This window comes from Oncorhynchus keta, chromosome 21, assembly GCF_023373465.1.
Source record: "Oncorhynchus keta strain PuntledgeMale-10-30-2019 chromosome 21, Oket_V2, whole genome shotgun sequence".
Taxonomy (NCBI): domain Eukaryota; kingdom Metazoa; phylum Chordata; class Actinopteri; order Salmoniformes; family Salmonidae; genus Oncorhynchus; species Oncorhynchus keta.
The window spans coordinates 48,312,220-48,382,465 of record NC_068441.1 but is presented as its reverse complement, the minus strand read 5'-3'; the positions used below and the strand labels follow the sequence as shown (position 1 = coordinate 48,382,465).

Here is a 70,246-nt window from a genome sequence, read left to right as displayed (position 1 = left end):
CCAGCCAGGCAGGCAGCCAGACAGGCAGCCAGCCAACTAGTCAGCTAACTCGTCAGCTAGCCAGCCAGCCAGGCAGCCAGCCAGCCAGTCAGCTAACTCGTCAGCTAGCCAGCCAGCCAGCCAGGCAGCCAGACAGGCAGCCAACCAACTAGTCAGCCAGCCAGCCAGGCAGCCAGCCAGCCAGGTAGCCAGCCAACTAGTCAGCCAGCCAGTCAGCTAACTAGTCAGCTAGCCAGTCAGCCAGCCAGCCAGGCAGCCAGTCAGCTAACGAGTCAGCTAGCCAGCCAGTCAGCCAGCCAGCCAGTCAGCTAACTAGTCAGCTAGCCAGCCAGGCAGCCAGCCAGCCAACTAGTCAGCTAGCCAGCCAGCCAGCCAACCAGCCAGCCAACTTGTCAGCTAGCCAGCCAGTCAGCCAACCAATCAGTTAGCCAGTCAACCAGTCAGCCAGTCAGCCAGCCAGCCAACTAGTCAGCTAGCCAGTCAGCCAGCCAGCCAACTAGTCAGCCAACCAACCAGTCAGCCAGTCAGCCAGTCAGCCAGTTAGCCAGTCAGCCAGTCAGCCAGTCAGCCAGCCAGCCAGCCAGTGCAGAGGAAGGCAATGTGTTGAGGTAAACGCATATCACAGAGCTGGTGAAGCGAGAGAGTTGGAGAGATAGAGGACTAAACTGTACAGAAGTGCTGCCCTTGTTCTGTCTGGGCCTGTGCTAGAACTCAAATGTATTCTACAGTATGTCACAGCACTGGACCACTAGAACAACGGGGTGATATCAGTCATAGAGAACAACGGGGTGATATCAGTCATAGAGAACAACGGGGTGATATCAGTCATAGAGAACAACGGGGTGATATCAGTCATAGAGAACAACGAGGTGATATCAGTCAGAGAACAACGAGGTGATATCAGTCATAGAGAACAACGGGGTGATATCAGTCATAGAGAACAACGGGGTGATATCAGTCATAGAGAACAACGGGGTGATATCAGTCATAGAGAACAACGAGGTGATATCAGTCATAGAGAACAACGAGGTGATATCAGTCATAGAGAACAACGAGGTGATATCAGTCATAGAGAACAACGAGGTGATATCAGTCATAGAGAACAACGAGGTGATATCAGTCATAGAGAACAACGAGGTGATATCAGTCATAGAGAACAACGAGGTGATATCAGTCATAGAGAACAACGGGGTGATATCAGTCATAGAGAACAACGAGGTGATATCAGTCATAGAGAACAACGAGGTGATATCAGTCATAGAGAACAACGAGGTGATATCAGTCAGAGAACAACGGGGTGATATCAGTCATAGAGAACAACGAGGTGATATCAGTCATAGAGAACAACGAGGTGATATCAGTCATAGAGAACAACGAGGTGATATCAGTCATAGAGAACAACGGGGTGATATCAGTCATAGAGAACAACGGGGTGATATCAGTCATAGAGAACAACGAGGTGATATCAGTCATAGAGAACAACGAGGTGATATCAGTCATAGAGAACAACGAGGTGATATCAGTCATAGAGAACAACGAGGTGATATCAGTCATAGAGAACAACGGGGTGATATCAGTCATAGAGAACAACGAGGTGATATCAGTCATAGAGAACAACGAGGTGATATCAGTCATAGAGAACAACGAGGTGATATCAGTCATAGAGAACAACGAGGTGATATCAGTCATAGAGAACAACGAGGTGATATCAGTCATAGAGAACAACGAGGTGATATCAGTCATAGAGAACAACGAGGTGATATCAGTCATAGAGAACAACGGGGTGATATCAGTCATAGAGAACAACGAGGTGATATCAGTCATAGAGAACAACGAGGTGATATCAGTCATAGAGAACAACGAGGTGATACCAGTCAGAGAACAACGGGGTGATATCAGTCATAGAGAACAACGAGGTGATATCAGTCATGGAGAACAACGGGGTGATATCAGTCATAGAGAACAACGGGGTGATATCAGTCATAGAGAACAACGAGGTGATATCAGTCATAGAGAACAACGGGGTGAAATCAGTCATAGAGAACAACGGGGTGATATCAGTCATAGAGAACAACGGGGTGATATCAGTCATAGAGAACAACGAGGTGATATCAGTCATAGAGAACAACGAGGTGATATCAGTCATAGAGAACAACGGGGTGATATCAGTCATAGAGAACAACGAGGTGATATCAGTCATAGAGAACAACGGGGTGATATCAGTCATAGAGAACAACGAGGTGATATCAGTCATAGAGAACAACGAGGTGATATCAGTCATATTCTCGTTGGCTATTATGAGAATATGAGAGGCAATAATACAAACTATGAAAACTATGAAATTATTCAACTGGATCTGGGGAAGGGACGTTACTTGGTCCCAGATCTGTCGCTGGCATGCCATGACTGTTTACAATGTCTCAAGCAATACATTCCAGATGCCCAACACATTTACATGGTTGTGTGTTGTACTTCCCCTTTAAGAGGCATTAGAAGAAGACAAAAAAAGGATCCATGAAATGCATTTGGTGTGTCATCATAGTGGTCTCTGATTGGTGGTCATCATTTGGTGTGTCATCATAGTGGTCTCTGATTGGTGGTCATCATTTGGTTTGTCATCATAGTGCTCTCTGTCTTTTTTTCACAGCTGAATTGAAAGTCATTGAAAGAAACAGAAAAGGTGTCATAATGTATTTATTTTTTTCGCAAACATCCTTTCTGAATTGTTTTAGTATTTTAATTTTGTAATCAGATTACACGCAGCCGTAATCAGTTACTTGCCAAACCTGCACTATTAGACTTATGTGTTAAAGGGTAAGCCATTTATCTGAGGGAAACTTGTGAAGATAATTTGTCTGCTCTCTATTAGTTGGCTCATCTCCAACCAGGTTTGGCTGTGCTCATTAATTATGTCTGATGCATTGACCAGGCTGGAAGAGCATAGCCACAATATCAGAATGAATAGCCCTCTCTTGACCTAGACTAGTCTCTAGCACTTCTTCATCAACATTAAAGATTGCGTTCCAGTTGTCTACAGACATGCTTCATTCACAGTTTTGAACAGTAACCATTATACTAAAATGTTTAAACCAACACCGTATTTGATAGGCATACATGTGAAGTGTGTGATGATTCTAAATTAGAATCTAAAGATTTTCATGGTTCTAGATTAAGATTTGAAGCATGTTTATTTTTCTTTGTTATTTTTTTTAACTTGGTCAAGTCAGTTAAAGAACAAATTCTTATTTACAATGACCGCCTGCCGCAGCCAAACCCTAAACCGGACAGCGCTGGGCAAATTGTGCACCGCTCAATCATGGCTGTTTGTGATACAGCCTGGAATCGAACCAGGGTCTGTAGTGAGGCCTCTAGCACTGAGGCGCAGTGCCTTAGAATGCTGCGCCACTCAGGAGCACATGGTTCTAGAGGATCACGTGAAGCGTGTCCTGATTCTAGATGATCATCTGAAACGTGCCATGATTCTAGATTACAATCTGAAGCATGTCATGATTCTAGATGATCATTTGAAGCGTGTCATGATTCTAGATGATCATCTGAAGCGTGTCCTGATTCTAGATGATCATCTGAAGCGTGTCCTGATTCTAGATTACAATCTGAAGCGTGTCATGATTCTAGATGATCATCTGAAGCGTGTCCTGATTCTAGATTACAATCTGAAGCGTGTCATGATTCTAGATGATCATCTGAAGCGTGTCATGATTCTAGATGATCATCTGAAGCGTGTCATGATTCTAGATGATCATCTGAAGCGTGTCCTGATTCTAGATTACAATCTGAAGCATGTCATGATTCTAGATGATCATATGAAGCGTGTCATGATTCTAGATTATGAAGAAATTAAAGAACTAAATTCAAATTACGATTATTTAATGTTGTTAGAACATTATTGTAAATTCACTAAAATTACACTTCTCTTAATTGGACAGATTTAGGTTTCAAATTCAAACACAGGTCTTCTTGAATTCACTCTATTGCAACCATCAGTGCACTTCTAATGAACCTCACGTTCAACAAAGCAGTTTGTTGCCAATGATAGATTGAGCCTACATGGATTTTTCTTTCCTTCAATACATGCAGGCCTCTTGGGCATTAGAATGATGTTGACAGTTTTATGCGTCTGTGGATATTGCTTTGGAAAATACGGTAGCAAGCCTTATGATCACTATAAATCCTATACGGCATGGTTTATTGTGGCTTCTATTGATAATCCACAGTCATCATCATGTGAGAATAAACAATTGCAATGATAATTGAAACGATAGATTCATTCATAATCTTGTATCAGCCAATGTTTCAACAACCAAATGCAACAAATGGAAGAGTAGACTAAATCGACCGCGTATCCAATCATGCGACACTGAAATAGCGGCGCAGAACTGCCATAATAAAAAACCATACTTACCGAATATACGCGTGCGATGCAGGCCTGCCATAACCGCAGCATAAACACTTCTAAAATGTTTAAATTGAGATGTTTGATTTGTTGTTTTTCAGCTGCGGTAGCGGACAGATGGGAGACACGTCATCGCAAATAGTCTGGCTGGTTTGGACGTAAGGACCACCAGGCGTGATAAACGGCTGAACTTGGATGCGGCGGTTCACGATTATCTGCAACTGAGCGCTGTGGCTGCGTGGAGACAAGTTTGCTGTGACAGACGCTGCTACCACAGAGTTTCTAATCCCAGAGGCGCAACATCGCGAGACTTCCGGGAACGTTTACAAAGGAAACCAGACCAAGCAGACCAGGCCGGGGTTTGGGAAGTCCATGAGAGAGGTGGTATAATAAGCATTAGTATTACAAGCTAGGTTTCCATCCAATTGGCGACAGATTTTCATACGAATATAAAAAAATGTGCATAAAGAAAATGCGTTTTCATGTACTGAATAAAAATATATAGTTCAATGTGTTTCCGTCACATTTTCAACTATACCGATAGTGTTGTCAATTTTTTTTTTGTTGCATACATAGCAAACGTGCCTGCATGGTCTTGGCATGTGTACTCTAGCCAACAGCTAGCAAATACAGTGGGGATAGATCAGGGGCAGACTGGGACAATAATTCAGCCCTGGCATTTTATCAACACCAGCCCACATCCCTCCACTCTTGCTGTCAGTTGTGTCACTAACTTCTACAGTTGGCGGCACCAGTACATGATTTGGTCGGGAATCAAATCATGAGTAATCATGTTACAAAGTAATTCAGAATGATTTAGTAAAAAGTATAATAAATAGACTAAATCATTATGAATGACTTCATAACATGATTTGATTCCGACCAAGTCATGGGCTGTACAAGTTAGTGACAACTTACGCCAAGGGGTGCAGTGATGTGGGCTGGTTGCCACCGACTGTACAAGTTAGTGCAGATAATCGTGAACCGGTGCATCCATTGGTCAGCCATTTATCACGCCAAGCGGTCCTTACATCCTAACCAGCCAGACTATTTGTGTGTTAGTTTAAATGTAACCTTTATTTCACTAGGCAAGTCAGTTAAGAACAAATTCTTATTTACAACGACTGCCTACCGGGGAACAGAGGGGTTTAACTGACTTGTTCAGTGGCAGAACGACAAAATTTTTACCTTGTTAGCTCGGTGATTCGATCCAGCAACCTTTTGGTTACTGGCCCATCAAAAAAAAAAAAAAACACTAGGATACCTGCTAATTCATTTGAGGTTTGAACACCTGAGGAAGTGGAAACTCAAAACACATTAACTATATCACTGACTCTAAATATAATGCCCACTGCTAGTAGCCATGTATTCATCCAACAGTACATTTTGCCCTAAAAAGAAAAGTTGCAGTTGTAGTCTACTACCAATGAGACCTATAGGCCTATTCCATCATAATGGCCGATGAGTGAAATGCGTGGATACAGCTCTATATCTAAAAGCCATATAAAATATCTTGATTCTAAAATAGTTGCTATTGAGCTGAATATTAATCAAATCAAATCAAATTTATTTATATAGCCCTTCGTACATCAGCTGATATCTCCAAGTGCTGTACAGAAACCCAGCCTAAAACCCCAAACAGCAAACAATGCAGGTGTAAAAGCACGGTGGCTAGGAAAAACTCCCTAGAAAGGCCAAAACCTAGGAAGAAACCTAGAGAGGAACCGGGCCATGCAAATATTCTTAAAACTATTTTCCCACCAGGGATGTGTTTCCATCAGCGTGATGAAGTAGTTCATGTAAAAAAAAATATGTACCTACTCTGAGGTGCGTTCAGTTCGCTTGAACGTTTGCTACATTGCCGAACCGGTTGTGCTGAACGACACGTGTCCCCAAAACGTTCTTGTACATTCTTTAACTTCTTTAACTTTGAGGTACGTTTGCTACCGTTTGGTGGGTGTGGCTTGAAGCAATGAGGGATGTATTTAAAAGGGTAGTGGACATACTGACAGCATTCCCCAACCCCAACCCACATCCAAACCCCTCACCGTTTCTCAACTGGTCGTTCAGTACAGCACCGTTTCCGTTCAATTGAATGTTAAAGAACATAAAAATGTACTGAACGCAGCATTGTAAAAAAGCATTGTATTTGGGACAAATCATTCACTAAACCCCAACTAAATCTTGCAATGAATCATGTGGAAATTTAACAAGTTGAGGTGACTAAACTGCTTGGAGTTACCCTAGATTGTAAACTGTCATGATCAAATCATATTGATAGAACAGTAGCTAAGATGGGGAGAAGTCTGTCCATAAAAAAGCACTGCTCTGCCTTCTTAACAACACTATCAACAAGGCAGATCCTACAGGCTCTAGTTTTGATGCATCTGGACTACTGTTCAGTAGTATGGTCAGGTGTCACAAAGAGGGACTTAGGAAAATTACAATTGGCTCAGAACAGGGCAGCACAGCTGTCAATCTCTCATGGCTCAAAGTGGAAGAGAGACTGACTTGAACACTACTTGTTTTTGTAAGTGTTGACAAGCTGCATGTAACGAGCTGTCTGTTTAAACTTCTAGCACACAGCTCGGACACCCATGCATGACCCACAAGACATGCCACCAGAGGTCTCTTCACAATCCCCAAGTCCAGAATAAACTATGGGAGGTGCACAGTACTACATAGAGCCATGACTACATGGAACTCTATTCCACATCAGGTTACTGATGCAAACAGTAGAATCAGATTGGGAAAAAAACAGATAAAAATACACCTTATGGAACAGCGAGGACTGGGAAGAGACACACACACAAAGGTACAGACACATGCACACGCACTCTACACACACACGTACAGTCGTGGCAAAAAGGTTTGAGAACGACAAATATTCATTTTCACAAAGTCTACTGCCTCAGTTTGTATGATGGTAATTTGCACATACTCCAGAATGTTATGAAGAGTGATCAGATGAATTGCAATTCATTGCAAAATCCCTCTTTGCCATGCAAATGAACTGATTCCCCCAAATCATTTCCACTGCATTTCAGCCCTGCCACAAAAGTACCAGCTGACATCATGTCAGTGATTCTCTCGTTAACACAGGTGTGAGTGTTGACGAGGACAAGGCTGGAGATCACTCTGTTATGCTGATTGAGTTAAGAATAACAGGCTGGAAGCCTAAAAAGGAGGGTGGTACTTGGAATTATTGTTCTTCCACTGTCAACCATGGTTTCCTGCAAGGAAACACGTGCAATCAGCAAATCAAATTTATTTATATAGCCCTTCTTACATCAGCTGATATATCAAAGTGCTGTACAGAAACCTAGCCTAAAGCCCCAAACAGCAAGCAATGCAGGTGTAGAAGCAAGGTGGATAGGAAAAACTCCCTAGAAAGGGCAAAACCTAGGAAGAAACCTAGAGAGGAACCAGGCTATGAGGGGTGGCCAGTCCTCTTCTGGCTGTGCCGGGTGGAGATTATAACAGAACATGGCCAAGTTCAAATGTTCATAAATGACCGGCATGGTCAAAAAATTGTAATCATAGTGAACAGTTCAGGGTTCCATAGCCGCAGGCAGAACAGTTGAAACTGGAGCAGCAGCACAGCCAGGTGGAATAAGGACAACAAGGAGTCATCATGCCAGGTAGTTCTGAGGCATGGTCCTAGGGCTCAAGTCCTCCAAGAGAGAGAAAGAAAGAAAGAAAGAAAGAAAGAAAGAAAGAAAGAAAGAAAGAGAGAATTAGAGAGAGAGCATACTTAAATTCACACAGGACACCGGATAAGACAGGAGAGATACTCCAGATATAACAGACTGACCCTAGCCCCCCGACACATAAACTACTACAGCATACGTAAATACCGGAGGCTGAGACAGGAGGGGTCAGGAGACACTGTGGCCCCATCCGATGATACCCCCGGAAAGGGCCAAACAGGCAGGATATAACCCCACCCACTTTTCCAAAGCACAGCCCCCACACCACTAGAGGCATATCTTCAACCACCAACTTACCATCCTGAGACCAAGCCGAGTATAGCCCACAAATATTTCCGTCACGGCACAACCCAAGGGGGGGCGCCAACCCAGACAGGAAGACCACGTCAGTGACTCAACCCACTCAAGTGACGCACCCCTCCTCGGGATGGCATGGAAGAGCACCAGTAAGCCAGTGCCTGTAATAGGGTTAGAGGCAGAGAATCCCAGTGGAGAGAGGGGAACTGGATAGTCAGAGACAGTAAGGGTGGTCCGTTGCGCCAGTGCCTTTCCATTCACCTTCACACTCCTGGGCCAGACTACACTCAATCATTGGACCTACTGAAGAGATGAGTGTTCAATAAAGACTTAAAGGTTGAGATCGAGTCTGTGTCTCTCACATGGGTAGGCAGATCATTCCATAAAAATTTAGTTCTATAGGAGAAAGCCATGCCTTCAGCTATTTGCTTAGAAATTCTAGGGACAATTAGGAGGTGTGCGTCTTGTGACCGTAGCATACGTGTAGGTATGTACGGCAGGACCAAATCAGAGAGATAGGTAGGAGCAAGCCCATGTAATGCTTTGTAGGTTAGCAATAAAACCTTGAAATCAGCCCTTGCCTTAACAGGAAGCCAGTGTAGAGAGGCACTGGAGTAATATGATCGTTTTTTTTGGTTCTAATCAGGATTCTAGCAGCCGTATTTAGCACTAACTGAAGTTTATTGAGTGCTTTATCCAGGTAGCCGGAAAGTAGAGCATTGCAGTAGTCTAACCTAGAAGTAACAAAAGCATGGATTTATTTTTCTGCATCGATTTTGGACAGAACATTTCTGATTTTTGCAATGTTACGTAGATGGTAAAAAGCTGTCCTTGAAACAGTCTTGATATGTTCGTCAAAAGAGAGATCAGGGTCCAGAGTAGCGCCGAGGTCCTTCACAGTTTTATTTCAGACGACTGTACAACCATCAAGCTTAATTGTCAGATTCAACAGAAGATCTCTTTGTTTCTTGGGACCTAGAACAAGCATCTCTGTTTTGTCCGAGATTAAAAGTAGAAAGTTTGCAGCCATCCACTTCATTATGTCTGAAACACAGGTTTCATTGAAATGTACAGATGTGTGTCATCCGCATAGCAGTGAAAGTTAACATTATGTTTTCGAATGACATCCCCAAGAGGTAAAATATATAGTGAAAAGAATAGTGGTCCTAAAACGGAACCTTGAGGAACACTGAATTTTACAGTTGATTTGTCAGAGGACAAACCATTCACAGAGACAAACTGATATCTTTCCGACAGATACGATCTGAACCAGGCCAGAACTTCTCAGTGTAGACCAATTTGGGTTTCCAATCTCTCCAAAATAATGTGGTGATCGATGGTATCAAAAGCAGCACTTAGGTCTAGGAGCATGAGGACAGATGCAGAGCCTCAGTCTGACGCCATAAAAAGGACATTTACCACCTTCACAAGAGCAGTCTCAGTGCTATGATGGGGTCTAAAACCAGACTGAAGCATTTCGTATACATTGTCTTCAGGAAGTCAGTGAGTTGCTGCGCAACAGCTTTTTCAAAAAAAATTGAGAGGAATGGGAGATTCGATATAGGCCGATAGTTTATTATATTTTCTGGGTCAAGGTTTGGCTTTTTCAAGAGAGGCTTTATTACTGCCACTTTTTTGGTACACATCCGGTGGATAGAGAGCTGTTTATTATGTTCAACATAGGAGGGCCAAGCACAGGAAGCAGCTCTTTCAGTAGTTTAGTTGGAATAGGGTCCAGTATGCAGCTTGAAGGTTTAAAGGCCATGGTTATTTTCATTATTATGTCAAGAGATATAGTACTAAAACACTTGAGTGTCTCCCTTGATCCTAGGTCCTGGCAGGTTTGTGCAGACTCAGGACAACTGAGCTTTGGAGGAATACTCAGATTTAAAGAGGAGTCCATTATTTGCTTTCTAATGATTACGATCTTTTCCTCAAAGAAGTTCATGAATTTATTACTGCTGAAGTGAAAGCCATCCTCTCTTGGGGAATGCTGCTTTTTAGTTAGCTTTGCAACAGTATCAAAAATACATTTCTGATTGTTTTAATTTTCCTCAATTGGGTTGGAAAAATATAATGATCGAGCAGCAGTGAGAGCTCTTCGATACTGCACGGTACTGTCTTTCCAAACTAATCGGAAGACTTCCAGTTTGGTGTGGCGCCATTTACGTTCCAATTTTCTGGAAGCTTGCTTCAGAGCTCGGGTATTTTCTGTATACCAGGGAGCTAGATTCGTATGAGAAATGTTTTTAGTTTTTAGGGGTGCAACTGCATCTAGCGCAAGGTTAAATTGAGTTCCTCAGTTAGGTGGTTAACTGATTTTTGTCCTCTGACGTCCGTGGCTAGGCAGAGGGAGTCTGGAAGGGCATCAAGGAATCTTTGGGTTGTCTGAGAATTTATAGCACGACTTTTGTGGCTCCTTGTTGGGGTCTGAGCAGATTATTTGATGCGATTGCAAACGTAATCAAATGGTGGTCCAATAGTCCAGGATTATGAGGAAAAACAATAAGATCCACAACATTTATTCCATGGGACAAAACTAGGTCCAGAGTATGACTGTGGCAGTGAGTGGGTCCGGAGACATGTTGGACAAAACTCACTGAGTCGATGATGGCTCCGATAGCCTTTTGGAGTGGGTCTGTGGACTTTTCCATGTGAATATTAAAGTCACCAAAAATGTGAATATTATCTGATATGACTACAAGGTCCGATAGGAATTCAGGGAACTCAGTGAGGAACGCAGTCTATGGCCCAGGAGGCCTGTAAACAGTAGCTATAAAAAGTGATTCAGTAAACTGCATAGATTTCATGACTAGAAGCTCAAAAGACAAAAACGTTGTTTTGTTTTGTTGTAAAATGAAATTTGCTATCGTATATGTTAGCAACACCTCCACCTTTGCAGGATGCAAGGGGGATATGGTCACTAGTGTAACCAGGAGGTGAGGCCTCATTTAACACAATGAATTCATCGGGCTTAAGCCATGTTTCAGTCAGGCCAATCACATCAAGATTATGATCAGTGATTAGTTCATTGACTACACTTTCAAAAATGGCAGGAATGGAGGAGGTCTTTATTCTAGTGAGATTGCTAAGGCGAACACCGCCATGTTCAGTTTTGCCCAACCTAGGTCGAGGCACAGACACGGTCTCAATGGGGATAGCTGAGCTGACTACACTGACTGTGCTAGTGGCAGACTCCACTAAGCTGGCTAACAGCCTGCCTGCACCCCTATTTCATTGTGGAGCTAAGGGAGTTAGAGCCTTGTCTATGTTCGCAGATAAGAAGAAGAAATTGAACATAAATGATTCTGAGCTATTATCTACTAATTCTATATTTTGGGAGCGACAGAAAACAGTTTTCAACCAGCGATTGATTCATCATTGTTTTGCACAAAAAAAGGCTTCGCAGGCCAGGATATTGCTGCCAGTAAGATTGCACCTAAATCAACCATTTATCAGATCATCAAGAACTTCAAGGAGAGCGGTTGAATTGTTGTGAAGGCTTCAGGGTGCCCAAGAATGTCCAGCAAGCGCCAGGACAGTCTCCTAAAGTTGATTCAGCTGCGGGATCGTGGCACCACCAGTACAGAGCTTGCTCAGGAATGGCAGCAGGCAGGTGTGAGTGCATCTGCACGCACAGTGAGGCAAATACTTTTGGAGGATGGCCTGGTGTCAAGAAGGGTAGCAGAAGCCACTTCTCTCCAGGAAAAACATCAGGGACAGACTGATATTCTGCAAAGGGTACAGGGATTGGACTGCTGAGGACTGGGGTGAAGTCATTTTCTCTGATGAATCCCTTTTCCGATTTTTTGGTGCATCCGAAAAAGCTTGTCCATCAGTCCTGTGTCATGCCAACAGTAAAGCATCCTGAGACCAGTCATGTGTGGGGTTACTTCTCAGCCAAGGGAGTGGGCTCACTCACAATTTTGCCTAAGAACACAGCCATGAATAAAGAATGGTACCAACACATCCTCCGAGAGCAACTTCTCTCAACCAACAGTTTGGTGACGAACAATGCCTATCCAGCATGATGGAGCATCTTGCCATAAGGCAAAAGTTATAACTAAGTGGCCCAGGGCACAAAACATCGATATTTTGGAGTCCATGGCCAGGAAACCCCCCAGACCTTAATCCCATTGAGACCTTGTGGTCAATCCTCAAGAGGCGGGTGGACAAACAAAACTCCACAAATTCTGACAAACTCCAAGAATTGATCATGCAAGAATGTGCTGCCATCAGGATGTGGCCCAGAAGTTAATTGACAGCATGCCAGGGCGGATTGCAGAGGTCTTGAAAAATAACTTCATATAATCAACTTCATATAATTGTCAATAAAAGCCTTTGACACTTATGAAATGCTTGTAATTATACTTCAGTATTCCATAGTAACATCTGACAAAAATATCTAGTCACTGAGGCAGCAGACTTTGTGAAAATTAATATTTGTGTCGTTCTCAAAACTTTTGGCCTCGACTGTACATTGTAATATTGTTGTATGGTGGTATTATACATTTTTGTATTGAAGATATGTAGTGGTGTAATAATGTTATATGATGTATGTACTGTTTTATCTTTTGTTTGATATGTAATGTAAGTGCCTTAATGTGTTTGGACACCAGGAAGAGTTGCGGCTGCCAGAGGGATCGTTTTTCATTTTTCCAAAAGGGAATTTCAGGAACACTTCAAATAAGGGCTGTGTTTCGTGTAGGCCTACCCTGGTGTGACGTTTTGATATCCATCTAAATCTCTCTCAGACAGGGTGACTTTTATCAATATAATTCGGCTCTATTTACTCTCAAATTCGAAAAATGCTAATTAGCATCAAAGTAGACATCGTGCAAGACTACAAATCCCAGCATGCTCTTGCGCGTCATCTCCAGCTGACACCTTTGCTAACATGTATTGTCAATTTAAAACTTGCCCAAGACAGTTCACAGAATTGTCAATTTAAAGAAATATAGCCAATTTATGAATGACTAAATTTAGCTAAAACGTTAGATCCAGAGATCCTTACATTTTCTTTGATTTGGCAGTCTCGTCCAGATCATCATGGCATTTGTAGTTCTTTATGATAGCCACATTAGCAGCTAATTAGCGTTTCATTTTTGGGGGGTAAATACTGGTGAATATATTGATAAAAGTTGTCTTGTCTTAGAGAGATTTACACGGTTCTAAAATGTCACGCCAGAGTAAGCCTTCACGAAACACAGCCCTTGTTTTAAGTGTTTCTAAAATCCCCTATAGGAAAAATTAATGGTGGAAAAACTATTGGAACCATTTCCTTGTTTGACCGCTAGGTTTAATGGGTATTATGACTCATACTGTGGTAATCTATTATGGATATTTTTATTTGTCAAATGGCAGTCAAGCATCAATCATGTCACCAGAATAAGAAGCTTGATATTTATTGGAAAGTCATCACGTGCGCTTTCACCAACCCGTGAAGTTCATCATGACTTATTTCATATGTAGCCTAATAAACTGCATGGTTTCCCGAGTGGGAGGACAACACAACATATCATCACGTGACTGCCAAGATAATTTACTTCGATATGGTTATATCAATATTTGCACATAAGAGTTTCCACCGCCATTTCACGCATGATATATTTTACACACAAAAAGATGAAGTGTTGAACGAACAAATTCTTTCCACATTTGTAAAATGGTCCTGTTTCCGTCAGCCCAGTAATCACTTTTTTCATGAGTCAGCTAATTACTCCAGGCTCCCGAGTGGCGCAGGGGTCTAAAAGCACTGCGGTTCAGTGCAAGAGATGTCACTACGGCTGTGATTGGGAGTCCCATAGGGCGGCGCACAATTGGCCCAGCGTCGTCCGGCTTTGCCCGGTGTAGGCTGTCATTGCAAATAAGAATTTGTTCTTAACTGACTTGCCTAGTTATATAAAGGTTAAGTAATAAAAGTCATTGGTACAGATGAAAACTATATTACAACATCAAGAAGACTTGAGTCCAACCTGAAATCACAGACTATCCACAACACCTCACAGACAGACGTAAATATATACAGAAAAATATAAAATGCAACAACTTTAATATTTTACTGAGTACAAGTTCATTAAAGGAAATCAGAATTTAAATACATTCATTAGGCCCTAATCTATGGATTACACATGACTGGGCAGGGGTGCAGCCATGGGTGGGCAAAGGCCCACCCACTGGGGAGCCAGGCAGACAATCAGAATGAGTTGTTTCCTAACAAAGGGGCTTTATTAGACAGAAAAACTCCTCAGACCATCCCAAAGGTGAAGCCAGATGTGTGGGTTTTGAGTTGGCATGGTTACATGTGGTCTATGGTTGTGAGGCCAGTTGGACATACTGCCAAATTCTCCAAAACAACATTGGAGGCGGCTTATGGTAGAGAAATTACCATTCAATACTCACTCTGGCAACAGCTCTGGTGGACATTCCTGCAGTCAGCATGCCAATTGCACACTCCCTCAAAACTTGAGGTCAGTAGCATTGTGGACCCAACAAGGTGCACCTGTGTAATGATCATGCCTTTTCATCAACTGTTTGATAGACCAAACCTGTCAGGTGGATGGATGAGCTTGGCAAAGGAGAAATGCTCACGAAACAGGGGAAGACAAATGTGTTCACAAAATGAGAGAAATTTACAATTTAAGGGAGTTTTTTTTTATTTCAGATCATGAAACCAACACTTTACATGTTCTGTTTATTATTATTTTTTGCTAAGTGTACATGGTGCAGTCAAAAATGATGCAATACTTTAGTTCTGGGTCGACCGAAATTAACCCAGAACTATTGTAGTTTATCTTTCAAAAACATTAATACAGCTAAACCTTTACATTACAGCTAAACATTACAAAAACACTTTGATTTGACAACACACAAGCTGTGTTCCAAGATGAGAAAGTTGAAAAGTTCATAATGGAGAAATATACATGTTACAGTCACAAAAGTCGTACAATGAATCCAGACTAATTGTAACATTGCTAAGAAATTGGCCATTTTACGACTTATTAGAATTCTCCCAACAGCGTGACAAATATTTACAATTATTTACACATCCAGACGGAGTGCCCCAAACAGCACCCTGTGAGCCCTGGTCCAAAACTAGTGCACTACCCTATGGTCCCAGGTCCAAATGTAGTGCACTACATAGGGAATAGGGTGCATTTAGAACAGTGGGTGGTAGTCCCCCCCAGGCAACAGCAGATGGACAGACTTAGAACTGCTGCAGGATCAGCTTCTTCTTCATGTCGTGAGAGAACTTGTTGGATCGGAACGCTTCGCTGTCATAGAACGCTGACAGGTTGTGGATGCTGATCTGTCTGGCCTGGGGAAGGAGAGAACAGAACAATTCAACTATACTGAACGAAAAGAAAAATGCAACAATTTCAAAAAGATCGTTACTGAGTTATAGTTCATATGAGGAAATTAGTCAATTTAAATACATTTACTGGGCCCTAATCTGTGGATTTCACATGACTGGTAATACAGATACCACCCCCGCAAAAAAACAGGACCTCGTCACGGTATTCCTTTGCATTCAAATTGTCATGGATAAAATGCAAATTGTGTTAGTTGTCAGTAACTTATGTCTGACAATTCCATAACCACAAAGCCAACAGGGGGCACTCGTTTTACAGGAAACCGCTTGCCCACACATGTCTGCGTTGTAAGGCCAGTTGGACGTACTGCCAAACTCTAAAATGACTTGAGGTGGCTTATGGGGCGAAGGTTCACCTTCCAACAGGACAACGACCCTAAGCACACAGCCAAGACAGCGCAGGAGTGGCCTCGGGACAAGTCTAAGACTCTTTGTGGCCCAGCCAGAGCTCCGACTTGAACCCAATCGAACATCTCTGGAGAGACCTGAAAATAGCTGTGCAGCAACACTCCCCATCCAACCCGACAGAGCTTGAGAGGATCTGCAGAGAATGGGAGAAACTCCCCAAAAACAGGTGCGCCAAACTTGTAGCGTCATACCCAAGAAGACTCGCGGCTGATATTGCTGCCAAAAGTGCTTCAACAAAGTACTGAGTAAAGGGTCTGAATACTTATTTGTAAAAAAATCTAAACCCGTTTTCCCTTTGTCATTATGTGGTATTGTGTGTGTGTGTGTAGATTGAGGGAAACAAGCAATTTAATCCATTTTAGAATAAGGCTGCAACGTAACAAAATGTGGAAAATGTCAAGGGGTCTGAATACTTTCCAAATGCACTGTATATGGGGGAAACTATTGATCACAAATAGCCCCAAATTATGTTTAATCTCGTCAAGATATAAAATGTTGCATTTATATTTTTGTTCAGTTTATATCAGCATTGACAACAAAATTAAACATTTTCCCCAAGGGGAAGAACAGAAATAGAAAGCAACTTCACACTACTCTATACAACCGTTACTCCACACCAGAGAAGCAATACAAAGCTCACCCTCCATTTGGAAAATCTGACCATAATTCTATCCTCCTGATTCCAGCTTACAAGCAAAAACTAAAGCAGGAAGCAGACTCGCTCAATATGGAAGTGGTAAGATGACGAGGATGCTACAGGAGTGTTCTGCTAGCACAGACTGGAATATGTAACGGGATTCATCAAATGGCATTGAGGAGTAACACCACCTCCAGTCACTGGCTTCAATGACGTTGTCCCCACAGTGACTGTACGTACATATCCCAACCAGAAGCCAAGGATTACAGGCAACATCTGCACAGAGCTAAAGGGTAGAGCTGACGCTTTCAAGGAGCGGGACACTTATATGAAATCCCGCCATGCCCTCAGACGAACCATCAAACAGGCAAAGCTTCAATGCAGGACTAAGACTGAATCCTACTACCACGGCGCTGACGTTGTTAGCATCTTGCTAGAATACAATGAGGGAGAGGAGACCGAGACAAAACCATCTCAGATTGAGATTGCAGCTCTCAATCTACAGTAGAAATGAAAGGAATACATTTTACACCATTCATTAAGACACCAGCTTCATGACTAACAGCTCATTACCTTGTCCACCAGGTCTTTCTCTGGGATCTCGATGGTGTCCTGCTGTGCTCCGTACCGGTTCCTCTGATACGCCACCTGCTCTGACACCAGCTGCTTCAGGATGAACAGCAGCAACTCATTGTTGTCTTTTCTGAACGACAGGTAACGGGCAAACGTCTAGAGAGAGGAGGAAACAAGCTTAGCAGACCTGGCAACCCTGTCCAACCTTTTAGTGCCAGACGCGTGGGGCAAATGAGATTCAACACGCGCCGAATTGAGATCCCCCCCCATGCTCGTGCGCATGCTGTTTGTGAGTCTGATCGCAATTGTAGAATTGTACTAAATCAAGTCTTGCAAAATGTTGGAATACTTTGACAGCATTCCATTTACACCTATGGTAGGAGTCAGGCTACACAAAGCTTAACTAGGCTAAGCTTGTTAAGTAGGCTACCGTAAAGAGAATCTAACCGCTGTTCAGTAGGCTACCGCAAAGAGAATCTGACCGCTGTTCAGTAGGCTACCGCAAAGAGAATCTGACCACTGTTCAGTAGGCTACCGTAAAGAGAATCTGACCACTGTTCAGTAGGCTACCGTAAAGAGAATCTGACCACTGTTCAGTAGGCTACCGTAAAGAGAATCTGACCACTGTTCAGTAGGCTACCGTAAAGAGAATCTGACCACTGTTCAGTAGGCTACCGTAAAGAGAATCTGACCACTGTTCAGTAGGCTACCGTAAAGAGAATCTGACCACTGTTCAGTAGGCTACCGTAAAGAGAATCTGACCACTGTTCAGTAGGCTACCGTAAAGAGAATCTGACCACTGTTCAGTAGGCTACCGTAAAGAGAATCTGACCACTGTTCAGTAGGCTACCGTAAAGAGAATCTGACCGCTAGAAGAGTCCGGTGTTTCAGCCTATGTAAAAGGTGCTCATTGTATTTCTTTGCAGCGCAAATATCATTTCAGATTTTTTCAATTGATACAATCTCAAATCTAGTGCCAGGGCATTTTAGAAGCATTATAACTAATACCGGACACTCGTTCATTCTTCATTGCGCCGTCTTCTAAACTCACGACTCCATTTAATGAGAAGAGGTTTATTTTATTTTTGATTACATTTTTTGTGACATGGATCAAAATGAGTTACCGTCTATCAGATCCTCGTAATGTTAAATGGAAAATACAACTAATGGGATGCAGAATTAAATGTGTATCCCACAAACGCGACCAGTTATTTTTCGTATTTCCATTTAATTTCTTTCAAGAGCAAAAATGTGAGTGAACTGCTGGCACTTCAGAGCCCATTGAATGTCCATCTTATGTTACCTCTGACGTTAGCTTGAAACAATTAAGTGTTCACCTTTCCACAACACACAGGAGTCGAAAAGGGATTTGTCTATGTGTTCGCTGACACAGTCTGCAAACTCAGCTTCACAACAAACAGGAGGAGGGGCAGACACGGGGCAGACACGGGGCAGACACGGGGCAGACACGGGGCAGACACGGGGCAGACACGGGCAGACACGGGGCAGACACGGGCAGACACGGGGCAGACACGGGGCAGACACGGGGCAGACCCGTCCAATAATGATGTATTCATCTCCATGTCCGTTGACACAAACTCCGTACATGTCTGTGCGTTGCAGTTTGAGAATCGGGATGTGAGATTTACTCAGTGGATTAATTTTTTTTTTAATGTAATAAAAATACCAAATCAGGCCCTATTCATTTCTGCATACTTTTAACTCGGATCTCGTACCTGGACAGAGAATTGCATAGTTGATACGCAAAATGCGTACATGTTGGCAGGTCCGAATTAGTTTCATAATTAAAAGCAGCAGTTTGTCATCTCGTCTGAGTGCCAGGTAACATCAAGAGGACCAGGAACCAGTGTTAGACATACTGTATTCACCTTGTTGTGACAGACAGTCCAACCCTTCTATATTAATAGTGTATGACCACTTAAGTGGAGACAAATCTATGTTGGGCTTTTCCTCCGTCCTGCACCATCTTCCCCTTCACAGAACTAGAAGAACATATGACCCTTTTCCACTGCAAAACGGTTTGCTACAATTTGCTCTAGTGAACACGAACCACGAATAGTCTAGCGCATTCCCAGGGGCTTACCTTCCTCATGCTCCTCATGACGCTGAACTTCTGAGTGTCGATGAAGCTCTCCAGCATGACTCTGATGGCCATGTTGACGTCGTCCTCGACTACGTAGTCTCGGAGGTGCATCCTGGCGTGGGCCTCCGCCATGCGGATCATAGACTCGATGTGACGCACCGTGATGGGGATGCTGCCTGTCGCCTACACAGACACATTAAGTTACTCAATTGTTATCGACAGTAGACCGTTTGGACATATGAAGGTCACGACCCCACTCTAGGATATAATACATGTTAAAAGTATCAGTTTCATTTGTTTCAGGTTCGGCATCAACTCAGAAAGTAAATTAAAACATGAAATCGACCGATGCCAGCTAAGGGCCTTGCATCATCTCCCCAGGCTTTAGCTCAGCTAGCTAGCTTTACGGTCTTACCGGCCGAGGGCTCGAACCACCGGTTGTGACACACTCACCATGGACTCTTTGCGCAGGTCGCTGTAGATGCGAGCCACTTTATCCTGGTCCATCTGGTTGAGTTTGGGCCGGACCCTTTCCTTGGAGTACATGATGTATTTTCTCAGCAGCTCCTGGGGGATAGGAGGCACGTCTGTGGTGTTGGGCAGAACCACCTCCTCCAAACCAGCCATGCCACCCTCCTTGTTGCTGGGGTGATGCTTGATGTGGCTTCCCACCACAAAACGAGCCAGCATCTCATCCTGTAAATGAGAGACAAAGACAAGTTAGAAGGTTGCAATACTGCAAAGAACAAGTGTCAATTCAATCAGCTAACTAACAAAACATCCGGTCATCTCATTACAGGGATGATGAGAGAACAACAGAAAGCTGAGAAGTTGGCCAATAGTCTTTACCTGCACTGGGTCTACAGTATCTCTGACTATACACAGGATGTCAAAACGAGACACGATGGGCTCGGTCAGATCCACGTTCTCCGAGAAGGTCAGAGAAGGGTCGTAGCGACCACCGATAGGGTTGGCAGCAGCGATGATAGTACAGCGTGCCTGGAGCGAGGTGACAATGCCAGCCTTGGAGATGGAGATGCTCTGTTGTTCCATGGCCTCATGGATACTGGTCCTGTCTGCATCGTTCATCTGGAGAGGAGAGATATGTTGAGCACTGCAGTCTACAGGAGGGGGACAGGAGTGTCACAGACAGGAAAACCTACACTTCCATGTTATTGTTAGGAGATCTTCCTGACCTGAAAATACTCATGGCCCTGCACAAGGCACTGAACAGCTTTAAATGAACAAATCCTTTACTTTGAATGTGGCTGGAAATATACTATACTTGGTCTCAAGTCTAACCCACACCATAACAACCTTAACCATCTCCCCCCCCCACACACACACACCGTAACCATCTCCTTTCCTCCTCCCACACCTTAAAGTCGATGAGACGGACCCCTCTGTCCATTAACACCAGGGTCCTAGCCTCTAGAGTCTTAGTCTAACCCAAATCCCACCTCTCCCATCATATCAACCCTTTCTCCCTCTCACCTTGTCAAACTCATCAATGAGACAGACCCCTCTGTCTGCTAACACCAGGGCTCCAGCCTCCAGGGTCCACTCCCTGGTGACCGGGTGTCTCTGTACGTAGGCGGTCAGGCCCACAGCGGAGGCTCCCTGGCCTGTGGTGAACACCGCTCTGCTGGCCACCTTCTCAACGTACTTCAAGAACTGGGACTTGGCCGTACCGGGGTCACCGCACAGGAGCACGTTGAGGTCACCGCGCACCTTGTGCTTCCCACCTGGAGAAAAGAAGGAAAGGTAAGAGCCCAGAACTGAGGAAGGATAAATGATAGAAGCATCATAGCAGAGGGTTGAACAGCCAACCAGGGTGGCCCTCATTCAAAAAAGCTACTGAAACTGCTTTTTTATTTTATCAAACAGCCAACTCAGTTTAAACGAAGGTTGTTCTCCAGAAGGAGCGTTGGCTACCGCTGATGTTGAATGGTTCACCAACCTGGGTTCTTGGGCTCTCCGCCAAACAGAGCCAGAGCCAAGCCTCTCTTGATGTCTTCATGGCCGTAGATGGAGGGGCCGACACTGGCAAAGACCTGCAGAGAGACAGGAGACAGACCAGGGGGTGAACAGGGTGGACCGGCGGGGGGGGGTGAACAGGGTGGACCGGCGGGGGGGTGTGAACAGGGTGGACCGGCGGGGGTGGGTGAACAGGGTGGACCGGCGGGGGGGGTGAACAGGGTGGACCGGTGGGGGGGTGAACAGGGTGTAGACAGTAGGGGATGAACAGGGTGGACTGGTGGCGGATGAGACGAAAGAAAATATGACTAAAAACCAATCTACAGATATTGACAATTAACATTTGCTTTAGACACTGACCAGGTGAAAGCTATGATCACCTATCAGTGTAGATGAAGGGGAGGAGACGGGTTAAAGAAGGATTTTTAAGTCTTGATACATGGATTGTGTATGTGGCCATTCAGAGGGTGAATGGACAAGACTAAATATTTAGGTGCATTTGAACAGGGCATGGTAGTAGGGACAACGGTTTGTGACAAGAACTGCAACGCTGCTGGGTTTTTCCACACTCAACAGTTTCCCGTGTGTATCAAGAATGGTCCTCCACCCAAAGGCCATCCAGCCAACTTGACACAACAGTGGGAAGCACTGGAGTCAACATGGGCCAGCATCCCTGTGGAACACTTTAAATACAATGCCCTGATGAATTGAGGCTGTTCTGAGGGCAAAACAGAATGGGGTGCAAATTAATATTAGGAAGGTGTTTTGTACATTCAGTGTTTATTGTGCCACAAGCCATTAATAATTGTTTCCACAGTATGTCAATGGGCTTGTATCTGTTATTAAATAAACCATACATCAAAAAAAAAAAAGGACTGAAGGACTTGTGACCAGCAGGGTCCCCCCTACCGTACCAGCAGGGTCCCCCTACCGTACCAGCAGGGTCCCCCCCTACCGGCAGGGTCCCCCCCCACCGTACCAGCAGGGTCCCCCCCCCTACCGTACCAGCAGGGTCCCCCCCCCACCGTACCAGCAGGGTCCCCCCTACCGTACCAGCAGGGTCCCCCCCCACCGTACCAGCAGGGTCCCCCCCACCGTACCAGCAGGGTCCCCCCCCCTACCAGCAGGGTCCCCCCCTACCGTACCAGCAGGGTCCCACCCCCCTACCGTACCAGCAGGGTCCCACCCCCCTACCGTACCAGCAGGGTCCCACCCCCCTACCGTACCAGCAGGGTCCCACCCCCCCCTACCGTACCAGCAGGGTCCCACCCCCCCCTACCGTACCAGCAGGGTCCCACCTAACTCACCCTCTCTCCGAGGTGCTCGTGGTCTGACAGTTTACCAGTAGGTGTTACTAACTTACCCTCTCGCCGATGCGCTCGTCCTTGGACAGCGCCACGATGGCCTTGATGTCCTCGTCAGTGAGCTCAGCCACAGCCACTTTGTTGTCTCTACGAGCGATATGATTGGCCATGATGACCGTAGCGAACACTGGGAAGCCGTTGGCCATGTTCAGAGAGCCGTCGTAGTTGTTGTTGTAGATCCCTGTCAGTTCCTGGAGGAAAAGAGCAGTTATTATTACGACCAGCTAGCTAGGTTATTAACTCAACATTCTCTTTGACAAGAAGCATCTAGAATGTTAACATTCTCTTTGACAAGAAGCATCTAGAATGTTAACATTCTCTTTGACAAGAAGCATCTAGAATGTTAACATTCTCTTTGACAAGAAGCATCTAGAATGTTAACATTCTCTTTGACAAGAAGCATCTAGAATGTTAACATTCTCGTTGACAAGAAGCATCTAGAATGTTAACTCCAGACATGTTGCTGGGATGAGAAAATAAAAGTAAAAAACATGGCTGTTCAGAATGGCCTCGCATTTATCAAGTACCTACTAAAATAATACTTGATGCAATGACATGAGTCTTTCGTCTCACAGCCCCGTACATCCCACAAGCAGACAATGTTACAGAGCCCTACAGTGTTGCGAATTAGAGAGATTAGTTGTGTTAGGAGTCAAACTCACTATTTCGTCTCCAGGTTTGCATTGGTCCACCAGGTCAGCCAACAGGATGGCATCTTTGGAGCGTGGGAGGCGGCCAGCGGCGATCTTCCCGGGGCTCTCCTGGATGGTGATTCGCTGGTAGTTCTGGTACACAGTCTGAAAAAAAAAATATATATATTTCTTGCCTAGTCTATCTATTAGTCAGCCTTCACACTCTGGTGAAGAATCCGCCATGGCGCTGAGGGCAGAAGCCTGGCTTCCCTTCCTGGTTCAACCGTATTAGATACTATTTTTATTGGTGCACTCATGTTTCTAACCTTTTTTAGAGTATTTCTATTGGTCGACTGACTCACCAACTCCATATTAATGTCGAAGGGGCCGAAAGACTGGCACTCAGGGCAGGAACCTGGCTTCACTTCCTGGTTCTGGGACTGGAAGAAGGGCCCCAGGATGAAGTTACACTTGTTACAGTTGTACTTGACCATTCCCAGCTGAGGTAGAACACCTGTACAGCAGGTCACCACTCCACTGGTACGGATCAACTGGTTCAGGTGGAGTTGTCTGGAGAGGAGAAAAAGCATTCATATTAATCCTATAGAGACGAAGTGATGCAAGAGGCTCAGTATCAGCCTGTGTGCATGCGAGTTCCCTCAACTCTACTGCAACGTTGTAGCTCTGTGACAACTGTAGAGGAGACGAGCCTCTCGCTCTGTTGTTATTGCAAAAGTCGGGCCTGATCTACTAATGCTAAATTTGTATCGCTGAGTCTCTAAAAAAAAATCATGTAAGACATGTGATCGGTATTAACCTGAGGGATCTCAGCTCCTCCACGAGGGGCAGGTTGCAGATCCTGACGTGGATCTCCTGAGCGATGCGGTCGTATTTTGGATACATGGCCAGGACTACCTCCTTGGCTGCCTCGTCAAATATCTTCAGCATCTCAGTAGGCGCCTCGGGCAGGAAGTAGGCCAGGACGTGCTCCCTGGCTGCTAGGTCCTCGTAGTTCACCACCAGACTCTCCTTGTTCTCTGGATGGGGTTGGATCAAATACAGCAGTAATGTAGTCTATCGTCCAGACCGTGAACCTTTAGACCGTCAAGGTCAACCCATTTCAAAGATCAATTCAAGTAGGTGCAGAATCTCTAATGTTGTAGTTCATATAGTTTGTTCTCTAGCCTCTTTAAAAATAGTGAGCCAACATGGTTTCAGCACTTCCCCCGATCAAAACTAGTTCTCATGGCTCTCGTCTCTCTGCAGCAGAGGTATAGGCGAGCAATGTTAGGAACATCAAATTGCAATACATATAGAATGGTGAGAATAGCAATACATATAGAATGGTGAGAATAGCGATACATATAGAATGGTGAGAATAGCCATACATATAGAATGGTGAGAATAGCGATACATATAGAATGGTGAGAATAGCGATACATATAGAATGGTGAGAATAGCCATACATATAGAATGGTGAGAATAGCCATACATATAGAATGGTGAGAATAGCCGTACATATAGAATGGTGAGAATAGATGTACATATAGAATGGTGAGAATAGATGTACATATAGAATGGTGAGACTAGCCATACATATAGAATGGTGAGACTAGCCATACATATAGAATGGTGAGAATAGCCATACATATAGAATGGTGAGAATAGATGTACATATAGAATGGTGAGAATAGCCGTACATATAGAATGGTGAGAATAGCCGTACATATAGAATGGTGAGAATAGCAATACATATAGAATGGTGAGAATAGCAATACATATAGAATGGTGAGAATAGCCATACATATAGAATGGTGAGAATAGCCATACATATAGAATGGTGAGAATAGCCATACATATAGAATGGTGAGAATAGCGATACATATAGAATGGTGAGAATAGCCATACATATAGAATGGTGAGAATAGATGTACATATAGAATGGTGAGAATAGATGTACATATAGAATGGTGAGAATAGATGTACATATAGAATGGTGAGAATAGCAATACATATAGAATGGTGAGAATAGCCATACATATAGAATGGTGAGAATAGCCATACATATAGAATGGTGAGAATAGCCGTACATATAGAATGGTGAGAATAGATGTACATATAGAATGGTGAGAATAGATGTACATATAGAATGGTGAGAATAGCAATACATATAGAATGGTGAGAATAGCCATACATATAGAATGGTGAGAATAGCCATACATATAGAATGGTGAGAATAGATGTACATATAGAATGGTGAGAATAGATGTACATATAGAATGGTGAGAATAGCCATACATATAGAATGGTGAGAATAGCAATACATATAGAATGGTGAGAATAGCTGTACATATAGAATGGTGAGAATAGCAATACATATAGAATGGTGAGAATAGCAATACATATAGAATGGTGAGAATAGCCATACATATAGAATGGTGAGAATAGCCATACATATAGAATGGTGAGAATAGCAATACATATAGAATGGTGAGAATAGCCATACATATAGAATGGTGAGAATAGCCATACATATAGAATGGTGAGAATAGCCATACATATAGAATGGTGAGAATAGATGTACATATAGAATGGTGAGAATAGCAATACATATAGAATGGTGAGAATAGCAATACATATAGAATGGTGAGAATAGCAATACATATAGAATGGTGAGAATAGCAATACATATAGAATGGTGAGAATAGATGTACATATAGAATGGTGAGAATAGCCATACATATAGAATGGTGAGAATAGCCATACATATAGAATGGTGAGAATAGATGTACATATAGAATGGTGAGAATAGATGTTCATATAGAATGGTGAGAATAGATGTTCATATAGAATGGTGAAATGGTGAATGAATAGCAATACATATAGAATGGTGAGAATAGCAATACATATAGAATGGTGAGAATAGCAATACATATAGAATGGTGAGAATAGCAATACATATAGAATGGTGAGAATAGCCATACATATAGAATGGTGAGAATAGCCATACATATAGAATGGTGAGAATAGCAATACATATAGAATGGTGAGAATAGCAATACATATAGAATGGTGAGAATAGCAATACATATAGAATGGTGAGAATAGCAATACATATAGAATGGTGAGAATAGCCATACATATAGAATGGTGAGAATAGCCATACATATAGAATGGTGAGAATAGCCATACATATAGAATGGTGAGAATAGCCATACATATAGAATGGTGAGAATAGCCATACATATAGAATGGTGAGAATAGCAATACATATAGAATGGTGAGAATAGCAATACATATAGAATGGTGAGAATAGCAATACATATAGAATGGTGAGAATAGCCATACATATAGAATGGTGAGAATAGATGTACATATAGAATGGTGAGAATAGCAATACATATAGAATGGTGAGAATAGATGTTCATATAGAATGGTGAGAATAGCAATACATATAGAATGGTGAGAATAGCAGTACATATAGAATGGTGAGAATAGCAATACATATAGAATGGTGAGAATAGCAATACATATAGAATGGTGAGAATAGCAATACATATAGAATGGTGAGAATAGCAATACATATAGAATGGTGAGAATAGCCATACATATAGAATGGTGAGAATAGCCATACATATAGAATGGTGAGAATAGCAATACATATAGAATGGTGAGAATAGCAATACATATAGAATGGTGAGAATAGCAATACATATAGAATGGTGAGAATAGCAATACATATAGAATGGTGAGAATAGCCATACATATAGAATGGTGAGAATAGCCATACATATAGAATGGTGAGAATAGCCATACATATAGAATGGTGAGAATAGCGATACATATAGAATGGTGAGAATAGCGATACATATAGAATGGTGAGAATAGCCATACATATAGAATGGTGAGAATAGCAATACATATTGGATCGGCACCTACGTATTATGACATTGTATTGTGAGGTCCCTGGCAATTCCCAGCCCTACTATAGATACTGAAAATTACAAGTCACCTTGTGACTCTGCAGTCCAACTTCAGAACAGACCTAACAAAAGCTCCTGATACGAATACACTACACGACCAAAAGTATGTGGACACCTGCTTGGCGAACATCTCATTCTGAAATATTTAGCATTAATATGGAGTTGATCCCCCCCTTTTCTGCTATACCAGCCTCCACTCTTCTGGGAAGGCTTTCCACAAGATGTTGGAACATTGCTGTGACAACAGCATCCACTCTTCTGGGAAGGCTTTCCACTAGATGTTGGAACATTGCTGTGATAACAGCCTCCACTCTTCTGGGAAGGCTTTCCACTAGATGTTGGAACATTGCTGCTCCATTCAACTTTCCACTAGATGTTGGAACATGCTATAGTGAGGTTTCCACTAGATGTTGGAACATTGCTGCTATAACAGCCTCCACTCTTCTGGGAAGGCTTTCCACTAGATGTTGGAACATTGCTGCTATAACAGCCTCCACTCTTCTGGGAAGGCTTTCCACTAGATGTTGGAACATTGCTGCTATAACAGCCTCCACTCTTCTGGGAAGGCTTTCCACTAGATGTTGGAACATTGCTTCCATTCAACCACAAGAGCATTATAGTGAGGTTGGGCACTGATGTTAGGCGATTATGCCTGGCTCACAGTCAGCGTTCCAATTCATCCCAATGGTGTTTGATGGAGTTGAGGTCAGCGCTCTGTGCAGGCTAATCAAGTTCTTTCACACTGATCGAGGAACCATTTTTGTATGGACCTCACCTTGTGCACGGGGCATTATTATGCTGACACAGGAAAGGGCCTTCCTCAAACTGTTGCCATGAAGTTGGAAGCACAGAATCATCTAGAATGCCATTGTATTTCCCTTCACTGGAACTAAGGGGCCCAGCCCGAAACAAAACAAAAAAAATACCACAAAGACCATTATTCCTCCTCCATTAAAATGTACAGTTGGCACTAGGCATTTGGGCAGGTGGCATTCTCCTGGCATCCACCAAACCCAGATTCATTCATCAGACTGCCAAATGGTGAAGTGTGATTCATCACTACAGAGAGTGCGTTTCCTCTGCTCCAGAGTCCAATGGAGGAGAGCTTTACACCACTCCAGTCGACGCTTGGCATTGCACATGGTGATCTTAGGCTTGTGTGTGGCTGCTCGGCCATGGAAACCCATGTCATGACGCTCCCGACAAACCTTTCTTGTGCTGACGTTGTTTCCAGAGGCAGTTTGGAACTCAGGTGTGAGTGTTGTAACCGAGGACAGACAAATTTGACACACTTCAGCATTCCCGTTCTGTGAGCTTGTGTGGCCTACCACTTAGCGGCTGAGCCATTGTTGCTCCTAGACATTTCCACTTCACAATAATAAACACTTACAGTTGTCTGGTGCAGCTCTAGCAGGAAAGAGATTTGAAAACGGACTTGTTGGAAAGGTGGAATCCTATGACGGTGTCACATTGAAAGTCACTGAGCTCTTCAGTAAGGCCGTTCTGCTGCCAATGTTTGTCTATGGAGATTGCATGGCTGTATGCTCGATTTTATACACCTGTCAGCAACAGGTGTGGATGAAAAAGCCGAATCAACTAATTTGAAGATGTGTCCATATATTTTTGTTTGTATATATATATATTTTTTTGTTTGTTTGTTTGTTTGTATGTACCTTTGCACATGTCACTGATCTTCTCCTTGAAGACGTTGTGCCCATTCTCATCTACGTGGGTGCGCAGGAAGTTCTTAAAGCGGTGGTAGATCTCCAGACGTGGCGCGGCCATGACCACCCACTCCCTGACTGAGTGGCCCTGCAAGCAATCCATCCATCAATACATCCACCAACCAATTAATCCATCCATCAATCAATTAATCCATCCATCCATCCATCCAACCAATTAATCCATCCATTAATCAATTAATCCATCCATCCATCCATCCACCAACCAATTAATCCATCCACCAACCAACCAATTAATCCATCCATCAATACATCCACCAACCAATTAATCCATCCATCAACCAATTAATCCATCCACTAACCAATTAATCCATCCACCAACCAATTAATCCATCCACCAAACAATTAATCCATCCACCAACCAATTAATCCATCCATCAATACATCCACCAACCAATTAATCCATCCACCAACCAATTAATCCATCCATCAATACATCCACCAACCAATTAATCCATCCATCCATCCATCCACCAACCAATTAATCCATCCACCAACCAATTAATCCATCCATCAATACATCCATCAACCAATTAATCCATAAACCATTTGTATAGCACGTGTTGTGTTGTACAAGGTAAGGTAGGTAAAAATACAGTGGACTTCACAGAAAAATAAATCAATATGAATGAATATAATAAATATTTTATTACCTTCATGTCCTCTAGGTTCTCGATGCTCTCGATCATTTCCTCATCGTCCACCCCAGTGCCCTCTGCAGCCCGCTCCGCCAGGCGACGCCTCCGGGCCGGGCGCTCTTCATCCTCATCCTCACTGTCTGTTAGAAGGAAGAGGAAAGTGATGAGGAGGTGGAGAGTTGAAAGGTGATGAGGAGTTTCTTAAAAACTGACCATTGTGTGTCATTTCAATCACACGATCTAAGAGTAGAACAACTAATCTTATAGTCAGAAAATATATAACAGACTATGAAAAAGAGAACTGCTCACCATACAGCAGTCCTCTCCTCAGCCTGCCTCCCTGCTCCCGGTCTCTCCTCCTCATAGCGTCCTCAGCAGCAGCCCTGGCTCCAGGAGACAGCTCCGACAGCTCCTCATCAAGATCCAGACCCTCCACCTCATACCTGTCCAGCTCAGGAATGGCTCGGTAGTCTCTGCATGGGAAGAATGTATAAGTAAATCATATTGTATTATAAACCGTTATAATTTGTGGTATAAGTGCTTAGTAAACATGCGATAACATAGATATAACCTGAAAACACTACATGTAAAGCACTACAGTACAAGACTACAGGGTCTGAACACCTTCCTCACCTCTCCATTGCATCTCCAATCAGTTCCTCCCCATCTCCCTCATCCTCCTCCCCAGGCAGAGTTCCTTCACCCAGGAGCCCCTCAGACTCATCCTCAAAGGGGGGCAAGTCTCTCCCGGGGCTGGAGGTCAGTTCCCCCCGCCTGGAGAATCTGCTGGGGCTGGTTGCCATGTGAAATGACTCAGATGAATCCTGACAACGGAAAAAGACAAGCAGTCAAGTCAGATGTATTTTTGCATTGTTACATTTGCTACAGACGTTGCATTTCATATATTAGTGTCCAGCTATTGTCTCAACACACATAGTTTAGTGCTAGATAGCTTGCTAGCTAAGATTAATATACCTATTCCTTAAAGATGGTGAACAAAAACTCAAACTGTGGAAAGCAGTTTACTAGCCAGCTAGCTAACGTTAACAGTAATTTATTGCGGCATTTAAAATTAGTGATTTAGCAGACGTTCTTATCCAGGGCGATTTACAGGAGCAATTAGGGTTAAGTGCCTTTACTCAAGGGCACATGACAGATTTTTCACCTGATCGGCATCGGGATTCGAACCAGCGACCTTTCTGGCCCAACGCTCTTAGCAGCTAACTTTCATAGTGACAATGATGTGCCTAGCTATGATGGCTGACAAAATGGCACACTTTTGCTACCTGGCTAACAATAGAAGCCATGCAGATCACATTTTTTTTGTGTAATTTAGTACATGGCAATGAACACTGAACTTACCTATATAATATAAACGATTAACTACAGATTTTAGATCAGTTTGATGTCTGACTAGCTAGCGAACTAATGAAGATTAATACAATTATGGATATAACGTTAACCAGCACATGATTTGTCTGTCCCAGACAACGTGAGTCGATTCCTAACACTTTCTCAACTTTGACCGGCGAGCAAAAGACATCACGAACGAACAGAAATCCTCAGATAATTTATCAAGGAACATAAACAACTTTCAATGCAATGGGGTTTATTGGCATGGGAAACATGTTTAAAATTGCCAGAGCAAGTGGAATAGATAAACGTGAAATAAACAATCAACCATCTGTCAAATAAGAAATATGTTGAAACATAAAGTGAATATACTGCCGATTTTGATCATAATCACTCACCGCCATTATTTCGTGCTTGCTTGTCTCTACTGCTGCCACGCAAAAGTTTTTTTTTTTTTACCACTTACTTTTCCCGCGAAATCATCACGTGATATACAAAACGCGCGAAATATCATGAATATGTAATAATGGTACCAAAGAGCAGCATCATGATTGGTCGGAGAAAAAAAGAGTACTCTGTGATAGGTCAATATAATGTAAAGCAGGATACTTAGGATGCGCTCGATTTGTTTCACTCAGAAAGTCGGGTGGCTGATTATCAGTTGTTTTACTGAAGACGTGAGAAACAGAATTGTGCCGTATTCTCACATATTGGCCATCTTTTCTTTGTGAAATACACATGACATTACGCTAATTTTTTACAGGAATTATACATTATTTCTGCACTAATGTTTAGAACCATTTACATTAAAAAGATGACAAAATATTTGACAATGTATTACATTTTAATAGACAGTACTCTAATTAAAATATTTTACAATGTATTACATTTGCTTTTTATCTAGATAATGCAACCAAATTATTTTAGCTTCACACTCAATATATACAGTATTGATTTAACATCAGTGCATGATTCATTTTGCCTGTAGTAAAAACATAAACAGCAATCACAATATTAATATGTAATTATTTCATTGTAAATCAAGATGGACCCTGTAAGATTAATATCACTCTTACAGTACATAACATTAGTCAAACACCTCTAAAGAGGATATACAGCGCAGGAACAGTGACAGCAAGCGCACCGTAAGCCAGAACAGTGTTGTACATGGTAGTCTGGCTTATTGAGGCCTCAAGTCTTCTCTCCGTCTGGTCAAGACCTTGCATGACGCTCTTAGTGTCGCAAACAAACATCTGGGAATCTTGCTGACTTATAACTACTGACGGCTTTTCTTCCCTATGATAAGTCTCAATCAAGTTTTGAACGGCCAGAAGTTCTGAATCCACCTTCCCAACACTCTGTTCAAGCTGACCTAGCTGTGGCTGGATGCCTTCTAGAAGACTCTGTGCTTTCTGACTATAGAGCAATATCTCTTTCAGAACTGCCTCGGAGGCACTCGGAGAAAGCTGGGGTGGAACCACGATGGGTTCCGGAACCCGAACAGCCACTGGCTTCTTCACATCCTGCTCAGCTATCACCCGAGCTGCTCTATGCTGAAGAGTAACCCTCAGAGTGTCTATAAGGCCTCTCAGCTCCTGTTGTTGAGACTTATGCATACCGGCCTGGACTTTTATAGCCTCCTGTAGACTAACAGGTCCTTTCTGAGCCTCCAGTAGTAAGGTCTTCAGCTCCTGTAGGCGTACTCTGTTGATATAGGTTGAGCCCATGACCCCTATCAAAGCTCCGAGCACTGAGCCTATCACAGACCAATTCTTTGTGCGCTCCGCCCGAGTCCGCTCTTTTTCGTGGCTCTCACGCACACCAGCTGAGAATAAGGCAAACTTCTCTCGTTCTGCACCCTCTGCATTCTCGTAGGCTGTCCGCAGGCGACGCTCCTCCTACAAAAGTGAGAATGTCTTATTTTCTTTATTAAAAATGTATACAACAATTAAAGTCGTCAATGTGAGTCTCTTCAACTCAAGCACAACAAACTACTTTGCAGCTGACACTGTGTGTGTGCGTCTGTGTGTGTGTATTTTCATGGGATTGGGCAATGTGACAGCAAAAATGTACATTCATATTCACCAATGGATTGTACATCTGATTATGTCTCTTGACAGTATTACCTGCAGCAGCTTGTGCTCCAGTGTGGCCAGCTCAAGGTAGTGGGCCTCCTCTCGGGAGACCCGGTCCAGTCGGTCCCTCACCTCCTTCAGCTTGACCTGTAGGGCCTCCAGACTGCAATGGGCCTCGCGCACCATGCCTCTGGCCACCATGAAGGCCCTCTCTGCCTAAATACACAGATGATTAGAAATTTAGGGAAAGTATATGATCTGACTGGGAAAAATCTCTGAGGCCTTAGATATAGACCTCAGTTATAGGCTATCGGTCTTGAGCTGTTCAGATTACAAGTTTAGGAAACTGTGTGAGAAATAGAAACGGGAGTTTCCCTGACTACTTGACCTGAGCAGGAAGAACTCTGGGCACTAGTTATAGGTCTCCAGACAACACCTATACACAGGACCCAGAGTTTTCCCTCTAGTAAGGTCATGTGGTCAGGAAAAACTAAGCCTCAAGTGATGAAATAGCGAGATACTGTTAGAGAAAAATACCACAACCTTCAGTTTCCTGACTTGCCTTCCATACGGACTTACCTCTGTGACTTGAGACTGAGCATCTCGGACTTCATTCAGGCCGACAAACTCCTCGTACCTCTCCCACCAGTAGTTAACTGTGTTTGAGGCAGTGCTCATAGACTTCTGTCCCCACTGCTTCCCCAAGTCAGTCAGATTCTGTATTGTAGCCACAGCACGCTCTTGAATAGGAACAACAGGTTTGTCTGCTCCGTCATCTTTTGAAGATGTCGGCGGTTGTTGTTGTGTGCTGTAGGCCCTGCTGAAAGACACTGTCCCTCTAACCGTGCCAGTGATGTGGAAACGGTAGAGACAGGATGTTCCATGGCACCATGGTAGGAGCTGTTTACCTCTATACCTCATTTGAGAAGCCAGTCGGTTATATTCACTATGATGCTAAAGCACAAGACATTGGAGCTGCCACCTGTGTACAAAAAAAATAAAATAATAAACAAGACAGTACAGTAGTCAAAGCCTGTTGATGTTTGAGGTATCAATGAATGTTTATCAATGTTTCGAAGTAGCTGTCAAAATGATTGAATAACTCTAGTTAATAACGTTACAGTCCAGTTCGCTAGAGTTAGATCTTCTAAAACGCCACTATCTTAGTTACTGTACTTTGTATCCCCCTGGCATTTCCTGTATCACCTCTGCTTCAAATATGCTGGGCTATCTGGAGGATAATATCTACATTTTTGCAGCACTGCAGAAGTTCTGTTGACCTCTACAACGCTGGTGATAATGGATTCATTAAAAATCTATGGCCATTTTGGATGTCATCCATGATGCAGTGGTTTAGACGCCCAATTAATTACCATAGATAGCGGCCTAGCCAGCGTAGCTACCTAGCTAGCAGCTGAGTTTTCAAACTTGCTTTAGGCAACCCAGGGCTAAATACACATCATGTTTTCATCCTGGCTACTGCTCTCTGATTTATTTTTATTTTTTTTGTACATAATAAGAATAATCACGTACCGGTTGTCTTCAAGTAAATTAGCAAATTATCCGCTGGCTACAAAACGTAGAGAGTAATTTTATCATAAAATGTTTATGATCAGGCACATCACAAACATTCTGCATCCGGTTTAGAGTGGAAGTAAGGTCCTAACAGCGCGGATTAGAAACAACGATTGTCTAATATATTGCCAAGATAGTCAAGTGATCGCTCTGACAAAGAAAATACGCGTTCTCAAATATGTAAGCAAAGATTATGGATATACTGACAAGATACACGTCTCTGCCCTAACAGTGGTATTCGTTGTCCACAAAACGTCTATCTAGCTCCCGCCTATTCTTTCTTTGGATTAGTGGATACATCTCATTTTTGTCATATTTTTTTTGAATATTTGATTAGGGTTGCTGACGTCAACAGCCTGTATATCTTCATTTAACTAGGCAGGCAAGTCAGTTAAGAACAAATTCTAATTTACAATGACAGCCTACACCAGCCAAACCCGGACGACGCTGGGCTAATTATGCGCCGCCCAATCACAGCTGGTTGTAATACAGCTTTGTATCGAACCAGGGTGTCTGTAGTGAAGCCTCTTGCACTGAGATGCAGTGCTTTAGACTGCTGCGCCACTCGGGAGCCCTATTTTATGAGTATGTATTGCAATCTCGAGACAACTCCAATATAAAGTGTTGTTTTCTCAAAGTTTCCGGAATGTTACGTGTCCTACTTATATCAGTACAGTCATAACAATTTAAGCATTATGAAACTTCTATTCGATCAAATAAACCTCACATAGCAAATAAGCCATTCATTTTTTGGTTGACCAAATTCGTCACTCTCTCATTGACCTCCGTTTGAAAACCCCATGCTTGTTGAGCGAAACAAACGAAAATAGCCACCTGCTGGAGGGAGACAGATTTCCCACCGAGTTGGGCCTCTTCCTCTCTGACGTGGAGCATGCAGGAAGAGACCAGATCAGGTGGGACCATTCTAGCCAATGAGAGAGTAAATAAACATGCGAACAACAGGCCAACGAGATAGATATAGCTAGGACTCATCTTTATATCTGTGCCATTATAGTGTCTATGACAGCATGGGCAGCGTCATTGAGGCTATCTCAATTTTAAAGCAGTCCATCTCATTTTTCTTCATTGGCAGATTGCTTCCAACTCAGGAATCACCAGCCAGTTAACTCCTTTAAAATGGTGGATGCCCTCGTTGGCAATGTCCACACTATAACAGGTTATATCCATGAGGAGTGGCACAGCGGTCTAAGACACTGCATCTCAGCACAAGAGACGTCACTACAGTCCCTGGTTTGAATCCAATCTGTATCACATCTGGCTGTGATTGTGAGTTCCATTGGGGCACACAATTGGCCGGGGTAGGCCGTCATTGTAAATAAGAATTTGTTCTTAACTGACTTGCCTAGTTAAATAAAAAAAATGGTATTCTATTTATCTCCATAGTAACAGTCATAACTCTGATATAAAGAGTGTGTTTGTAAATTCAATCTGGAGTGCCAGAATGTGCTCTGGGGTTCATAAATTCAGAGCATTGTCAGTTTGTAAATTCAGAGCGCTTCGCTCTCGGAGCGTTCAGAGTGCACACTGGGTGCTCTGGCCAAGGAGTAGGGTTGATGCAATCATTCTGACCTCACAATAGCAGTCAAGTACCAAAGCTAACTTGTTAGTTACTTCCAGACTCCAATGAGAGAACCTCACTGACCATTTTACTTGCCCTGGTAGAGCTGCTTAGGCAGTGTTCATGTTATCCAGAGCGTTGGTGACTGTAACTGTGCTGCTGGCAACAATTGAATTACATTTTTTTGCTGATGTTTACTGACACCGGCCATATTCAATGGTTGTTGAGCGTTTGTCAATTCATCAGTTGTTCTGCACTCTGGCACACTCAGAATCGGAGTAGATAGCCAGAGCGAATTTACGAATGCACCCAATGTTGTTAATTTTTCTGAAATGCCATGTGACTCCACTTATATCAGTGCAATTATAACAACCTAACTAACTATCATGAAACTTCTATAAAATCAAATAAGCCTTAGGTAGCAAATTAGCAATTACATTTTTTTTAAACAAATTTGACACATTGACCTCCATACAAACATCCATACAAACATTCCTCACTTATTTTGGTGACCGGAGAAGTAGGTGACAGTCAGGTGAAATCCATAGATTAGGGCCTAATGAATGAATTTAAATTTAATGATTTCCTTCTATGAACTGTAACTCAGTAAAAGCTTTGAAATTGTTCAATGTTGCGTTTATATTTTTGTTCAGTAGATATATATATATATATATATGTACAGTACCAGTCAAACGTTTTAGAATACCTACTCATTCAAGGGTTTTTCTTTATTTTTTACTATTTTCAACATTGTAGAATACTAGTGAAGACATCAAAACTATGAAATATACTAGTGAAGACATCAAAACTATGAAATAACACATATTGAATCTTGTAGTAACCAAAAAAGTGTTGAACAAATCAAAATATATTTTATATTTGAGATTCTTCAAAGTAGCCACTTTACCTTGATGACAGTTTCGCAAACTCTTGGCATTTTCTCAACCAGCTTCACCTGGAATGCTTTTCCAACAGTCTTGAAGGAGTTCCCACATATGCTGAGCACTTGTTGGCAGCTTTTCCTTCACTCTGAGGTCCAACTCATCCCAAACCATCTCAATTGGGTTGAGGTCGGGTGATTGTGGAGGCCAAGTCATCTGAAGCAGCACTCCATCACTCTCCTTCTTGGTCAAATAGCCATTACACAACCTGGAGCTGTGTTGGGTCATTGTCCTGTTGAACAACAAATGATAGTCCCACTAAGTGTAAACCAGATGGGATGGTCGCTGCAGAATGCTGTGGTAGCCATGCTGGTTAATTGTGCCTTGAATTCTAAATAAATCACAGACAGTGTCACCAGCAAAGCACCTCCCCACCAGCACCTCTCCTCCACACATGCAGAGATCATCTGTTCACCTATTCTGCATCTTGAACCCCAAAATCTCAAATTTGGACTCGTCAGACCAAAGGACAGATTTCCACCGGTCTAATGTCCATTGCTCGTGTTTCTTGGCCCAAGCAAGTCTCTTCTTATTATTGGTGTCCTTTAGTGGTTTCTTTGCAGCAATTCGACCATGAAGGCCTGATTCACTCAGTCTCCTCTGAACAGTTGATGTTGGAGGTGTGTCTGTTACTTTATTTATTTGGACTGCAATCTGAGGTGCAGTTAACTCTAATGAATTTATCCTCAGCAGCAGAGGTAGCTGTGGGTCTTCCTTTCCTGTGGCGGTCCTCATGAGAACCAGTTTCATCATAGTGCTTGATGGTTTTTGCAACTGCACTTGAACAAACTTTCAAAGTTCTTAATTTTCCGGATTGACTGACCTTCATGTCTTAAAGTAATGATGGACTGTCATTTCTCTTTGCTTATTTGTGCTGTTCTTGCCATAATATGGACTTTGTATTTTACCACCCTTACCTTGTCACAACATAACTGATGTATTTAGAAGGAAATGAATTCCATGAATGTACTTTTAACAAGGCACACCTGTTAATTGAAATGCATTTCAAAAGGCTGGAGAATGCAAAGAGTGTGAAAAGCTGTCATCAAGGCAAATGGTGGCTACTTTTAAGAATCTCAAATATAAAGTATATATAGATTTGTTTAACACTTTTTTGGTTACTACATGATTCCATATGTGTTATTTCATCGTTTTTATGTCTTCACTATTATTATAAAATGTAGAAAATAGTAAAAACAAAGAACAACCCTGGAATGAATAGGTATGTCTAAACCTTTGACTGGTACTGTTAATTGTTTTTTCGTTGTTTGTGTGGATTTTTGGTCATTATATTTTCCCGATACTGGAATTACTTTTCTTTGGTGAAGTTTTCACCCCCGTCCAGTTGATGGCGACAATACATCTTTTGCGTGTAGTTCGCCAATAAACCAGAAGAAGAAGAAGAAGCTTATTTTTGTGGACAGACGTTTGGCGGAGTAGAATTTCTCGCTTAGACTCTTCCTCTCTGTTAGAAAGCAACTGCGGACACGCTAGCTCAGTTGTTTTATTTAGATTTTATTGAAACACTCGCAAATATGTCTGGAAGAGAAGGTGAGATTCACATTTAAAAATTTGACATGCACCTCGATATTTATTTTAAGGTGAAAAGTAATAATGACGCTACTAGATGGTTAGCAACCCATGCAACGTAATGTATGTATCTAGCTAGCTGGAATAGCTGGCGAGCCTTTACTACCAAGGCTTATTACTAGCCGTACTACTAATTTAGGCTAGAAAGCTGAATCTTTTAAAACTGTGATAGCATTTGTATGTACCATTATATGCCCATACATTGCTGTTTGCTCAAAGCATCTTACTAACTTGCTCCTAGGTAATGCATATATCAAAGTTATTCTAGATGGTTAGCTGTGTAAAGTGTGGAACAATCCCGCATGTCATGAGCAGTTTAGCTAGCAAGCTTCCTACCTTCTGAAGGCTTCTGTGTGTGACGCGCTTATGCGGTATTCATTCATTCATTCACGATACATTGATTCATATTGATTGAATGGGATATGTTCTTGTCTCATAGGTGGTAAAAAGAAGCCCTTAAAAGCTGCCAAGAAAGCGACTAAGGAGATGGATGACGTGAGTTTGTCATTGTTTGCACGATGTTATATGTAGCCTATATCGTGTAATAAACTATTCTAATGAGGGAACACTGTTTTTTTTTTCTAAATGTTTGGAATTAAATAGCAGCCTTAGTGTATTTCCATTGTAATCCTTATCACATTTGCTTTATGTCAAATCCAGGATGAAATGGCCTTCAAACAGAAGCAGAAAGAAGACCAGAAAGCCTTGGATGCATTGAAGACGAAAGCAGCAGGAAAGGGACCATTAAGTAACAATCATTTATTTGTGTTTGTTGATGATCCGAATCTAATCTGGATTCTTAAGTGTTTCTGATTTACTGAACAGCCAAAAGTAATCAAAAGATGGACTTTCAATTCGCCCCAAATCTACCCAACAACCCATACACTGATTCCACATATGCAGAGTATCATTTGATCTTGCCTTGTATTTGTAACTGTTTTATACTGCAGCGGATAACGCCCATTAGCCCAAAGAAAAAGCATTGCAAGTCAACGCTTGAGCTGAGGACAATAGCTCTAGTGATTCTGATGTCACTAGGTGGCAGTGTTTAGCTTTCTGGATTTTCTTGCCCTGTCATTCAATGTACTCTGCTTGCCACAGCTGTTTTAGTAGTCCCTCTGTCTACTTAAGTTTTCTAGAAAAAGTTGAGCATATTTTGCATGGTTTTCTCATTCTCTTGATTTTCCTTTTTTGTTTCAGCTGGTGGAGGAATCAAGAAGTCTGGAAAGAAGTGATTATACATTTGAAGACCATGTACTCATTTGTTGCTGAATCGCAGCCCCCTGTCAAAATCAACTCCTGCTAACCCCCCCCCCCATTGTTTGTTTCATTTGGGTCCATTGTAGAAAGAGGAAAAACATGTAATGACCCTGTTGAATAATTTCCAATGTGTTCTTGTCAAGAAAGTTCTGAAATAAACTATAAATACTGCAGTATTTTCACTCAATCTATATTGAGATTCTGTCAAGAAACACATCAGTATTAGATCATTAGCTACACTAAACACGCATACAGTACTAATATGACTAGTATTGTGGTAAGTTCAATGTAACTTTTCCCAAGGTTGACCATCTGCATCTTCAGCACCAGTTTCTCTAAATTCAGCTTCTCTGGTTGGATAAGGATCTTCTCCATCACCTCTTCACTCACTTCCTCCGTCCTGTCCATGTACAGGGTTCTATTTCCCAGTCGCAGAGCCTGAAAATGAGTCATACTTCTGCATTTTTCTGCGTAGTTTTTTTTGTGTATGTGTGAGTGATATTTGTAAAGATGTTGCTGTTTTTGTTCTGTGTTTAATACCCCGTTTTGACAATTTTCTTTAAGAGGAAAGTTTGGGAGATTCAGAATAAACATCAATGATGCTGCTTACTCTGTTCTGTTGGTATTTTCCTTTTCAGCTCTACCTCCACAGGGTAATGGTCGCTCACTTTCAGGGCCTAATACAGCAGAGTAGTTAGAGGTTGAGACATGAGCCAGACGGCTCAACTTTGACATGTACTGTATTTCTATAGACGGGTTGTCAATGTAGGCTACTATAACATGTTCATTTCATCTAGTGCATTTGGAAAGTATTCAGAGCCCTTGATTTGTTTCCCACATTTTGTTACGTTAACCTTATCCTAAAATGGATCATGTTTTGCCTCTAACCCATAATGATGAATCAAACTGATTGTTAGACTTTTTTTTGCAAGTGTGTTACAAATAAACACCTTACATAAGTATTCAGACCATTTATGAGACTTAAAATTGAGCTCAGGTGCATCCTGGTTGCGTTGATCACCCTTGATGTTTCTACAACTTGATTGTCCACCTGTGGTAAATTCAATTGATTGGACATGATTTGGAAAGGCACACACCTGTCTATATAAGGTCCCACGTTTGATAGTACATGTCAGAAACCAAGCCATTAGGTTGAAGGATAAACAATACAGGATTGTTTAGTGGCACAGATCTGGAGAAGGATACCAAAAAAATTCTGCAGCATTTAAGGTCTCCAAGAACACAGTGGCCTCCATCATTCTTAAATGGAAAATAAGTTTGGAACCACTAAGACCTTTCCAAGAGCTGGCAAACTGGGCAATCGGTGGAGATGGGCCTTGGTTAGGGAGGTGACCAAGAACCCGATGGTCACTCTGATAGAGCTCTAGAGTTCCTCTGTGAAGATGGGAGAACCTTCCAGAAGGACAACCAATCTCTGCAGCACTCCACCAATCAGACCTTTATGGTAGAGTGGCCAGATGGAAGCCACTCCTCAGTAAAAGGCACATGACAGCCCGCTTGGAGTTTGCCAAAAGGCACCTAAAGAACCCTCAGACCATGAGAAAAAAGATTCTCTGGTCGGATGAACCCAATAACTCTTTGTCCTGAATGCCAAGCATCACGTCTGGCAGAAACCTGGCACCATCCCCACGGTGAAGCATGGTGGTGGCAGCATCATGCTGTGGGGATGATTTTCAGTGGCAGGGACTGGGAGATTAGTCAAGATTGAAGAAAAGATGAACGGAGAACAGTACAGAGAGATCGTACAGAGAGATCCTTGATGAAAGCCTGCTTTCCTTACGGTTACTGGCCCAACACTCACAATCACTAGGCTACCTTCCACTTAGCTGTATAGATATTTTCAAAACAGGTCCCATTGTTTTAAAGAAATTCTGGAAAAAAATGCATGCCCCTAGGGAGAATGAAAACTGTCAAACAGCAGCAGCCTTGTACTTGTTCATATGAATTATATTAAACCTAGACTAACAGGGGGTTTCTTTTCGCCAGGAAGCCTTGCATTCTCTGCTTTAAAATGTCTCAACACTGGTAAGGGGAAACCGGAGAGCTATAATTAAGATCCATCCAAATGCAATTTGATTTAGCAAATAACAAAGATGTGGACTCGAGTCACATTACTTGGACTGGAGTACTACTTTAGTCACAAATTGTTGTACTTGAGACATGACTTGGCAAAAATAAAAAACACTTGACACTCAACTTCGATTTGAGCGTCTATGACTCGTGACTCAACTTGGTCTGTAGCTGTATGACTTCCCTCCGTGGCGTCATCCCTCGAAGACCTTTCTGTTAGCCTGCTAGCCCCGTGCAGCTAGCTGCCTGAAGCGACGCACTGGACGTGTATAATCACCCGGCTACGCATGCCTTTCCCTAACGTCACCATGCCATGTCGATTGCTGTTCTGGTTTGTAACTATTGTTTTATTTCACTGTAGAGCCTCTAGCACTGCTCGACACGCCTCGGCTAACAATTTAGTTCCACCTCCCACACACGCAGTGACATCACCTGGTTTAAATGCTATTTCTAGAGACAATATCTCTTTCATTATGACTATATACACAGGTTTACCTCCACTGTATTCACATCCTACTATACCTTTGTCTGTACATTATGCCTTGAATTATGCCTTGAATATATTCTACCGTGCTCAGAAATCTGCTCCTTTTACTCTCTGTTCTGAATGTACTAGGCGTCCAGTTCTGTTAGCCTTTAGCCGTACCCTTATCCTACTCCTCCTCTGTTCCTCTGGTGATGTAGAGGTTAATCCAGGCCCTGCAGTGTCTACCTCCACTCCCATCCCCCAGGTTCTCTCATTTGTTGACTTCTGCAACCATAAAAGCCTTGGTTTCATGCATGTTAACATTAGAAGCCTCCTCCCTAAGTTTGTTTTATTCACTGCCCTAGCACACTCCACCAATCCAGATGTCCTAGCCATATCTGAATCCTGGCTTAGGAAGACCACCAAAAACCTTGAAAATTCCATTCTTAACTATAACATTTTCCGACAAGATAGAACTACCAAAGGGGGCGGTGTTGCAATCTACTGCAAAGATAACCTGCAGAGTTATGTCTTACTATCCAGGTCTGTACCCAAACAATTTGAGCTTCTTCTTCTAAAAATTAACCTTTCCAGAAACAAGTCTCTCACCGTTACCGCTTGCTATAGACCCCCTCTGCCCCCAGCTGTGCCCTGGACACCATATGTGATTTGATTGCCCCCCATCTATCTTCTGAGCTCGTGCTGCTAGGTGACCTAAACTGGGACATGCTTAACACCCCGGCCATCCTACAATCTAAGATTGATGCTCTCAATCTCACACAACTTATCAATGAACCTACCAGATATAACCCCAAATCTGTAAACACGGGCATCCTCATAGATATCATCCTAACTAACTCACCCTCCAAATACACCTCTGCTGTTTTCAACCAAGATCTCAGCGATCACTGCCTCATTGCCTGCATCCGTAATGGGTCTGCGAGCAAACAACCACCCCTCATCACTGTCAAACGCTCCCTGAAACACTTCTGCGAGCAGTCCTTTCTAATTGACCTGGCCGGGGTATCCTGGAATGACATTGACCTCATCCAATCAGTAGATGATGCCTGGTTATTCTTTAAAAGTGGCTTCCTCACCATCTTAAATAGGCATGCCCCATTCAAAAAATGTAGAACCAGGAATAGATATAGTCCTTGATTCACTCCAGACCTGTCTAACCTTGACCAGCACAAAAACATCCTGTGGCATTCTGCATTAGCATCGAATAGCCCCCGTGATATGCAACTTTTCAGGGAAGTTAGGAACCAATATACACAGGCAGTAAGGAAAGCTAAGGCTAGCTTTTTTTTAAACAGAAATTTGTATCCTGCAGTACAAACTCAAAAAAGTTATTGGACACTAAAGTCCATGGAGTATAAGAGCACCTCATCCCAGCTGCCCACTGCTCTGGGGCTAGGAAACACTGTAAAGTCCATGGAGAATAAGAGCACCTCCTCCCAGCTACCCACTGCTCTGAGGCTAGGAAACACTGTTACAACTGACAAATACACTATAATTGACAATTGTAATAATTATTTCTCTACGGCTGGCCATGCTTTCCACCTGGCTACCCTTACCCCGGTCAACTGCCCGGCACCCTCCACAGCAACCCGCCAAAGCCCCCACCATTTCTCCTTCACCCATATACAGATAGCTGATGTTCTGAAAGAGCTGCAAAATCTGGACCCCTACAAATCAGCCGGGCTAGACAATCTGGACCCTCTCTTTCTAAAATTATCTGCCTAAATTGTTGCAACCCCTATTACTAGCCTGTTCATCCTCTCTTTCGTATCGTCTGAGATTCCTAAAGATTGGAAAGCTGCCGCGGTCATCCCCCTCTTCAAAGGGGGAGACACTCTAGACCCAAACTGCTACAGACCTATATCTATCCTACCCTGTCATTCTAAGGTCTTCAAAAGACAAGTTAACAAACATATTACTGACCATTTTGAATCACATCGTACCTTCTCCGCTATACAATCTGGTTTCAGAGCTGGTCATGGGTGTACCTCAGCTACGCTCAAGGTCCTTAACAATATCATAACCGCCATCAATAAGAGACTTTACTGTGCAGCTGTATTCATTCACCTGGTCAAGGCTTTCGACTCTGTCAATCACAACATTCTTATTGGCAGACTCAACAGCCTTGGTTTCTCAAATGATTGCCTCGCCTGGTTCACCAACTACTTCTCTGATAGAGCTCAGTGTGTCAAATCAGAGGGCCTGTTGTCCGGACATCTGGCAGTCTCTATGGGGGTGCCACAGGGTTCAATTCTCTGTATACATTAATGATGTTGCGCTTGCTGCTGGTGATTCTCTAATCAACCTCTACGCAGACGACACCATTCTGTATACTTCTGGCCCTTCTTTGGACACTGTGTTAACTAACCTCCAGACGAGCTTCAATGCCATACAACTTTCCTTCCGTGGCCTCCAACTGCTCTTAAATCCAAATAAAACTAAATGCATGCTATTCAACTGATCATTGCCCGCACCTGCCCGCCCATCCAGCATCATTACTCTGGACGGCTCTGACTTAGAATACGTGGATAACTACAAATACCTAGGTGTCTGGCTAGACTGTAAACTCTCCTTCCAGACTCACATTAAGCATCTCCAATCTCCAAGCATCTCCAATCAAAATTGAATCTAGAATTGGCTTCCTATTTCGCAACAAAGCTTCCTTCACTCATGCTGCCAAACATACCTTCATAAAACCATCCTACCGATCCTTGACTTTGCCGATGTCATCTATAAAATAGCCTCCAACACTACTCAGCAAACTGGACAGCAAACTACTCAGCAAACTGGACAGCAAACTACTCAGAAAACTGGACAGCAAACTACTCAGAAAACTGGACAGCAAACTACTCAGAAAACTGGACAGCAAACTACTCAGAAAACTGGACAGCAAACTACTCAGCAAACTGGACAGCAAACTACTCAGAAAACTGGACAGCAAACTACTCAGAAAACTGGACAGCAAACTACTCAGCAAACTGGACAGCAAACTACTCAGAAAACTGGATAGTTGTGATTTCTTCACTATTATTCTACAACGTAGAAAATAGTAAAAATAAATAAAAACCCTGGAATGAGTAGGTGTGTCCAAACTTTTGACTGGTACAGTATTTAGCATGGTTTTATCAATGTCTAGATTTTTCCCTTTTTTTCAGCTGGTGGAACAATCAAGAAGTCTAGAAAGAAGAGATTTGGCATTTGAAGACCATGCACTCATATGTTGCTGAATCACAGCCCCCTGTGAAATGACCTTTTTGAATTTTAATTTCCAATGTGGTCTTGTATATAATAAACTACTGCAGGATTTTCACTCCATCATCTTTATTTGAGATTCTGTCAAGATACACATCAGTATTAGATCAGTAGCTATACTAGACATACAAATATGATATACAATATTAATATGACTAGTATTGTGGTAAGATTGAATCACAGATCAACGTAAGTGTTCCTAAGCTTGACCATCCGCATCTTCAGCACCAGTATCTCTAAATTCAGCTTCTCTGGTTGGATAAGGCTTCTTCTCCATCACCTCTTCACTCACTTCCTCCGTCCTGTCCATGTACAGGGTTCTATTTCCCAGTCGCAGAGCCTGAAAATCAGATTTCTTTTGTTATATCTACAATATTTTTTTCTGTGTCAGGTGATATGTGCATCTGTGTATGGATTGATATGTGAATGTCTGTGTGGAATGATTTGTCTGTAAAGATGATGCTGTTTCGTTTTTTGTCTTTACACCTTTTGACAAATTCTTTGAAGAGGAAAGTTTGGGAGATTCAGAATAAAGATCAATGATACTGCTTACTCTGTTCTGTTGGTGTTTTCCTTTTCAGCTCTACCTCCACAGGGTAATGGTCGCTCACTTTCAGGGCCTAATACAGCAGAGTAGTTAGAGTTTGAGACATGAGCCAGACGGCTCAACTTTGACATGTACTGTATTTCTAGGACAGGTTGTCACAATGTAGGCTACTAACATGTTCATTTCATCTACTTATAATATTGTAATCAAACCATCTACCAGGATGGAATTAGTCTGTAACCTGCATACTTACATCTTCTTCAGAAAGTCCGTATGCGATCTGGAAGTTGAATGGTTTGGCAGAGTTTGGCACGACGGCGTCAAGCATGTCATCCCCATAGATTACAATCCTAGATGTTGATCAGAAAAGGAAGTCAGCAGTCATTCCATATTACACACAAGTAAACTAGTTTTATAATAGTTCTTATGACAGCTCTTATGACATTTTAACCACCTTTAAACAATACCAAAGAAATGTCAAATAAACTCCATAGGTGATTGATTATCTGTTTCATACATGAGGCATTCAATAATGAATTTCACAAATCTCAGTGCGTCACCTGTCATAAGTGTTATCGTTGCCTGTGTTTGCTGTGGTATCCACATCATCTTCAATCAGCCAGTGGAACTTTTTGTCACTGCGGATACGGATGGCTTTCATGGCCTTTTTAGAAAGGTAGGAACCGTCTGCATTGAAGTCACCTAGGATCATAACGTTCTGGTACAGAGAGAAACATTCAACAACAAAGTTACGTTTCATCCAGAATAAGGAAACTGTTTTTAGTTATCTTGAAATCACCATGTGGCTGGTTTTGTATTTTACTTGTCAAAGGCTCATATGTAGTCTTTGGTGACAAGTGCACTTTCTAAACCCAAGGGAGGTGTTAAGCTCTGTCAATGGCTTATTTCAGAACTTACATCAGTCTTCCATTTCTTTGTCACTTCCAGGAAGACATCATAAAGCTCATCCAGCTCCTTCACTGAATCGTCAGGCTTGGTGTGCACTGGGATCAGTACCAAGTCCTCCAGCACTGAGAAACACAGGAAGAGATGAGAAGTATATATTACAGCTGTTTATTATTGGGCTGTCATTCTCTGCTGCAATATCCAGCTGTCTGTCTGTCACGTTCATGTTATTTGCAAAATTAAATGCCATATGGCTGGATCATGCTTAATTCTAGCACTCCTGTGCCCCTTACCAGTGTTGAGACATTTGAAGCGGAGAATGTAAGGCTCCCTGGCGAAGGCGTCCACATCTCCAACCTGGTTGTCGTCATATTGCCAGGAACCAACCAAGTCCACCAAGTCATCCCTTTCAGAACAAACAGTGCAACACATTTAACAGCATTATTCCTGCATTAAACAAATGTTTTTATCAGATCCCAATGTGAAAAAATGAACAGCATCAAATAGAGGTTTATGAGGGTAAAGTTGACGGTGGGTTTGAATTGTACCTGTACAGAAACATAAACTGCTCCTTGTATCTGTCTCTTCCCAGACGAGAGCTGATTTGCAGAGTGTAGTGTTGCTTCTTATTGGCCCTGTAATGACACACCTGTAATGAGTGATACTTATCATGTAGGGCCAGGAGTTTCCCCAGTTGTATATTTTATAGCGTCACATGAGGGAAATCACTTAACTTACATATTTAATTCCTCCAGGAACTTTTTCACTGAAGTTTCTCTCTTATCCACCACCTCCAGAATCACTATGATGTCATAGCGAGACACAATCTGATAGGACGAAAGGAAGGAAAAGGAGAAAAAGTTAATTAGTTTATCTGTTTATATGTAGGATAACATCCTTGTTTTAGGATAGTTTGACAAATGTTTATCTGATCACAAATACAATCATATACAGTTGAAGTTGGAAGTTTACATACACCTTAGCCAAATACATTTAACTCTGTTTTTCACAATTCCTGACATTTAATCAGAGTAAAATTCCCTGTCTAAGGTCAGTTTGGATCACCACTTTATTTTAAGAATGTGAAATGTCAGAATAGTAGTTGAGAGAATGATTTATTTCAGCTTTTATTTTTTTCATCACATTCCCAGCGGGTCCAGAAGTTTACATACACACAATTAGTATTTGGTAGCATTGCCTTTACATTGTTTAACTTGCGTCAATTGTTTTGGGGAGCCTTCCACAGAATTCCCACAATAAGTTGGGTGAATTTTGTCCCATTTCTCCTGACGGAGCTGGTGTAACTGAGTCAGGTTTGTAGGCCTCCTTGCTCGCACACGCTTTCTCAGTTCTGCCCACAAATTTGCTATAGGATTGAGGTCAGGGCTTTGTTGTCCTTAAGCAATTTAGCCTTTTTTATGGCAGCTTTGGAGCAGTGGCTTCTTTCTTGCTGAGTGACCTTTCAGGCTATGTCAATATAGGACTCGTTTTACTGTGGATATATATACTTTTGTACCTGTTTCCTCCAGCATCTTCACAAGGTCATTTGCTGTTGTTCTGGGATTGATTTGCACTTTTCGCACCAAAGTACGTTCATCTCTAGGAGACAGAACGCGTCTCCTTCCTGAGCGGTATGATGGCTGCGTGGTCCCATGGTGGTTATACATGCATACTATTGTTTGTGGTACCTTCAGGTGTTTGGAAATTGCTCCCAAGGATGAACCAGACTTGTGGAGTTCTACATTTTCTTTCTGAGGTCTTAACTGATTTCTTTTGATTTTTCCATGATGTCAAGCAAAGAGGCACTGAGTTTGAAGGTAAGGCCTTGAAATACATCCACAGGTACACCTCCAATTGACTCAAATGATGTCAATTAGCCAATCAGAAGCTTCTAAAGCAATGACATCATTTTCTGACATTTTCCAAGCTGTTTAAAGGCATAGTCAACTTAGTGTATGTAAACTTCTGACCCACTGGAATTGTGATACATGGAATTATAAGTGAAATAATCTGTCTGTAAACAATTGTTGGAAAAATTACTTGTGTCATGCACAGAGTAGATGTCCTAACCGACTTGCCAAAACTATAGTTTGTTAACAAGACATTTGTTGAGTGGTTGAAAAATGAGTTTTAATGACCCCAACCTAAGTGTATGTAAACTTCCGACTTCAACTGTAACTGTACCTTCACAAGGGTAGCAAGGGTGTTTGGGTTTGATAGCTTACGCTTCCCAAATTTCTGGATGTTGAAAGATGCAACCTTCATGACTGCTGTTTGAAAAAGAGAAAAATAAAATCCAATCCATGTAAAACTATAAGAAACTGCTAGTTGATCACACAAGCAACGATTACAGAGAAAGGATGTAATTACCTAAACCAAAACAAGTTTAATAGTCTACACGCTCCAGCAGGTATATCTCTCTAGTCACCCCCAAAACCAATTCTTTCTTTGGCCGCCTCTCCTTCCAGTTCTCTGCTGCCAATGACTGGAACGAACTACAAAAATCTCTGAAACTGGAAACACTTATCTCCCTCACTAGCTTTAAGCACCAACTGTCAGAGCATCTTACAGATTACTGCACCTGTACATAGCCCACCTATAATTTAGCCCAAACAACTACCTCTTTCCCAACTGTATTTAATTAATTTATTTATTTTGCTCCTTTGCACCCAATTATTTTTATTTCTACTTTGCACATTCTTCCATTGCAAAACTACCATTCCAGTGTTTTACTTGCTATATTGTATTTACTTTGCCACCATGGCCTTTTTTGCCTTTACCTCCCTTCTCACCTAATTTGCTCACATTGTATATAGACTTGTTTATACTGTATTATTGACTGTATGTTTGTTTTACTCCATGTGTAACTCTGTGTCGTTGTATCTGTCGAACTGCTTTGCTTTATCTTGGCCAGGTCGCAATTGTAAATGAGAACTTGTTCTCAACTTGCCTACCTGGTTAAATAAAGGTGAAATAAATAAAATAAATAAAAATTGCCCTCTGTGTGGGTTTTTATGATAATGCACAATAGCAATGGGTAAGGTCTGCTTCCAGCTCACACTCTCAAACACATAGATCCCCTGAACGCAACTCACTTTCCAGATTCCAATCACCAGAATTATGATCACCTGATCACACACCTGTGGGTCATTTACACACACTGTTTAGTTCAGTTCATTGCACCCCATCATTGTGAGGTATTGTTTGTTTTGATACACATTCTAGTCGGAGCTCTGTTTATTTCCATATTAGTCCTCCCGTGTATCATAGTTTTTGGCCATCCTCACTAACGATGCCTTTCTGCCTATCAGATTTCCTGTTGTCAACCTCTAAACTGATCTCCCAGACTACGTTATTAGCCTTTTCCCTGCCTGTACTGTGACCTTTTTGGAGTCCCTGTGTGACCTTCTGCCTGCCCCTGGACCCAGATACCTGCTTCCTCCTGTGGTCCTTTACCAATAAACACCTGCTGTGCCCTGCTCTTGAAACCAGCACTCTGTCTCCCATCATATTCATTACACAATGTCTCATAAATGGCTCAACACAAGGAAAACATGCTTCAGGACATACATTAGGATATACTCAGTACATCTGGCTACATTCTTGTTAAAATTCCTGATGCAAAGGTAGTGTTTCTATTGGCATGGCCACATGATAAAACTACTTTAGTGAAAGGGTTGGAAAGCATGTCTCTGAGTACACTTATTTAGAACCTTTAAAAAAAGGTTCCTCGGCTTAACCCTGTAGAACCCTTTATGGTTCCAGAACCTTTTCACCCAACAAAGAACCCTTTTAGAGCCCTTCATTCTGTAGAGAAGGTGCCTGTAAATAGAACTCTTTCTAAGAGGGCAGTCATGCACCTTGTTCTGTGGCCCTGTGAGATCTATAACAACCCTCCATTATTTTCAATGGCAGAAGATCGCCTCATGGTGTGAAAAAACCTGACTATTACAGAGCAACACATGAATCTGCGAGAGATCATAATAGTAGTTTACAAACTATGTAATATGACGGTCATTACATTGTACATTGAATACTGAAAATCTCATTTGGACCAGAGTCACCTTCAAGAAATAATTTATTTATATCAAGGGATTAAGCTAAAATATCCCTTCATTGTGTTAGGTTAAAGGTCAAGAGTAATTGTCATATCAACGGTCTCTCACGGTTGGGTGGAGTTAAAACCAGTTGATCAAGGTAGGATGGAGCTGGATAAACTGTAGCTGAGACATTCAAATTCAAATGCTCCAAGCTGAGTTGATCTGCTGACCACAGAATAGAGGGCAATTTCTCTATGGAACACGTTGCAACATCACAGCTCCACAGTCTGTGGTTGCAACTCTAATACAGTAATACAACTGTGAGCCAGCAGTTGTACCATTATTTAAATGTATCCCTTACTTAACCAGGAAGTGCTGTTAGATGAGAATGTATTTGTGAGGGAGACCTGGGAAAAGCAGCATTTCCATACAGTACTTTCAACAAAGTCTAAAGAGGTACAGGCTTAGTCCCTCCAGATGTGTAGTTCCTCACCAGATGTGAAATTCCTAGTTGTGAGGAATTCCACCAAGCAGGACAGATAAAAAAGTAAATGAAGTCACTTTAGTCCTACAGGGACTCAGCATACGGACTAGGAGCAGGTTACTGTAGCAACAGCGTGTGACTGATTCTAACTTCTCTTTGTTGTGCAATAAACAGGGTTTCTTCTCACAGAACAGTAGTTCTGGATGACTGGCTGGAACATAATTATGAATTCAATGTCATGTAGGTAGCGTACAAAAACAATCCAGCATATTTCAGGCAAATGAAACCACTAGAGTTGTAAAGGATGTAACATGATCTCTGTTGACAAGCTCCAACACGCTCAGACATTACCTGTGGTATATTGTGTGGGAAGGGGCTTACAATAATGTTCTATCTGCTTTCTTTCACCGACAAACTTGCAAAAAAAAAGGATATATTTTACCATCAGTTCAAATACTTCCAAATCCTAATAGCACCATAATAACAGAAGGCTTAGAACAGTGTTTCCCAACTCCAGTCCTCCAGTTCCACCGACAGTGAGCATTTATATTGTAGACCTTGACAAGATCCCATGATTCAACTTGTTAATTAATCATCATGTTCTCAATTAATTAAATCAGCTTTGTTTGTCCTGGGCTACAACAACAAGGTGTGCTGTTGGGGGTACTGGAAGACTGGAGTTGGTAAACACCTGCTCAGAGAGGATTATCTCTGTAGAATTGGCTACATTTCCAATATATCACAATTCCTCTAGTCTTTTATTGCAAAGCAAAACAAGAATCAAGAAAATCATTGAAAACATTCCAAGTATTTCAAATAGTTTGCGCAAATGAAGGAATACCTGATATATGTAAATTCCAGCTTGACTTCACTTACCTGAAGGGATGATAGGCTCTATGATGTTGTGGCACAGTATCTTGTTTATCAATGAACAACTGTAACTTTCTGGGGCTTGGCCTTCTTATAGAGATCACCTGATTGGCTGAAACTGTTTGGTTGGGAGGACCTATAGACTGGCCCCAGCACAACCAGCCAGTACAGGATAAACATAACATCAACACACCAGTCCTCTTTGCACACCACGACATTCCTGCCCACACACTTATCTCTGAGATCCCCCACAACAACATCTGGAAGTGGCTTAGCTTTCTCTTGGAGGATACAGAAGTATTTTAAACCGGGTAGTTTGAGCCCTGGATGCTGATAGGCTGAGACAATATACCACAGGTATTACACAAAAATACTTGTTTACTGTTCTATTTATGTTTGTGACCTGTTTATAATAGCAATAAGGCACCTCAGGGGTTTGTGGATTATCATATCAAATTCAAATCTAATTGTATTTGTCCCATTCTTCGTAGACAACAGGTGTAGACTAACAGTGAAATGCTTACTTACAGGTCCATTTCCAACAGTGCCGAGTTAAAGACGAGATATGAAACAGAAATAGTGACACAATGAATAATGATTAAAAATAACATGGCTATATATAGGGAGTAGAAAATAACATGGCTATATATAGGCAGTAGAAAATAACATGGCTATATATAGGCAGTAGACAATAACATGGCTATATACAGGAAGTAGAAAATAACATGGCTATATATAGGGAGTAGAAATAACATGGCTTTAGTGCTGCAAAGAAACCACTAAAGGACACCAATAATAAGAAGAGACTTGCTTGGGCCAAGATACACGAGTAATGGACATTAGACCGGTGGAAATGTGTCCTTTGGTCTGATGAGTCCAAATTTGAACAGATTATCTCTGAATGTGTTGTTCCCACCGTGAAGCATGGAGGAGGAGGTGTGAGGGTGTGGGGTTGCTTTGCTGGTGACACTCTCTGTGATTTATTTAGAATTCAAGGCACACTTAACCACCATGGCTACTATAGCATTCTGCAGCGATACGCGATCCCATCTGGTTTGCGTTCAGTCGGACTATCATTTGTTTTTCAACAGGACAATGACCCAAAACACACCTCCAGGCTGTGTCAGGGCTATTTGACCAAGGAGAGTGATGGAGTGCTACATCAGATGACCTGGCCTCCACAATCACCTGACTTCAACCCAATTGAGATGGTTTGGGATGAGTTGGACCTCAGAGTGAAGGAAAAGCAGCCAGCAAGTGCTCAGCATATGTGGGAACTCCTTCAAGACCGTTGGATAAGCATGAAGCTAGTTGAAGCTGGTCTGAAAAGCCGTCAACAAGGCAAAGGGTGGCTACTTTTGTAACGGCGTTCGTCTGTTGAAGGAGAAGCGGACCAAAATGCAGCGTGGTGGTTACTCATCTTCTTTAATGAAGAATAGACGATACATGAAATAACTAATTATATACAAAACAACAAACGGAACGAGAAAACCTATACAGCCTGTCTGGTGACAACTAACACAGAGACAGGAACAATCACCCACTAACACACAGTGAAAACCAGGCTACCTAAATATGGTTCCCAATCAGAGACAACGAGAATCACCTGACTCTGATTGAGAACCGCCTCAGGCAGCCAAGCCTATGCTAGACACCCCAAATCAGCCACACTCCCAATGCCTACAAAAAAAAAACCAATACGACAACACAATAAACACATGTCACGGCCTGAACAAATAATTAAAGAAAACACAAAATACTAAGACCAAGGCGTGACAGAACCCCCCCCCCCCTAAGGTGCGGACTCCCGGACGCACCTCAAAACCATAGGGAGGGTTCGGGTGGGCGTCTGTCCATGGTGGCGGCTCCGGCTCAGGACGTGGACCCCACTCCATTAATGTCTTAGTTCCTCCCCCTTGCGTCCTGGGATAGTCCACCCTCGCCGCCGACCATGGCCTAGTAGTCCTCACCCAGAACCCCACTGGACTGAGGGGCAGCTCGTGACTGAGGGGCAGCTTGGGACTGAGGGGCAGCTCGGGACTGAGGCAGCTCGAGACTGAGGGGTAGCTCAGGACTGAGGGGAAGCTCGGGACTGAGGGGTAGCTCGGAACTGAGGGGTAGCTCGGAACTGAGGGGAAGCTCGGGACTGAGGGGAAGCTCGGGACTGAGGGGCAGCTCAGCACTGAGGGGAAGCCCAGCACTGAGAGGAAGCTCAGCACTGAGAGGAAGCTCAGCACTGAGAGGAAGCTCAGGCAGGTAGTTGGTTCCGGCAGATCCTGGCTGGTTGGCGGATCTGGAAGAGTCTGGTTGACTGGCAAATCTGGAAGAGTCTGGTTGACTGGCAGATCTGGAAGAGTCTGGTTGACTGGCAGATCTGGAAGATCATGGCTGACTGGTGGATCTAGCTGCTCTGGCTGCTCCATGCAGACTGGCAGCTCTGGATGCTCCATGTAGACTGGCAGCTCTGGCTGCTCCATGCAGACTGGCAGCTCTGGCTGCTCCATGCTGACTGGCAGCTCTATGCAGACTGACAGCTCTGGCTGCTCCATGCAAACTGGCAGCTCTGGCTGCTCCATGCAGACTGGCAGCTCTGGCTGCTCCATGCAGACTGGCAGCTCTGGCTGCTCCATGCAGACTGACAGCTCTGGCTGCTCCATGCAACCTGGAAACTCTGGCTGCTCCATGCAACCTGGCAGCTCTGGCTGCGCTGAACAGGCAGGAGGCTCCGGCAGCGCAGGAGAGGAGAAAGGCTCTGGCTGCGCTAAACAGGCGGGAGACTCCAGCAGCGCTGTAGAGGAGGAAGGCTCTGGCTGCGCTGAACAGGCGGGAGACTCCGGCAGCGCAGGAGAGGAGAAAAGCTCTGGCTGCGCTAAACTGGCGGGAGACTCCGGCAGCGCAGGAGAGGAGGAAAGCGCTGGCTGCGCTGAACAGGCGGGAGGCTCCGACAGCGCTAGAGGGAAGGAAGGCTCTGGCTGTGCTGAACAGGCGAGGCGCACTGAAGGCCTGGTGCGTGGTGCTGGAACTGCTGGTACTGGATCTAGGACACGCACAGGAAGCCTGGTGCGGGGAGCTGCCACTGGAGGACTGGTGTGTGGAGGTGGCTCTGGATAGACCGGACCGTGCAGGCGCACTGGAGCTCTTGAGCACCGAGCCTGCCCAACCTTACCTGGCTCGATGCCCACTCTAGCCCGGCCAATACGAAGAGCTGGTATGTACCGCACCGGGCTATGCACCCGCACTGGAGACACCGTGCGCTCCATAGCATAACACGGTGCCTGCCCGGTCTCTCTAGCCCCCCGGTAAGCACAGGGAGTTTGCGCAGGTCTCCTACCTGGCATCGCCATACTCCATGTGAGCCTCCCCCCAATACATTTTTGGGGCTGACTCTCAGGTTTCCATCCGCGTCGCCGTGCTGCCTCCTCATACCAGCGCCTCTCCGCTTTCGCCGCCTCCAGTTCTTCTTCGGGGCGTCGATATTCACCAGGCTGTGCCCAGGGTCCTATTCCGTCCAATATCTCCTCCCAAGTCCAGAAGTCCTGTGATTGCTGCTCCTCACAATAAACAGGGGGAGTTGGCTCAGGTCTGAACCCTGACTCTGCCACACTCTCCCTGAGCCCCCCCCCCCCAATACATTTTTGGGGCTGACTTTCGGGTTTCTTTCTGCGTGTTTTTCTTTGCGACTCCATTCTCCTATAGCCCTCTTCGCACTGCTCCAGCGAATCCCAGGCGGGCTCCGGCACTCTCTCTGGGTCGACTGCCCACCTGTCTATTTCCTTCCAAGTCGTATACTCTATACTCCTGCTGTCCATAACGTCCTCCCATGTCCATTCCTCCTTTCGCTGCTCCTGCTGTCGCTGCCTGTTACCACGTTGCTTGGTCCGGGTGTGGTGGGTGATGCTGTAACAGCGTTCGTCTGTTGAAGGAGAAGCGGACCAAAATGCAGGGTGGTGGTTACTCATGTTCTTTAATGAAGAATAGACGATACATGAAATAACTAATTATATACAAAACAACAAACGGAACGAGAAAACCTATACAGTCTGTCTGGTGACAACTAACACAGAGACAGGAACAATCACCCACAAACACACAGTGAAAACCAGGCTACCTAAATATGGTTCCCAATCAGAGACAACGAGAATCACCTGACTCTGATTGAGAACCGCCTCAGGCAGCCAAGCCTATGCTAGACACCCCTAATCAGCCACACTCCCAATGCCTACAAAAGAAAACAATATGACAACACAATAAACCCATGTCACACCCTGGCCTGAACAAATAATTAAAGAAAACACAAAATACTAAGACCAAGGCGTGACAACTTTGTAGAATCTAAAATATATTTTGATTTGTTAAGCACTTTTTTGCTTACTACATGATTACATATGTGTTATTTTTGATGTCTTCGCTATTATACTGCAATATAGGAAATAGTAAAAATAAAGAAAAACCCTTGAATGAGTAGGTGTGTCCAAACTTTTGACTGGTACTGTATATGCAGAGCAAGCGAACTAAAGACGGGTGCATGTTTTGTGGAACAACACACGCAAGAGCCTGGCTCGTGTCCTGCAGTGAGCCAAATTATAACGTTGCTGCTGGCCGGGCTCAGGATCAGGGTAAGGGGTTAGAAAATAGGGCTGGCAGGGGTACCCTCTGTCACCAAGCAGGTAACCATCAAACTCTCCTATGATAATACGAGGTGTCACAGGCCGGCTCATAGCCTGTGGCAAAAAATGAGGGGACACGAACGACAGGTATAGGCCAATCAAAAAGGTTCTTTATTGTAAACCAAAACTATGAACCTAAAACAAAGAAAAGGGAATGAGGTGTGAAAGTATCATGATGTAGGGTGTATGTAAAGTGCAGGCATGCGTGAATCTGTGTGTGTGAATAGAGAGAGAGAGAGAGAGAGAGAGAGAGAGAGAGAGAGAGAGAGAGAGAGAGAGAGAGAGAGAGAGAGAGAGAGAGAGAGAGAGAGAGAGAGAGAGAGAGAGAAGAGGGATTAGTGAAGCCGTTTAAATACCCTGAGCCCAGGTGACTCCAATCACTAACGACCCTCCTCTGCCTGCAGGAGGAACCACCCCTGCACTGCAGAGGAGGGACCGTGACAGAGGATACAGTTTAAATGTTCAGTTGCAATATGAGGAAACAAAATATTGATTATAATAGGATATAGCTATATATACTATAAAAACTCACCGCGAACAAAGCTCAGTGGACACACACCATCGCTCAGCGTCACCGATGTTATATAGAAAACTCCCGGTGGCAAAAAAAACAAAAAAAACGAAGTGCAACACAAAGAATTTGTTCATTAACTGAGAGTATGTCCACAATGTGTCATATGAACGATATGAGGGCTGAGAATATTGTTCAGATGAATGATCGATTGTGCAGGAAAAAACGTAAACGCTCAAACTGATAATCATCAGGGAATGAGAAAACATCCAAGCGTGGTCTGATCACCCTCTCTATTTCTGCTGAGTATTTGTGCTTCAATATCAACTGGTTCTTCAAGAAAAGGACACGTCTGACACGTCCTTCAACCTGCAGGCTTCAGCTAAAGAGAAGGAGAAACTCTGGGTTAGTTGAAGAAAACCTGCCAGTGAGCAGGTTAGCTTCGCTGAGTGCGTTGCCATAGTAACTGACTCAGAGTTAAAGCTGAACTGGCTTTGTGAAACCCCAAAACCCAGAGTTTGCCTTCAACTCTGAGTCAACTAACTCTGATTTCCTCCCCTATATCTGTCACCTCATTAGTTCCATTCCCCAGGCAGTATTGACTGTGTGTTTCTTCTCTGTATACTACGGCTTGTATCGGTCCATGATCCGTTTATTATTAAACTCACCACCTGTACTTGCTTCCCGACTCCCATCTTCCACATTACAAATATTCTCTTGATAATAAGTGTGGGAATTAGAGCATTTTTTATGTCCTGCTGTGAATTTAAATGTAATGAGTACTTTTGGGTGTCAGGGAAAATGTATGGAGTAAAAAAGTACATAATTTTCTTTAGGGATGTAGTGAAGTAAAAGGAAAAGTTGTCAACAATATAAATAGTAAAGTACAGATACCCCCAAAAGACGACTTAAGTAAAAATTCTTGAAAGTACTATTAAGTGATTTACACCACTGTAGGCCACTTAACTAGAAGCAGCGAATTCTAAGGGTGTGAATAATGAGACAAATAAGTGATTATAATACAATAGCTAGGTCTTGGCTAACGCATACGAAAACAGAAAATCGAACGTCTCAAAATAACAAAAAGATTTCTCTTCCGAAGTTGTCTGTTTTCACAACAGCTCCCAAACGCAGCATGAAAAATGCCGACCTCTGTCCAGACCAGCAGGTCCCGCAGGCATTCTGCAGAAATGCAGCCCTCTACCCCAGGGCTACCCTGTCAGAGTTGATATCTCTAGACGGTCAAAGGTCTGGTATGTACTATAGTAAACGTCGGGATAAGCCTAGATTTTTCCGACACTAATATTACAACAAAACTCACTCTAACAATACAAAAATCATCACATGTTTTAGGGTTTGATGACATAGCTAACATGTCAAGACGTTTATTGGTTTTAATTGCATGGAATGCCATCCTGGCACGTTGGAACTTGCCCTGATGAGGGGCCAAAATAAATAGGGTCCCTGTGGAACTCTCAGGTGTGCCACGAAACTATTCCTAATCTTGATAATTGTTGTGAAAACTCACTGTGACCTGTGGAATGCACATGGAATTTCGACTTGGAGCACTATTGGCGGTCAGATGAAACATCAAATGGCACATGGTTACATCTGTATCAAGTCCATTGTGCTCAGGCTGTTGTATCATTGTGTTGTTGTCATGTTGTGTTGCTACCATGCTGTGTTGTTGTCATGTTGTGTTGCTACCATGCTGTGTTGTTGTCATGTTGTGTTGCTACCATGCTGTGTTGTTGTCATGTTGTGTTGCTACCATGCTGTGTTTTCATGTGTTGTTGCCTTTCTATGTTGTTGTCTTAGGTCTCTCTTTATGTAGTGTTGTCTCTCTTGTCGTGATGTGTGTTTTGTCCTATATTTATATTTGATATTTATATTTGATTCTATTTTTAATCCCAGTCCCCATCCCCGCAGGAGGTCCTCGTGGTAGGCTGTCATTTTAAATTATAATTTGTTCTTAACTGACTTGTCTAGTTAAATGAAGTTTCAATACATTTGTTAAATTAAAAATAACAGACAACCGCTCATCTGTAGCCCAAACCGTTCAAAAATAAACACCAATTTTACAAGAGTTACATCTTTTTATTTCTGGTCAGTCTCGTTGGAATAATATGAGATTGGTAAACACAAATTAACCATCATGAGTAAGGAACTATCAAAACAATGAATATATTTCAAATACACCCCATTTAATATACAAATATACAGTACTAGTCAAAAGTTTGGACAACCCTACTCATTCAAGGGTTTCTCTTATTTTTACTATTTTCTATTTTGTAGAATAACAGTGAAGACATCAAAACTATGATATAACACATACGAAATCATTTGACTTTCAGATTATTCATAGTAGCCACCCTTTGCCTTGATGACAGCTTTACACACTCTTGGCATTGTCTCAACCAGCTTCACCCGCGGAATGCTTTTCCAACAGTCTTGTAGGATTTCCCACATATGCTGAGCACTTGTTGACTGCTTTTCCTTCACTCTGCGGTCCAACTCATCCCAAATCAATTGGTGATTGTGGAGGCCAGGTCATGACGCAGCACTCCATCACTATCCTTCTTTGTCAAATAGGGCTCCTGAGTGACGCAGCGGTCTAAGTCCTGAGTGGCGCAGCGGTCTAAGTGACTGCATCTCAGTGCAAGAGTCATCACTGCAGTCCCTGGTTCAAAGTCAGGCTGCATCACATCTGGCTGTGATTGGGAGTCCCAAAGGGTGGCGCACGTCCATGTTTTGACTGGGGTAGGCCTTCATTGAAAATAAAAATAGGTTCTTAACTGACTTGCCTAGTTAAATATAGTGTTTTAAATAAATAAAAATAGACCTTACACAGCCTGGAGGTGTGCTGGGTCATTGTCCTGTTGAAAAAAAATGGATAGTCCAACTAAGAACAAGACAGTGTCACCAGCAAAGCACCCCCCACACCATACCACCTCCTCCATGCTTCACGGTGGGAGCCACACATGCGGAGATCAGCCGTTCAGCTACTCTGCGTCTCACAAAAACACAGAGGTTGGAACCAAAAATCTCAAATTTGGACAGATTTCCACCGGTTTCATGTCCATTGCTCGTGTTTCTTAGCCCAAGCAAGTCTCTTCTTATTATTGGTGTCCTTTAGTAGTGGTTTCTGTGCAGCAATTCAACCATGAAGGCCTGATTCACTCAGTCTTCCCTGAGCAGTTGATGTTGAGATGTGTCTGTTACTTGAATTCTGTGAAGCATTAATTTGGACCGCTATTTCTGCGGTGCAGTTAACTCTAATGAACTTATCCTCTGCAGCAGAGGTAACTCTGGGTCTTCCTTTCCTGTGGCGGTCCTCATGAGAGCCAGTTAACTCTAATGAACTTATCCTCTGCAGCAGAGGTAACTCTGGGTCTTCCTTTCCTGTGGCGGTCCTCATAAGAGCCAGTTTCATCATAGCGCTTGATGGGTTTTGCGACTGTTGAAGAAACGTTCAATGTTCTTGAATTATTTCGTATTGACTGACCTTCCTGTGTTGAAGTAATAATGGACTGTTGTTTCTCTTTGCTTATTTGAGTTGTTCTTGCCATAACATGGACTTGGTCTTTTACCAAATAGGGCTATCTTCTGTATACCACCCCTACCTTGTCACAAGACAACTGATTGGCTCAAGCACATTAAGAAGGAAAGAAATTCCACAAATGAACTTTTAACAAGGCACACCTGTTAAAATGAATGCATTCCAGGTGACAACCTCATGAAGCTGGTTGAGAGAATGCCAAGGGTGTGCAAAGCTGTCATCAAGGCAAAGAGTGGCTACGTTGAAGAATCTCTAATATAAAATATATTTTGATTAGTTTAACACTTATTTGGTTACTACATGATTCCATATGTGTTATTTCATAGTTGTGAGGTCTTCACTATTATTCTCAAATGTAGAAATTAGTAAAAAATAAATAAAAACCCTGGAATTAGTAGGTGTGTCCAAACTTTTGACTGGTACAGTATTTAGCGTGGTTTTATCAATGTCTAGATTTTTCCATTTTTTTCAGCTGGTCGAACAATCGAGAAGTCTAGAAAGAAGAGATTTGGCATTTGAAGACCATGCACTCATATGTTGCTGAATCACAGCCCCCTGTGAAATCCAGCCCCCCTCCGTCTCTCTCCCTCAGTTTTGTCTTTCATTTCGATCAATTGTAAAAAGAGGAAAAACATGAAATTACCTTTTTGAATTATAATTTCCAATGTGGTCTTGTATATAATAAACTACTGCAGGATTTTCACTCCATCATCTTTATTTGAGATTCTGTCAAGATACACATCAGTATTAGATCAGTAGCTATACTAGACATACAAATATGATATACAATATTAATATGACTAGTATTGTGGTAAGATTGAATCACAGATCCTTCTGTAGCTCAGTTGGTAGAGCATGGCGCTTGTAACGCCAGGGTAGTGGGTTCGATTCCCGGGACCACCCATAGTAGAATGTATGCACACATGACTGTAAGTCGCTTTGGATGAAAGCGTCTGCTAAATGGCATATAATTTCATTAATTAGATCAACGTAAGTGTTCCTAAGCTTGACCATCCGCATCTTCAGCACCAGTATCTCTAAATTCAGCTTCTCTGGTTGGATAAGGCTTCTTCTCCATCACCTCTTCACTCACTTCCTCCTTCCTGTCCATGTACAGGGTTCTATTTCCCAGTCGCAGAGCCTGAAAATCAGATTTCTTTTGTTATATCTACAATTATTTTTCTGTATCAGGTGATATGTGCATCTGTGTATGGATTGATATGTGAATGTCTGTGTGGAATGATTTGTCTGTAAAGATGATGCTGTTTCGTTTTTTTCTGTACACCTTTTTGACAATTTTTTTTTTAAGAGGAAAGTTTGGGAGATTCAGAATAAAGATCAATGATACTGCTTACTCTGTTCTGTTGGTGTTTTCCTTTTCAGCTCTACCTCCACAGGGTAATGGTCGCTCACTTTCAGGGCCTAATACAGCAGAGTAGTTAGAGGCTGAGACATGAGCCAGACGGCTCAACTTTGACATATACTGTATTTCTAGGACAAGTTGTCACAATGTAGACTACTAACATGTTCATTTCATCTACTTATAATATTGTAATCAAACCATCTACCAGGATGGAATTAGTCTGTAACCTGCATACTGTCACGTTCTGACCTTAGTTCTTTTGTTATGTCTTTGTTTTAGGTTGGTCAGGGTGTGAGTTGGGGTGGGCTGTCTATGTTCATTTTTCTATGTTGTGTTTTGCATTTGGCCTGGTATGGTTCTCAATCAGAGGCAGATGTCGTTAGTTGTCTCTGATTGAGAATCATACTTAGGTAGCCTTTTCCCACCTGTGTTTCGTGGGTGATTGCTTTCTGTCTTTGTGTATGTCACCAGACAGGACTGTTTCGTTTCGTGTCATTCTCTTTGTTATTTTTGTTTTAGTGTTCTGTGTTTAATAAATTCATCATGAACACATACCACGCTGCGCATTGGTCCTCCGATCCTTCATAATCCTCAGACGAGGACGACGAACGTTACAGAATCACCCACCGCTAAAGGACTGAGCAGGGTGGTATCGGGCAGCAGCAGAAATCTTGGGACTCATGGACATGGGAGGAGATTCTGGACCGCAAGGGACCCTGGGCACAGGCTGGGGAATATCGCCGCCCCAAAGCAGAGCTGGAGGCAGCGAAAGCTGAACGGCGGTGGTATGAGGAGGCAGCGCCAATGTATTGGGGGGAGGCACACGGGGAGTGTGGCTAAGTCAGGTAGGAGACCTGAGCCAACTCCCTGTGCTTACCGTGGAGAGAGGTGAACCGGGCAGGCACCGTGTTATGCCGTGAGGCGCATGGTGTCCCCTGTGCGCAGGCATAGCCCGGTGCGTTACATTGCAGCGCCTCCTATCGGATGGGCTAGAGTGGGCATCGAGCCAGGTGCCATGAAGCCGGCTCAGCGCATCTGGTCTCCAGTGCGTCTCCTCGGGCCGGGGTACATGGCACCAGCCCTACGCATGGTGTCCCCGGTTCGCCAGCACAGCCCAATGTGGGCTATTTCACCTCGCCGCACTGGCCTGGCTACGGGGAGCATTCAGCCAGGTAGGGTTGTGCAGGCTCGGTGCTCGAGACCTCCAGTGCGCCTCCACGGTCCGGTCTATCCGGTGCGCCCTCCACGCACCAGGCCTCCGGTGGCAGCCCCCCGCACCAGGCTGTCTCTCCATCTCCTCCCTACAGGTGCTCCCATCTGCCCTGAGCTGCCAGAGTCTCCCGTCTGCCCTGAGCTGCCAGAGTCTCCCATCTGTCCTGAGCTGCCAGAGTCGCCCGTCTGTCCTGAGCTGCCAGAGTCGCCCGTCTGTCCTGAGCTGCCAGAGTCGCCCGTCTGTCCTGAGCTGCCAGAGTCGCCCGTCTGTCGTGGGCTGCGAGAGCTGCCCATCTGTCCTGAGCTGCCAGAGCCGTCCGTCAGTCAGGAGCTGCCAGAGCCGCCCGCCAGTCAGGAGCTGCCAGAACCGCTGGTCAGTCAGGAGCTTCCAGAGCCGCCGGTCAGTCAGGAGCTGCCAGAGCCGCCTGTCAGTCAGGAGCTGCCAGAGCCGTCCGTTACTCCGGTGTTGCCGGAATCGCCCTTCACTCCAGAGCTGCCGGAGTCTCCCGCCTGTCCGGTGCTAATGGAATCTCCCGTCCATTCGGGACCCGTTGCTAGGGTCCCCAGTCCGAGGTCGGCGGCGAGGGTCTCCACTCGAAAGGGGCCACGGAGGCGGGTTAAGAGGCGGAGAAAGACTATGGTGGAGTGGGCTCCACATCCCGCGCCAGAGCCGCCACCGTGGACAGACACCCACCCAGACCCTCCCCTATTGGTTCAGGTTTTGCGGCCGAGTCCACACCTTTTGGTGGGGGGGTACTGTGACGTTCTGACCTTAGTTCTTTTGTTATATCTTCGTTTTAGGTTGGTCAGGGCATGAGTTGGGGTGGGTTGTCTATGTTCGTTTTTCTATGTTGTGTTTTGCGTTTGGCCTGGTATGGTTCTCAATCAGAGGCAGGTACTTATCATTCTTAGGTAGCCTTTTCCCACCTGTGTTTCGTGGGTGATTGCTTTCTGTCTTTGTGTATGTCACCAGACAGGACTGTTTCGTTTCGTGTCATTCTCTTTGTTATTTTTGTTTTAGTGTTCTGTGTTTAATAAATTCATCATGAACACATACCACGCTGAGCATTGCTCCTTCCATCCTTCATACTCCTCAGACGAGGACGACGAACGTTACACATACTTACATCTTCTTCAGAAAGTCCGTATGCGATCTGGAAGTTGAATGGTTTGGCAGAGTTTGGCACGACGGCGTCAAGCATGTCATCCCCATAGATTACAATCCTAGATGTTGATCAGAAAAGGAAGTCAGCAGTCATTCCATATTACACACAAGTAAACTAGTTTTATAATAGTTCTTATGACAGCTCTTATGACATTTTAACCACCTTTAAACAATACCAAAGAAATGTCAAATGAACTCCATAGGTGACCATCTGTTTCATACATGAGGTGAATTTCACAAATCTCAGTGCGCCACCTGTCATAAGTGTTATCGTTGCCTGTGTTTGCTGTGGTATCCACATCATCTTCAATCAGCCAGTGGAACTTTTTGTCACTGCGGATACGGATGGCTTTCATGGCCTTTTTAGAAAGGTAGGAACCGTCTGCATTGAAGTCACCTAGGATCATAACGTTCTGGTACAGAGAGAAACATTCAACAACAAAGTTACGTTTCATCCAGAATAAGGAAACTGTTTTTAGTTATCTTGAAATCACCATGTGGCTGGTTTTGTATTTTACTTGTCAAAGGCTCATATGTAGTCTTTGGTGACAAGTGCACTTTCTAAACCCAAGGGAGGTGTTAAGCTCTGTCAATGGCTTATTTCAGAACTTACATCAGTCTTCCATTTCTTTGTCACTTCCAGGAAGACATCATAAAGCTCATCCAGCTCCTTCACTGAATCGTCAGGCTTGGTGTGCACTGGGATCAGTACCAAGTCCTCCAGCACTGAGAAACACAGGAAGAGATGAGAAGTATATATTACAGCTGTTTATGATTGGGCTGTCATTCTCTGCTGCAATGTCCAACTGTCTGTCACGTTCATATTATTTGCTAAATTAAATGCCATATGGATGGATCATGCTTAATTCTAGCACTCCTGTGTCCCTTACAAGTGTTGAGACATTTGAAGCGGAGAATGTAAGGCTCCCTGGCGAAGGCGTCCACATCTCCAACCTGGTTGTCCTCATATTGCCAGGAACCAACCAAGTCCACCAAATCATCCCTTTCAGAATAAACAATACAACACATTTAATAGCATTAGTCATGCATTACATTTTTTTTTATCAGATCACAATGTGAAAAAATTAACAGCATCAAATAGAGGTTTATGAGGGTAAAGTTGACGGTGGGTTTGAATTGTACCTGTACAGAAACATAAACTGCTCCTTGTATTTGTCTCTTCCCAGACGAGTGCTGATTTGCAGAGTGTAGTGTTGCTTCTTATTGGCCCTGTAATGACACACCTGTAATGAGTGATACTTATCATGTAGGGCCAGGAGTTTCCCCAGTTGTATATTTTATAGCGTCACATGAGGGAAATCACTTGACTTACTTATTTAATTCCTCCAGGAACTTTTTCACTGAAGTGCCTCTTTCATCCACCACCTCCAGAATCACTATGATGTCATAGCGAGACACAATCTGATAGGACGAAAGGAAGGAAAAGGAGAAAAAGTTCATTCGTTTATCTGTTTATATGTAGGACAACATCCTTGTTTTAGGATAGTTTGACAAGTGCTTATCTGAGGGAATTCTGAAATCATGAATACAATCATATATCTGTACCTTCACAAGGGTAGCAAGGGTGTTTGGGTTTGATAGCTTTCGCTTCCCAAATTTCTGGATGTTGAAAGATGCAACCTTCATGACTACTGCTTGAAAAAGAGAAAAATAAAATCCAATCCATGTAAAACTATAATGAACTGCTAGTTGATCACACAAGCAACGATTACAGAGAAAGGATGTAATTACCTAAACCAAATCAAGTTTAATAGTCTACATGTGTTTATTGCCCTCTGTGTGGGTTTTTATGATAATGCACAACAGCAATGTCTCATAAATGGCTCAACACAAGGAAAACATGCTTCAGGACATACATTAGGATATACTCAGTACATCTGGCTACATTCTTGTTAAAATTCCTGATGCAAAGGTAGTGTTTCTATTGGCATGGTCACATGATGAAACTACTTTAGTGAAAGGGTTGGAAAGCATGTCTCTGAGTACACTTATTTAGAACCTTTAAAAAAATGTTCTTCGGCTTGACCCTGTAGAACCCTTTATGGTTCCAGAACCTTTTCATCCAACAAAGAACTCTTTTAGAGCCCTTCATTCTGTAGAGAAGGTCCCTGTAAATAGAACTCTTTCTAAGAGGGCAGTCATGCACCTTGTTCTGTGGCCCTGTGAGATCTATAACAACCCTCCATTATTTTCAATGGCAGAAGATCGCCTCATGGTGTGAAAAAACCTGACTATTACAGCACAACACATGCATCTGCAAGAGATCATAATAGTAGTTTACAAACTATGTAATATGACGGTCATTACATTGTACATTGAATACTGAAAATCTAATTTGGACCAGAGTCTCCTTCAAGAAATTATTTAAGAATAAGGGATTGAGCTAAAATGTCCCTTTATTGTGTTCGGTTAAAGGTCCTCTGGTAGATATCCAGAGTACTTGTCATATCAGCGGTAACTCCTGGCTGGTTGGAGATAAAAACCAGTTGATCAAGGTAGGATGGAGCTGGATAAACTGTAGCTGAGACATTCAAATGCAAATGCTCCAAGATTAGTTGATCTGCTGACCACAGAATAGAGGGCAATTTCTCTATGGAACACGTTGCAACATCACAGCTCCACAGTCTGTGGTTGCAACTCTAATACAGTAATACAACTGTGAGCCAGCAGTTGTACCATTATTTAAATGTATCCCTTACTTAACCAGGAAGTGCTGTTAGATGAGAATGTATTTGTGAGGGAGACCTGGGAAAAGCAGCATTTCCATACAGTACTTTCAACAAAGTCTAAAGAGGTACAGGCTTAGTCCCTCCAGATGTGTAGTTCCTCACCAGATGTGAAATTCCTAGTTGTGAGGAATTCCACCAAGCAGGACAGATAAAAAAGTAAATGAAGTCACTTTAGTCCTACAGGGACTCAGCATACGGACTAGGAGCAGGTTACTGTAGCAACAGCGTGTGACTGATTCTAACTTCTCTTTGTTGTGCAATAAACAGGGTTTCTTCTCACAGAACAGTAGTTCTGGATGACTGGCTGGAACATAATTATGAATTCAATGTCATGTAGGTAGCGTGCAAAAACAATCCAGCATATTTCAGGCAAATGAAACCACTAGAGTTGTAAAAGGATGTAACATGATCTCTGTTGACAAGCTCCAACACGCTCAGACATTACCTGTGGTATATTGTGTGGGAAGGGGCTTACAATAATGTTCTGTCTGCTTTCTTTCACTGACAAACTTGCAAAAAAAAAGGATATATTTTACCATCAGTTCAAATACTTCCAAATCCTAATAGCACCATAATAATAGAAGGCTTAGAACAGTGTTTCCCAACTCCAGTCCTCCAGTTCCCCTGACAGTGAGCATTTATATTGTAGACCTGGACAAGATCCCATGATTCAACTTGTTAATTAATCATCAAGTTCTTAATGAATTAAATCAAAACAAGAAAATCATTGATAATATTCCAAGTATTTAAAAAAGCTTGTGCTGGAGTCTGCATACAAATGAAGGAATATCTCATATCTGTACATTCCAGTTGGACTTCACTTACCTGAAGGGATGATAGGCTCTATGATGTTGTTGTGCAGTATTTTGTTTAGCAATGAAAAATTGTAACTCTCTGACAGGGGCTTGGCCTTCTTATACTGAACACCTGTCACTTGATTGGCTGAAACTTGTGTGTGAGCCAAGCCAAGCCCCTAGTTGGTTGGGAGGACCTATAGACTGGCCCCAGCTGAACCAGTCAGTAAAGGATAACCAAAACGTTAACATCCTGCCTACACACTTTTCTCACAGATAACCTGCAACTACAGTATATCAGGCTGACCTTCTCTTAAAAGGAGGATATTGAAGAAATATTCATTAGAAATACCCCTACACTGGTTTAAGACGGTTTGGTCTGGTTTACCCCTACACTGGTTTACGACGGTTTGGTCTGGTTTACCCCTACACGCTATCTATAGACACAGTAGCAATGCATTTCTGTATGTACAGTGCCTTGCAAAAGTATTCATCCCCCTTGGCGTTTTTCCTGTTTTGTTGCATTACAACCTGTCATTTAAATTGATTTCTATTTGGATTTCATGTAATGGACATATACAAAATAGTCCAAATTTGTTAAGCAAAATGAAATAAATAAATAGTTTCATAAATTGCAGAAAAAAAGAAACAACTGAAAAATGGTGCGTGCATATGTACTCACCCCCTTTTGCTATGAAGCCCCTAAATAAGATCTGGTGCAACCAAATCCCTTCAGAAGTCACATAATTAATTAAATAAAGTCCACCTGGGTGCAATCTAAGTGTCACATGATCTGTCACATGATCTCAGTATATATACACCTGTTCTGAAAGGCCCCAGAGTCTGCAACACCACTAAGCAAGCTGCACCATGAAGACCAAGGAGCTCTCCAAACAGGTCAGGGACAAAGTTGTGCCGAAGTACAGATCAGGGTTGGGTTATCAAAAAATATCCAAAACACTGAACATCCCACGGAGTACCATAAAATCCATTATAAAAAATGGAAAGAATATGGCACCAAAACAAACTTGCCAAGAGAGGCGTGCCCACCAAAACTCACAGAAAAGGCATTGGAGGGTATTAATCAGAGAGGCAACGAAGAGACCAAAGATAACCCTGAAGGAGCTGCAAAGCTCCACAGCGGAGATTGGAGTATCTGTCCATAGGACCACTTTAAGCCTTACCCCCCACAGAGCTTGGCTTTACGGAAGAGTGGCCAGAAAAAAAGCCATTGCTTAAAAAAATAAATAAGCAAACACGTTTGGTGTTCACCAAAAGGCATGTGGGAGACTCCCCAAACATATGGAAGAAGGTACTCTGGTCA

The 70,246-nt window shown here is 43.0% G+C and overlaps 5 protein-coding genes, 1 long non-coding RNA gene and 1 other non-coding gene across 19 annotated transcripts in view; 2 read left to right on the top strand and 5 right to left on the bottom strand.

Moving 5' to 3' along the window:
* podxl2 (podocalyxin-like 2) overlaps window positions 1-4,705 on the bottom strand; it is a 73,622-nt gene extending 68,917 nt beyond the window's left edge. Inside the window, exon 1 of one of the 2 annotated variants that reach the window (XM_052474092.1) lies at window positions 4,424-4,705. In XM_052474092.1, the coding sequence (XP_052330052.1) occupies window positions 4,424-4,454 (31 nt within the window). In that variant the 5' untranslated portion in view covers window positions 4,455-4,705. The remainder of the gene's footprint in view (window positions 1-4,423) is intronic. The other variant, XM_052474091.1, reaches the window with a different exon arrangement.
* On the top strand, window positions 1,214-1,981 carry LOC127910401 (uncharacterized). Its single transcript, XR_008074675.1, has 3 exons — window positions 1,214-1,245; window positions 1,379-1,432; window positions 1,917-1,981. It is a non-coding gene; the product is annotated as an uncharacterized LOC127910401 (long non-coding RNA).
* Window positions 4,706-15,052: 10,347 nt separating the features above from the next.
* On the bottom strand, window positions 15,053-31,711 carry LOC118400633 (DNA replication licensing factor mcm2). Its single transcript, XM_052474089.1, has 16 exons — window positions 31,603-31,711; window positions 30,485-30,675; window positions 30,161-30,324; window positions 29,867-29,991; window positions 29,145-29,283; window positions 24,306-24,525; window positions 23,851-24,058; window positions 23,519-23,653; window positions 22,856-23,047; window positions 21,476-21,569; window positions 21,010-21,260; window positions 20,365-20,604; window positions 19,969-20,211; window positions 19,516-19,698; window positions 17,412-17,567; window positions 15,053-15,739 (listed from the first exon to the last, which is right to left on the bottom strand). Exons 1-16 carry the CDS (start codon window positions 31,606-31,608, stop codon window positions 15,629-15,631), a joined length of 2,658 nt encoding a protein of 885 aa, XP_052330049.1. The 5' UTR covers window positions 31,609-31,711; the 3' UTR covers window positions 15,053-15,628.
* A 318-nt stretch (window positions 31,712-32,029) lies between these two features.
* Window positions 32,030-35,710, bottom strand: ccdc51 (coiled-coil domain containing 51). 2 transcript variants are annotated; one of them, XM_035797666.2, is made up of 4 exons: window positions 35,689-35,710; window positions 33,859-34,261; window positions 33,331-33,495; window positions 32,030-33,102 (listed from the first exon to the last, which is right to left on the bottom strand). In XM_035797666.2, exons 2-4 carry the CDS (start codon window positions 34,198-34,200, stop codon window positions 32,296-32,298), a joined length of 1,314 nt encoding a protein of 437 aa, XP_035653559.1. In that variant the 5' UTR covers window positions 34,201-34,261; window positions 35,689-35,710; the 3' UTR covers window positions 32,030-32,295. The 2 variants fall into 2 exon arrangements, with proteins under 2 accessions (XP_035653559.1, XP_035653557.1); XM_035797664.2 differs by lacking the exon at window positions 35,689-35,710 and adding an exon at window positions 34,813-35,278.
* Window positions 35,711-38,529: 2,819 nt separating this feature from the next.
* LOC118400630 (uncharacterized) lies at window positions 38,530-39,460 on the top strand. The gene is made up of 2 exons (XR_008074674.1): window positions 38,530-38,925; window positions 39,404-39,460. It is a non-coding gene; the product is annotated as an uncharacterized LOC118400630 (transcript).
* Window positions 39,461-40,571: 1,111 nt separating this feature from the next.
* LOC127905977 (deoxyribonuclease gamma-like) lies at window positions 40,572-69,017 on the bottom strand. 9 transcript variants are annotated; one of them, XM_052474078.1, is made up of 11 exons: window positions 52,908-52,951; window positions 52,383-52,446; window positions 49,692-49,777; window positions 48,246-48,334; window positions 48,056-48,142; window positions 47,801-47,913; window positions 47,520-47,632; window positions 47,162-47,319; window positions 46,855-46,951; window positions 46,608-46,674; window positions 46,107-46,394 (listed from the first exon to the last, which is right to left on the bottom strand). In XM_052474078.1, exons 3-11 carry the CDS (start codon window positions 49,770-49,772, stop codon window positions 46,375-46,377), a joined length of 825 nt encoding a protein of 274 aa, XP_052330038.1. In that variant the 5' UTR covers window positions 49,773-49,777; window positions 52,383-52,446; window positions 52,908-52,951; the 3' UTR covers window positions 46,107-46,374. The 9 variants fall into 9 exon arrangements, with proteins under 9 accessions (XP_052330045.1, XP_052330038.1, XP_052330040.1 ...); XM_052474080.1 differs by having other exon boundaries at window positions 49,692-49,774; window positions 52,908-52,942; XM_052474085.1 differs by lacking the exons at window positions 46,107-46,394; window positions 52,383-52,446; window positions 52,908-52,951 and adding exons at window positions 40,572-40,662; window positions 68,574-68,627.
* On the bottom strand, window positions 62,336-69,047 carry LOC118400629 (deoxyribonuclease gamma). 3 transcript variants are annotated; one of them, XM_052474086.1, is made up of 10 exons: window positions 68,954-69,047; window positions 66,945-67,030; window positions 66,712-66,800; window positions 66,522-66,608; window positions 66,269-66,381; window positions 65,992-66,104; window positions 65,634-65,791; window positions 65,341-65,437; window positions 62,994-63,060; window positions 62,336-62,779 (listed from the first exon to the last, which is right to left on the bottom strand). In XM_052474086.1, exons 2-10 carry the CDS (start codon window positions 67,023-67,025, stop codon window positions 62,760-62,762), a joined length of 825 nt encoding a protein of 274 aa, XP_052330046.1. In that variant the 5' UTR covers window positions 67,026-67,030; window positions 68,954-69,047; the 3' UTR covers window positions 62,336-62,759. The 3 variants fall into 3 exon arrangements, with proteins under 3 accessions (XP_052330046.1, XP_052330047.1, XP_052330048.1); XM_052474087.1 differs by having other exon boundaries at window positions 66,945-67,033; window positions 68,954-68,998; XM_052474088.1 differs by lacking the exon at window positions 68,954-69,047 and adding an exon at window positions 68,574-68,637.
* Between the last annotated feature and the right edge of the window lie 1,199 nt (window positions 69,048-70,246).

What these genes read in the sequence shown, in the direction of transcription:
- LOC118400633 (XM_052474089.1), bottom strand. An exon ending in AGAACCTAGAGGACATGAAG is followed by an intron (nt 29,284 to 29,866) that starts GTAATAAAATAT and finishes GATTGCTTGCAG; the next exon opens with GGCCACTCAGTCAGGGAGTG. An exon ending in TCGACATTAATATGGAGTTG is followed by an intron (nt 23,654 to 23,850) that starts GTGAGTCAGTCG and finishes TTTTTTTTTCAG; the next exon opens with ACTGTGTACCAGAACTACCA.
- ccdc51 (XM_035797666.2), bottom strand. Translation starts at nt 34,200, where the DNA reads ATGAGGTATAGAGGTAAACAGCTCCTACCATGGTGCCATGGAACATCC. An exon ending in CTCAGTCTCAAGTCACAGAG is followed by an intron (nt 33,496 to 33,858) that starts GTAAGTCCGTAT and finishes CTGTGTATTTAG; the next exon opens with GCAGAGAGGGCCTTCATGGT. An exon ending in TGGAGCACAAGCTGCTGCAG is followed by an intron (nt 33,103 to 33,330) that starts GTAATACTGTCA and finishes TCACTTTTGTAG; the next exon opens with GAGGAGCGTCGCCTGCGGAC.
- LOC127905977 (XM_052474079.1), bottom strand. Translation starts at nt 49,772, where the DNA reads ATGAAGGTTGCATCTTTCAACATCCAGAAATTTGGGAAGCGTAAGCTA. An exon ending in AACGATAACACTTATGACAG is followed by an intron (nt 46,952 to 47,161) that starts GTGACGCACTGA and finishes ATCAACATCTAG; the next exon opens with GATTGTAATCTATGGGGATG. An exon ending in GAAAACACCAACAGAACAGA is followed by an intron (nt 46,395 to 46,607) that starts GTAAGCAGTATC and finishes TCTGATTTTCAG; the next exon opens with GCTCTGCGACTGGGAAATAG.
- LOC118400629 (XM_052474086.1), bottom strand. Translation starts at nt 67,025, where the DNA reads ATGAAGGTTGCATCTTTCAACATCCAGAAATTTGGGAAGCGAAAGCTA. An exon ending in CAGTTTATGTTTCTGTACAG is followed by an intron (nt 66,382 to 66,521) that starts GTACAATTCAAA and finishes TTATTCTGAAAG; the next exon opens with GGATGATTTGGTGGACTTGG. An exon ending in AACGATAACACTTATGACAG is followed by an intron (nt 65,438 to 65,633) that starts GTGGCGCACTGA and finishes ATCAACATCTAG; the next exon opens with GATTGTAATCTATGGGGATG.